The 53947-nt window shown below is 37.1% G+C and overlaps 4 protein-coding genes across 6 annotated transcripts; 2 read left to right on the top strand and 2 right to left on the bottom strand.

Annotated features, from left to right (window-relative positions):
• Nucleotides 1-7299: 7299 nt before the first annotated feature.
• LOC127625973 (actin-related protein 2/3 complex subunit 4-like) lies at nucleotides 7300-18969 on the bottom strand. The gene is made up of 6 exons (XM_052101478.1): nucleotides 18869-18969; nucleotides 18163-18281; nucleotides 17783-17894; nucleotides 17604-17699; nucleotides 8726-8896; nucleotides 7300-7909 (listed from the first exon to the last, which is right to left on the bottom strand). The coding sequence occupies exons 1-6, from the start codon at nucleotides 18869-18871 to the stop codon at nucleotides 7904-7906; spliced, it is 507 nt and encodes a 168-aa protein (XP_051957438.1). The 5' UTR covers nucleotides 18872-18969; the 3' UTR covers nucleotides 7300-7903.
• Nucleotides 18970-19588: 619 nt separating this feature from the next.
• On the top strand, nucleotides 19589-25173 carry tada3l (transcriptional adaptor 3 (NGG1 homolog, yeast)-like). Of its 2 annotated transcripts, none has more exons than XM_052101813.1 (9): nucleotides 19589-19630; nucleotides 20156-20389; nucleotides 20489-20739; nucleotides 22057-22162; nucleotides 22330-22462; nucleotides 23140-23243; nucleotides 23369-23469; nucleotides 23738-23929; nucleotides 24173-25173. In XM_052101813.1, the coding sequence occupies exons 2-9, from the start codon at nucleotides 20180-20182 to the stop codon at nucleotides 24363-24365; spliced, it is 1290 nt and encodes a 429-aa protein (XP_051957773.1). In that variant the 5' UTR covers nucleotides 19589-19630; nucleotides 20156-20179; the 3' UTR covers nucleotides 24366-25173. The 2 variants fall into 2 exon arrangements, with proteins under 2 accessions (XP_051957773.1, XP_051957774.1); XM_052101814.1 differs by having other exon boundaries at nucleotides 19592-19630; nucleotides 20132-20389.
• Nucleotides 25174-25283: 110 nt separating this feature from the next.
• On the top strand, nucleotides 25284-34575 carry hmces (5-hydroxymethylcytosine binding, ES cell specific). Of its 2 annotated transcripts, none has more exons than XM_052101972.1 (7): nucleotides 25284-25365; nucleotides 25757-25969; nucleotides 26061-26204; nucleotides 28438-28617; nucleotides 28728-28882; nucleotides 28992-29184; nucleotides 34104-34575. In XM_052101972.1, exons 2-7 carry the CDS (start codon nucleotides 25781-25783, stop codon nucleotides 34305-34307), a joined length of 1065 nt encoding a protein of 354 aa, XP_051957932.1. In that variant the 5' UTR covers nucleotides 25284-25365; nucleotides 25757-25780; the 3' UTR covers nucleotides 34308-34575. The 2 variants fall into 2 exon arrangements, with proteins under 2 accessions (XP_051957932.1, XP_051957933.1); XM_052101973.1 differs by having other exon boundaries at nucleotides 25299-25365; nucleotides 25761-25969.
• Nucleotides 34576-34758: 183 nt separating this feature from the next.
• LOC127626285 (ras-related protein rab7) lies at nucleotides 34759-44556 on the bottom strand. Its single transcript, XM_052101974.1, has 5 exons — nucleotides 44472-44556; nucleotides 39889-40015; nucleotides 37735-37953; nucleotides 36120-36248; nucleotides 34759-35983 (listed from the first exon to the last, which is right to left on the bottom strand). The coding sequence occupies exons 1-5, from the start codon at nucleotides 44522-44524 to the stop codon at nucleotides 35888-35890; spliced, it is 624 nt and encodes a 207-aa protein (XP_051957934.1). The 5' UTR covers nucleotides 44525-44556; the 3' UTR covers nucleotides 34759-35887.
• Nucleotides 44557-53947: the final 9391 nt, after the last annotated feature.

Genomic DNA, 53947 nt, shown 5'->3' with positions numbered 1-53947 from the left:
GCCAGTAATATGAGCTCATCATTCTACAATCTTCACAGATGACCTAGCTGTCAAATCTTACAGATCATGTGTTCAGTGATTGCATGGCATTAACAGTTAAGTGGCTTAGTTTAAACGTGAAAGTAAGGCTTGTTTAATTCTGTTTTTAATACACTGGGGCCATGCTGTAAAACATATATTTTAGTCATTTGAGTCAGAATTTAAATGGGCCATAATTCATAAAAATAACTGAATTATAAAATAAAATAAAAAATGTAAGATAGAATTTCCAGCTGGACTAAACATTCTTAAATCGCAAAATTAAATTAAATCACATACCACTCTGATTGCATGTAAACTGAACTCTGGCATATGGGAAAACTGCTCCACGGCTCTTTGCACTCTTTGGCATCCTCTGCTGTCTGATGTATATAAAACACACACACAACAGTTAGTTCTGGTCTGATTGGACGAGAGACGTTCTATGTGTACTGATGGTCTCACACCATTAGCACTCAGACGCTTCACTGTGTATCACTGTGTATTGTGTTCTTTCTGTTATAAACTAAAGTGTAAGAGCAGAGCAGATGTGTTAAGAGTGTAGGGGGTAACAGCTGGGTCCTCAATATATATATATTGTCAGGTTTTGCAATAATCAAATGAGAGAGTTTACTCTGATTGTTCTCTGCAGGCTCAATAAGCATCACGAGTCAATGGGTTAGAAAGACAGGAAGTCGAAATTAAGTTTTACAAAAATTCCAAAGCAATTATAGTCATATGCAAATTACATTAAAGGTGTCAACATACCACAATTTCTAGCATTCTGGTAGGTCAACTACTTCTATTTTAACATATTCCAAATATGGACAGCTGCCGTCTTCATGCAAATAATAATTGTTAGCCACAACATGAATTGTGGTCCCATCCTTAGTTGAGACAAACTTCTGATCAGATATCAGAGGTTAGCTATCAGCTATGGCTACTCCTTATTTCTTTACATCAAAGGTGTACCAAGGAGAGCAATTAAAATCCTTGGAAGATATTTTTGACTATGGCAAAGTCACGTTTGAGTGGGCACAATTACCATAAATAATTCAGAGACATAAGTTATCTAGACATTAAATGTATCGGTGCTATCTTCTCCCCAAGACTAGCTGGAATGTCAGGCCCCATCATCTGTGGAACATTAGGACAGAGAGCAGGAGATAATACAGAAAGCATACACAAGGCCAAACAAAACATAGTATAATATCACAATATCACTATAATCTCTCTCTCTCTCTCTCTCTCTCTCTCTCTCTCTCATACAAATAATAATGATTGAATCAAATGGTTATAGAATAGTTGATTAATTATATACTAATTATAACAGATACATGTGTTTTTTAATAAATACAAGATACAGTAAATGCATATTCTCCAGAAGCCGGGCTAAATTAGTAATCACTGTTAATACACTCCTGGCATAAGCCAGACCCTCATAAGTCACCCCTCAGATCACAAACATGTTACTTGCATCTTATAGTACAAGAAAAATAGAAAATTGTTTAATATAATAACAATAAACGAGGATAATAAAAGATAAGGTATAACTTGTAAAAATAAATCAAAGATTTCGATAATCCACCCCTTCAAGAGCTATCTGTCTCTTTACATTTAATTTTGTGACATAACATCTTTTAGCCAGCAGGTGGAGGCAAAAGACCATTTTTAAGTGTAATATGAGCCAGTTGGTGACGTGAAGTGAGATGCTCAATTACTACTACTCTACTAAAGCTAGGAAATAGCTTTAAACTGCTTTAAACTAACAACTTCAGCATTACGGCTCATCACAGTTGAGAGACACAACAGACTGATTAATTACACAAACTCAAGGCGCTTACCTCTTACCGGAATTTCCACCTTGAAGAGAAAATGCTGTTCAAAATGGCAGCGTGGATTGCGGTTTCTAGAGTGAAAGGCTTTTGTGCACCAGCTACTGCGAAATAGGGAGGAATGCCCCCGAACAGCTATTTTTCCACTGAGAAATAGGATGAATTTAAGCAAAATGACATTAACTTCAGAAAGCTGACTAACAGACTACAGCTGGGATTGGTGGAACAATCCTAAAATATCGATACTTCGATACTGATGTTGTATCAAAAACATTTATCCACACACAAAAATATAGATTGTAAATTTTTAATTTTTTTCCATGGGGATATTATTATTTGATTACCATGAACAATAATCATAAGATTCAAAGTGAACTAAAAAGCATTAGACTATATTAGCAAATACTTGTGCTGGATGGTAACTATGTCTACTTCTGCTCATCTTAACATGCATGCTGTAAGACACAAGCAAACAAGCACTTGCGCCATCACAAGGCTCAGTCAAACAAGTGGGATCAGTGCCTTGTAGAGGTAATAGAAAATCAGAGAAACAGCCTCTGGACAGTATTATAGTACAGGGCATACACAGGCGGCATATGACCACCTGAAATAAGTGATGATAGGCAAGGGCATAGCAGCCGTGGGGGACACGTCCACTGCATCTTTAAAAAGGTGATTTTTGTCCCCTGCACTTTTCCAAGCTAAACCCATAACGAGTCCAAATGGTGGATTTGTATACAGTATCTTTGCTTTACTTTGGGCTGATTGAGCGACCATACAGCCAATCACAAGCGAGTTTCATGAGCCGAAACAACCCTTATGTAGTAGGCCGTCAGTCAGACAGTATAATCTACTTAATTTCTACAAAGTTGCTTTCAACAATGCTCATTTATCCATGTTTTTTATCGGCATTGATGTTGATCTAAATTAAAAATCTAGAGATGAGGAACATACAAAGGAGAGTTATTTATCGGCATATCGTTTTTGATTGGTAGCAATATGTAAAATGCACTGCAGAAAAATTAAATCTGAAATTTACACACCTTAGCCGTTTAAACTCAGTTTTTGACAAATTCTGACATTTAATCGTAGAAAACATTGTCTGTTTTAGGTCAGTTAGGATCACTACTTTATTTTAAGAATGTGAAATGTCAGAAATTATTTTAGTTTTTTTTTTCTTTAATCACATACCCAGTAGATGTCCACAGACACTTTGTCAGTGTTTGGTAGCATTGCCTTTAAATTGTTTAACTTGATTCAAACGTTTTGAGTCACCTTTCACAAGCTTCTCACAATAAGTTGCTGAAATTTTGGCTTTTTCAGTTCTGCCCAAATATTTTCTGACAGATTGAGTTCAGGGCTTTGTGATGGCCACTCTGATACCTTGACTTTGTTGTCCTTAAGCCATTTTGACACAACTTTAGAGGTATACTTTGGGTCATTGTCCATTTGGAAGACCAATTTGCGACTGAGCAAAGCACCACACAAGATGATGCTGCCACCCCCCATGCTTCACGGTTGGGATGGTGTTCTTCGGCTTGCAAGCCTCACCCTTTTACCTCCAACCATAACAATGGTCATTATGGCCAAACAGTTCAATTTTTGTTTCATCTGACCTGTGGACATTTCTCCAAAATGTAAGATCTTTGTCCCCATGTGCACTTGCAAACTGTAGTCTGGTTTTAGAGCAGTGGCCATGTCCTTGCTGAGCAGCCTTTCAGGTTAAGTTGGTATATGACTTGTTTTACTGTGGATATGGATACTTGTCCACCTGTTACCTGCAGCATCTTCACAAGGTCCTTTGCCTTTGTTCTGGGATTGATTTGCTCTTTTCAAGCACCAAACTACGCTCATCTCCAGGAGACAGAATGCATCTCCTTCCGGAACAGTATGATGGCTGCGTGGTCCCATGGTGTTTATACTTGCATACTATTGTTTGTACAGATGAACGTGGTACCTTCAGGCATTTGAAAATGGCTCCAAAGATGAACCAGACATGTGGAGATCCACAATTTAGAAATACTAATTAGAAATCTGTGGAGTGGTTAACAAATGAGTTTTAATGACTTCAACCTAAGTGTATGTAAACTTCTGACTTCAACTGTTTATGTTGGTGTGCTGTCGACAAACTGTTTTTAAACTATATAGATCTGCTGTGTTCTTAGAAGACATAGGCATTGTACTGAAGTGAATAGATTTGTAGACACACTTTTTATACATGAAAACATTCTGACGTTATTGAAACTCATAATTATTATTAGACTACTATTGTTGTCTTATGATAAGAGTCATGCTCAGCAGCTCACAAACTGTAGGGAAATGATAGATTTGCTTTGTTCTTATAATTCTTACAAACCTTACTAAAGTCTCTTTTTTTAGGTCTGTAGACATACAAATTTTAAAGGATTAAAATTGTTTTTTGATCATTGATTCTGTTGCAATTAAGGAGGTCACAAGTGCAGGATAGGTGCAGCTATTTTCAGAATCAGAATCAGCTTTATTACACATACAAGGAATTTGTCATAGCTTCCAGTGCACAACGACACAAAAAACAATACAAAAACATCAGCAAGACATAGATAATAAAAAATAAAAATATATAATTATACATATACGTACATACACACAGACAAACACCTTCATACATACACACACATATGTAGTGCAAATCGTAAACAAATCTGTTATATAAAGTACAGAAATATAGTATGTTATGTACAGTGCAAAAAGCATTTTTTCCTTTTTATGTAATGGCAGAAGAGGATATGATAGATAATATAAATAGACGTAAACTGTGTATTGCACATAATTATTGCTCAATGGGGCAGATTTAACTGTTTATGAGATGGATAGCCTGAGGGAAGCATTTCCAGCATCTGATACACAAGCTTCCCTGGGGTAACCATCACTGTACATTTATTTCCCTGCTAGATACATATTTAACATCAAGTCACAATACCATGGTTCTTAGCAGTGTACTCTACACCATGCCAGCAAGAAACTTAGCCTGATATATATTTTGTAGGTTCATATGGGACTATAATTGCAACAGTCATTTAATTTTTATATATTCTTACATATTTTACATATGTACTGTATATAAATGTACTGTAAATTAATTTTAGAGATCAGGTGCATATTTTTTTTTATTTATTATAATTTTTTTATTTTATGGGGGGTCTTTCAAAGTATGCACACCTCTTCAGACACTACTACACCACTGCTTCTGGAGTAAATTCACGCTAAAATAACAACATATTCAAAGGTGACATTTCGTATTATTGTGTGCAACCGTTGTTAATAAATAATAATTTTGTTCAAACCTGGCTTAAACAATCATACACCTTTTGTACATATACAATGAGATGTGAGAGTTTCAGGAGGATGTACTGTAGTGGTCTGTATTTTCTTCTTTTTATGGTTTGTTGTCATGGCCACAGATCTTCATCTACTCATCAGTTAAAAAAACACCTGAATGCAAAACCTCTCACTAGCTCTAAATTAATACTCAGTGTGAATTGCTGTGGGGTCAGATATAATCTTGAACTGAGACCAGTACCCAGTCCTTGACCTTTTCAACCACATAAATTATTTTTAACATTATACACAGCATGCACAATTATTAGGCAAGTGAGTATTCTGATCTTATCATTATTTCCAAGTATATTTTCCAACTCCAAACCATATAAACTTGAATGCTTATTGGATTGAATCATTTTCAGGTGATATATATTTATGTAATGAGGGAGGGTGTGGTGTGGTGAAAGTGACTACCTTATATCAAGGTGTGCATAATTATTAGGCAGCTTCATTACCTCAGGTAAAATGGGCCACAAAAGAGATTTAACTGACACCTGAAAAGTAATTTATTTTTTTTTTAAATACCTTTCAGACGGATGCAACACTCTTGAAATAATTAAACTATTTATGTGTGACCATGGGATAACCAAATGTTGTTGCTAATAGTCAACTGGGGTGCAAAAACGCATGGAGAAGAGAAAGCACAAAATAACTGCAAAAGTCTTGAGAAGAATTAAATGTTAAGCAACCAGGAAACCATTATCCTCCAATGCTACCATATTCCAGAACTGCAACCTACCTGGAGTGTCCAGAAGTACAAGGTGTCAAGTGCTCAGAGACATGGCCAAGGTAAAGATGGTTGAAACACTGACCACCGACTGAATATATTCACAAGCTGAAGCATCAAGTTTGGGGAAAGAATTACATGAAGATTTTTTTATAAGGTTTTATGGACAGATGAAATGAGAGTGACTCTTGATGGACCAGATGGATGGGCCCGTGGCTGGATCACTAATGGACACAGGGCACCGCTTCGAGTCAGGTGCCAGCAAGGTGGAGGAGGGGTACTGGTATGGGCTGCAATCATTAAGGATGAGGTAATTGGACCTTTGAGTTGAAGATGGACTGAATCTCAACTCTCAAACCTACTGCCAGTTTCTGGAAAGTCATTTCTTCAAGCAGTGGTACAGGAAGAAGGTCATGATCTTTATGCAGGACAATGCTCCATCACATGCATCCAAGTATTCCACTACTTGGCTAGCCAGCAAGGGCCTCAAAGATGCCCAAATAACGACTTGGGCACCCTTCCTCACCTGAATTAAATCCTATATGGAACTTGTGGGCCCTTCTCAAATGTGAGATTTACAGTGATGGAAGACAATACACCTCTTTGAACAGCATTTGGGAGGCTGTGGTTGCTGCTTCAGTGAAAGTTGAACGTGAACAGAACAAGAAACTGACAGACTCCATGGATGGAAGACTCATGGCAGTTATTGAAAAGAGTGGCTAGATTGGTCACTGAATATTTTTAAAAGGCCAAAAATTGCATTTAATTGTCATTTTGTGTTACTTATTTGTTACGCTTACTCTAAAAATTGAGAATAAACAATTGAGTTGGGAGAAATTATTTTTGCAATTTAGTTATTCTACGTGGAGCAGGGAGCCTCATGGGGGCAGCCATGTTATCATCACATGACCAGCATAATACTACTCAGCTAAACTGCCCTGTTATTGAACACTTTCATTCATGGATTAAATTAATCCTGGTTTAATGTGCACAGTGAATTTCTGCCATTGATTTCAAATCATTTGAGAAATAATATTCAGTTTTGTCTCTAGTTTTAAGTAAGATCTACAATAAATATTTTGCACAGAGTGCTTGAATAACAGTTGGACTGCAAATATTTTAATAAATGCTATTCTGCTAAACACAAAGCTAATATATAAGAGACATATAAAACAGAAAGGGGTGTTTGTGGAACACTCAATCTTTACATTAGAAGAGGACAAGATAACAAGAGTAGTAACTAGAGGATCAAGTGCGGTTCAAATGAAGACATGATGTAAGGAAGATTACACCCAAACAAGTGTTATTGAAACATTGAAATTCATGCATAAATCAGATTAGGAAATAAATCCCAAGAGATACAGAAAGCTTAATATATTTTTATTGGATTTATTATTATCTATATGCATTTTTTCTGTATAGTTATTATCATTGGAGTTTAGCTGTGCCAAAATATAAACACCTATTTTTTATTATTATTCTTTTTCTCTCATGATGTCTTTAACAATGGTTTAAAAAATGTTCATCGTAACAAAAATGAACACGAGTTCATGAATATATAAAAGACAAAGAGAAAAAAAACTGTAGACTACAGTCAATCAACAAGATTCCTGTGCCCATCAATATTAATTACAGGTAGTACATTTAAGGACCTGCCTTGACCTTGTGTTTTTTTATTTTTTTATTTATTCCCTAAACAGAAAACTAGAGTAATAAATTCTTGACTAAATGTAAAATTGTTAATATCAATGGGCACAGGGAGCAACTTGAAGAAAAGGCAAAGGGGACTGCATATGGTGCTGCAGGATTGGTCAGTTGTTCCTGTGGATCTCCTAGCTGATTGGTTGGAAACTGATGTATACTTCCCCCTTTGCTCTGTTGCAATTTTAAAAACTTTGAATGTTTTTGTCCACAAGAACCAACACAACAACTCTGATGTTTATTAGGAATGTAGAAAGGATCCTCAGAACTGAAAAAAAGTCAAATTAAAAATGTTATTTTCAATCGATTTAAACATGGTTGTAATAAGGGGTGTAACGGTTAAAGTTTAATTAGGTTCGGTTTGTTTCACGGGATTGATACTTGCTATGTTCAAAGAAAAAAACAACTATTGCCAAATCCAAAGTAAGAATACTAAATTTTTTTCATAGATTCACCATGGTATTTTTAGTAAAACCAGAGTAACCACAAAATTAATCATGGTTTATAAAGTCATGGTAACTAAAATATTACTCTTAGTAAATCCATGGTTACTATATGGATACTACAGTTTTTGCTCTGCACACTATTTATACCAGAGTGATGTCATAGTAAAAGACTTTCATATTTGATGCATTACTATGTTTACGGCACTTGCATTAAGCAATATCTGCAAAAACTTTTTTGTCAATGTTTTTGACCACCGAAGTTGTAAATGACCATGATTGCCATTTTCAACTACACACCAATGCATGCAGAACAGTGATTTCATTAACTGATTTAACATATTAACAGTTAATTGGACAGCTACTCTCAGTAGAAAGCTGACCAATGTGAGACACAGGCAGAGCGTTTCCATCTACAGAGTCAAACTGGTGCATTAACGGAGGTTGTTACAGTGCCTGTCTATGTGATGCTGCCTTTTATTTACCAAACCTCCAGATGAGTCATTTAAGACTTGAGATGAACAAAATGCTTACTGAAGAGTGGGAGGCAAACAGTATGGTTCAGTTTGTAACCGAGAACCGTTACACCCCTAGATGTAATAAAATATACATGCCAAATCTCAATATAGCAGAATACATACATTCTTGAGGAATTCCTCTGCGACAATTCGGGCCCGAGCATTGACGGACAGCTTCATCTCGCTGATCTCCTTATCGATCTCCTCCATGAAATGGATAACAAAGTCCACCAGCTTGTGTTTATACATCTGTTCTGTGTGGAAGTTGGTGATGAGGAAGCTGATGTCATAGCCCTGAATAGCACGAAAGAGGAAATTAAGCACTTTCACATCATGAATAGTTCATGTAAAACACTCAAAATGGTGCTTCACATGTAGCTTTGTTCAGCAATGCATTTAACCCTTAGTACCAGACAGATATCAATGAAGTGTCCCTACATATTACACCATAATCTGAAAACAGCAATAAGGGTCAGTGCCTTCACTTATTTAGTCAATCAAATGCTCTCTGACTTTTAAGTGTTTAGGTTTGCAGACAATTGGTCTTTGGAGAGTGTTTCTGAAAGAGGGTATAAGGTTGGTTAATGTAGTGGCCAAGTCTAGTGGAAGTCAGCAAAATGGCTGAAATCACATACAACACATTTATGTTTGATCATCTTATGTGACATTCAACCTATGGCATTGATTTCCAACCGGGCTTATGTGATGGCCACTCTGATACCTTGACTTTGTTGTCCTTAAGCCATTTTGACACAACTTTAGAGGTATACTTTGGGTCATTGTCCATTTGGAAGACCAATTTGCGACTGAGCAAAGCACCACACAAGATGATGCTGCCACCCCCCATGCTTCACGGTTGGGATGGTGTTCTTCGGCTTGCAAGCCTCACCCTTTTACCTCCAACCATAACAATGGTCATTATGGCCAAACAGTTCAATTTTTGTTTCATCTGACCTGTGGACATTTCTCCAAAATGTAAGATCTTTGTCCCCATGTGCACTTGCAAACTGTAGTCTGGTTTTAGAGCAGTGGCCATGTCCTTGCTGAGCAGCCTTTCAGGTTAAGTTGGTATATGACTTGTTTTACTGTGGATATGGATACTTGTCCACCTGTTACCTGCAGCATCTTCACAAGGTCCTTTGCCTTTGTTCTGGGATTGATTTGCTCTTTTCAAGCACCAAACTACGCTCATCTCCAGGAGACAGAATGCATCTCCTTCCGGAACAGTATGATGGCTGCGTGGTCCCATGGTGTTTATACTTGCATACTATTGTTTGTACAGATGAACGTGGTACCTTCAGGCATTTGAAAATGGCTCCAAAGATGAACCAGACATGTGGAGATCCACAATTTAGAAATACTAATTAGAAATCTGTGGAGTGGTTAACAAATGAGTTTTAATGACTTCAACCTAAGTGTATGTAAACTTCTGACTTCAACTGTTTATGTTGGTGTGCTGTCGACAAACTGTTTTTAAACTATATAGATCTGCTGTGTTCTTAGAAGACATAGGCATTGTACTGAAGTGAATAGATTTGTAGACACACTTTTTATACATGAAAATATTCTGACGTTATTGAAACTCATAATTATTATTAGACTACTATTGTTGTCTTATGATAAGAGTCATGCTCAGCAGCTCACAAACTGTAGGGAAATGATAGATTTGCTTTGTTCTTATAATTCTTACAAACCTTACTAAAGTCTCTTTTTTAGGTCTGTAGACATACAAATTTTAAAGGATTAAAATTGTTTTTTGATCATTGATTCTGTTGCAATTAAGGAGGTCACAAGTGCAGGATAGGTGCAGCTATTTTCAGAATCAGAATCAGCTTTATTACACATACAAGGAATTTGTCATAGCTTCCAGTGCACAACGACACAAAAAACAATACAAAAACATCAGCAAGACATAGATAATAAAAAATAAAAATATATAATTATACATATACGTACATACACACAGACAAACACCTTCATACATACACACACATATGTAGTGCAAATCGTAAACAAATCTGTTATATAAAGTACAGAAATACAGTATGTTATGTACAGTGCAAAAAGCATTTTTTCCTTTTTATGTAATGGCAGAAGAGGATATGATAGATAATATAAATAGACGTAAACTGTGTATTGCACATAATTATTGCTCAATGGGGCAGATTTAACTGTTTATGAGATGGATAGCCTGAGGGAAGCATTTCCAGCATCTGATACACAAGCTTCCCTGGGGTAACCATCACTGTACATTTATTTCCCTGCTAGATACATATTTAACATCAAGTCACAATACCATGGTTCTTAGCAGTGTACTCTACACCATGCCAGCAAGAAACTTAGCCTGATATATATTTTGTAGGTTCATATGGGACTATAATTGCAACAGTCATTTAATTTTTATATATTCTTACATATTTTACATATGTACTGTATATAAATGTACTGTAAATTAATTTTAGAGATCAGGTGCATATTTTTTTTATTTATTATAATTTTTTTATTTTATGGGGGTCTTTCAAAGTATGCACACCTCTTCAGACACTACTACACCACTGCTTCTGGAGTAAATTCACGCTAAAAATAACAACATATTCAAAGGTGACATTTCAGTATTATTGTGTGCAACCGTTGTTAATAAATAATAATTTTGTTCAAACCTGGCTTAAACAATCATACACCTTTTGTACATATACAATGAGATGTGAGAGTTTCAGGAGGATGTACTGTAGTGGTCTGTATTTTCTTCTTTTTATGGTTTGTTGTCATGGCCACAGATCTTCATCTACTCATCAGTTAAAAAAACACCTGAATGCAAAACCTCTCACTAGCTCTAAATTAATACTCAGTGTGAATTGCTGTGGGGTCAGATATAATCTTGAACTGAGACCAGTACCCAGTCCTTGACCTTTTCAACCACATAAATTATTTTTAACATTATACACAGCATGCACAATTATTAGGCAAGTGAGTATTCTGATCTTATCATTATTTCCAAGTATATTTTCCAACTCCAAACCATATAAACTTGAATGCTTATTGGATTGAATCATTTTCAGGTGATATATATTTATGTAATGAGGGAGGGTGTGGTGTGGTGAAAGTGACTACCTTATATCAAGGTGTGCATAATTATTAGGCAGCTTCATTACCTCAGGTAAAATGGGCCACAAAAGAGATTTAACTGACACCTGAAAAGTAATTTTTTTTTTTTTTAAATACCTTTCAGACGGATGCAACACTCTTGAAATAATTAAACTATTTATGTGTGACCATGGGATAACCAAATGTTGTTGCTAATAGTCAACTGGGGTGCAAAAAACGCATGGAGAAGAGAAAGCACAAAATAACTGCAAAAGTCTTGAGAAGAATTAAATGTTAAGCAACCAGGAAACCATTATCCTCCAATGCTACCATATTCCAGAACTGCAACCTACCTGGAGTGTCCAGAAGTACAAGGTGTCAAGTGCTCAGAGACATGGCCAAGGTAAAGATGGTTGAAACACGACCACGACTGAATATATTCACAAGCTGAAGCATCAAGTTTGGGGAAAGAATTACATGAAGATTTTTTTATAAGGTTTTATGGACAGATGAAATGGGAGTGACTCTTGATGGACCAGATGGATGGGCCCGTGGCTGGATCACTAATGGACACAGGGCACCGCTTCGAGTCAGGTGCCAGCAAGGTGGAGGAGGGGTACTGGTATGGGCTGCTATCATTAAGGATGAGGTAGTTGGACCTTTGAGTTGAAGATGGACTGAATCTCAACTCTCAAACCTACTGCCAGTTTCTGGAAAGTCATTTCTTCAAGCAGTGGTACAGGAAGAAGGCCATGTTCTTTATGCAGGACAATGCTCCATCACATGCATCCAAGTATTCCACTACTTGGCTAGCCAGCAAGGGCCTCAAAGATGCCCAAATAACGACTTGGGCACCCTTCCTCACCTGAATTAAATCCTATATGGAACTTGTGGGCCCTTCTCAAATGTGAGATTTACAGTGATGGAAGACAATACACCTCTTTGAACAGCATTTGGGAGGCTGTGGTTGCTGCTTCAGTGAAAGTTGAACGTGAACAGAACAAGAAACTGACAGACTCCATGGATGGAAGACTCATGGCAGTTATTGAAAAGAGTGGCTAGATTGGTCACTGAATATTTTTAAAAGGCCAAAAATTGCATTTAATTGTCATTTTGTGTTACTTATTTGTTACGCTTACTCTAAAAATTGAGAATAAACAATTGAGTTGGGAGAAATTATTTTTGCAATTTAGTTATTCTACGTGGAGCAGGGAGCCTCATGGGGGCAGCCATGTTATCATCACATGACCAGCATAATACTACTCAGCTAAACTGCCCTGTTATTGAACACTTTCATTCATGGATTAAATTAATCCTGGTTTAATGTGCACAGTGAATTTCTGCCATTGATTTCAAATCATTTGAGAAATAATATTCAGTTTTGTCTCTAGTTTTAAGTAAGATCTACAATAAATATTTTGCACAGAGTGCTTGAATAACAGTTGGACTGCAAATATTTTAATAAATGCTATTCTGCTAAACACAAAGCTAATATATAAGAGACATATAAAACAGAAAGGGGTGTTTGTGGAACACTCAATCTTTACATTAGAAGAGGACAAGATAACAAGAGTAGTAACTAGAGGATCAAGTGCGGTTCAAATGAAGACATGATGTAAGGAAGATTACACCCAAACAAGTGTTATTGAAACATTGAAATTCATGCATAAATCAGATTAGGAAATAAATCCCAAGAGATACAGAAAGCTTAATATATTTTTATTGGATTTATTATTATCTATATGCATTTTTTCTGTATAGTTATTATCATTGGAGTTTAGCTGTGCCAAAATATAAACACCTATTTTTTATTATTATTCTTTTCTCTCATGATGTCTTTAACAATGGTTTAAAAAATGTTCATCAGTAACAAAAATGAACACGAGTTCATGAATATATAAAAGACAAAGAGAAAAAAACTGTAGACTACAGTCAATCAACAAGATTCCTGTGCCCATCAATATTAATTACAGGTAGTACATTTAAGGACCTGCCTTGACCTTGTGTTTTTTATTTTTTTATTTATTCCCTAAACAGAAAACTAGAGTAATAAATTCTTGACTAAATGTAAAATTGTTAATATCAATGGGCACAGGGAGCAACTTGAAGAAAAGGCAAAGGGACTGCATATGGTGCTGCAGGATTGGTCAGTTGTTCCTGTGGATCTCCTAGCTGATTGGTTGGAAACTGATGTATACTTCCCCTTTGCTCTGTTGCAATTTTAAAAACTTTGAATGTTTTTGTCCACAAGAACCAACACAACAACTCTGATGTTTATTAGGAATGTAGAAAGGATCCTCAGAACTGAAAAAAGTCAAATTAAAAATGTTATTTTCAATCGATTTAAACATGGTTGTAATAAGGGTGTAACGGTTAAAGTTTAATTAGGTTCGGTTTGTTTCACGGGATTGATACTTGCTATGTTCAAAGAAAAAACAACTATTGCCAAATCCAAAGTAAGAATACTAAATTTTTTCATAGATTCACCATGGTATTTTTAGTAAAACCAGAGTAACCACAAAATTAATCATGGTTTATAAAGTCATGGTAACTAAAATATTACTCTTAGTAAATCCATGGTTACTATATGGATACTACAGTTTTTGCTCTGCACACTATTTATACCAGAGTGATGTCATAGTAAAAGACTTTCATATTTGATGCATTACTATGTTTACGGCACTTGCATTAAGCAATATCTGCAAAAACTTTTTTGTCAATGTTTTTGACCACCGAAGTTGTAAATGACCATGATTGCCATTTTCAACTACACACCAATGCATGCAGAACAGTGATTTCATTAACTGATTTAACATATTAACAGTTAATTGGACAGCTACTCTCAGTAGAAAGCTGACCAATGTGAGACACAGGCAGAGCGTTTCCATCTACAGAGTCAAACTGGTGCATTAACGGAGGTTGTTACAGTGCCTGTCTATGTGATGCTGCCTTTTATTTACCAAACCTCCAGATGAGTCATTTAAGACTTGAGATGAACAAAATGCTTACTGAAGAGTGGGAGGCAAACAGTATGGTTCAGTTTGTAACCGAGAACCGTTACACCCCTAGATGTAATAAAATATACATGCCAAATCTCAATATAGCAGAATACATACATTCTTGAGGAATTCCTCTCACGACAATTCGGGCCCGAGCATTGACGGACAGCTTCATCTCGCTGATCTCCTTATCGATCTCCTCCATGAAATGGATAACAAAGTCCACCAGCTTGTGTTTATACATCTGTTCTGTGTGGAAGTTGGTGATGAGGAAGCTGATGTCATAGCCCTGAATAGCACGAAAGAGGAAATTAAGCACTTTCACATCATGAATAGTTCATGTAAAACACTCAAAATGGTGCTTCACATGTAGCTTTGTTCAGCAATGCATTTAACCCTTAGTACCAGACAGATATCAATGAAGTGTCCCTACATATTACACCATAATCTGAAAACAGCAATAAGGGTCAGTGCCTTCACTTATTTAGTCAATCAAATGCTCTCTGACTTTTAAGTGTTTAGGTTTGCAGACAATTGGTCTTTGGAGAGTGTTTCTGAAAGAGGGTATAAGGTTGGTTAATGTAGTGGCCAAGTCTAGTGGAAGTCAGCAAAATGGCTGAAATCACATACAACACATTTATGTTTGATCATCTTATGTGACATTCAACCTATGGCATTGATTTCCAACCGGGCTTATGTGAAAAGAACTGGATTTTGCTTTGTTTAACCTATAAAACAAAATTGATCACTTAATATAAAAATAATAGGGATCAAGGCTGGGTATAAATATAGATTTCCCTATTAATCACAATCTTCATTTGAACTTCATCTTAAAATCGTTTGTTATTGTTTAATATGCAAAGTTCAGCACTGAGAAAGTTTATTTTGAATTGCTCTGTTTAATGCATGTTCAAAAGTGAGATCTATGCAGTCCATTTGTCATAGATAATGTCTCTTTTTCTATTCTATTTTCTTTATGGTCAGTTGTTGATCAAAAAAGAAAGAAACTCTCATTAATATGAGCTCAGTCGGTTTTAGCACTTGATCTACATATCAATGTAAATAGTACAAATTATGCATGTAAACAATAAAAATGTAGGCCTAACACACACACACACACACACACCGATCAGCCACAACGTTAAAACCACATGCCTAATATCGGGGACCTGTCGAGACATGTACTCCACAAGACCTCTGGAGGAGTCCTGTGGTGCCTGGAACAAAGACGTTAGCAGCAGATCCTTTAAATCCTGTAAGTTGCGAGGTGGGCCCTCCATGGATTGGACTTGTTGGTCCAGCACATCCTATAGATGCTCCCTCCATGGATTGGACTTGTTGGTCCAGCACATCCTATAGATGCTCAATCAGATTGAGATCTGGGGAATTTGGGAGGCCAAGTCAACAACTTGAACTATTTGTCATGTTCCTCAAACCATTCCTGAACAATTTTTGCAGTGTGACAGGGTGCATTATCCTGCTGAAAGAGGCCACTCCACTCCATCAGAGAATACCGTTGCCATGAAGGGGTGTAAGTGGTCTCCAACAGGATGGTGGTACGTGTCAAAGTAACATCCACATGAATGGCAGGACCCAAGGTTTCCAGCAGAACACTGCTCAGAGCATCACACTCCACCAGCCTGCCTTCTTTCCATGGTGCATCCTGCTGCCATCTCTTCACCAGAGTATTGTGCAGAGTACAGGTACACAGCCAATGAAATGCAGTTGTTTTCGAATATCCCAACTAAGCTGGGGTCAGAGTGCAGGGTCAGCCATGAAACAGCGCCCCTGGAGCAGATAGGGTCAAGGGCCTTGCTCAAGGGCCCAACAGCTGGGGCTTGAACCCCTGACCTTTCGGTCAGTAACCCAGACCTTACCAAACCAACCTTAACCGCTGAGCCACCACTGGCCCCCCAGATTTGCACGCACCATCCACATGATCTAAAAGAAAACATGATGATTCACCAGACCAGGCCACCTTCTTCCATTGCTCCATGGTCCACTTCTGATTCTCACTTGCCCATTGTAGGCACTTTCAGCAGTGGACAGGGGTCAGCATTCTGAACGGTCTGCAGCTACAGCAAGCTGCGATGCACTGTGTGTTCGGACACCTTTTGGGTGCTCATGTCCCCATCGCTGGTTCACCGGTTGTCCTTCCTTGGACCACTTTTGGTAGGTACTAACCACTGCATACCGGGAAAACACCCCACAAGACTGTTTTGAAGATGATCTAACCCAGTCGTCTAGCAATCACAATTTGGCCCTTGTCAAAGTCCCTCAGATCCTTACGCTTGCCCATTTTTCCTGCTTCAAATTCATGAAATTTAAGAACTGACTATGCACTTGCTGCCTAATATATACCACCCCTTGACAGGTGCCATTGTAACAAGATAATAAATGGTATTCACTTCACATGTCAGTGGTTTTAATGTTGTGGCTGATCAGTGTATACATATCAATGCTGTATAATTAACAGCATTAATCTGTTTTAACTAAGAGTTACACGGCTAATAAGGCCTGGTTTATTTTTTGTTGGTTATGAATAAAGATTATAACTGCAACATCCTCTTTTTATTTTGTACATATTAAGGGATATTACAATATTAATGGCACCGTTAAATAATATTTAGCCTTTGGTTCATATCTTTGGTTTTGTGTCAATGAAGGGGTACTTGAGCCTTACTGATTGTGCTGTGTAGGTACTTACGACCAAAAAGGTTGGGAAACCCTGACTTTTGGTATGCAAAATATAAATAAATGATCTATTAAGAGACACTATACAACAGTTTTTCCACCTCACAGCCCAAACAACCTTATGAATAACTCCAGCACAAAGATATCTGTGGTGTGCATGTTGGTTTGTTAATTCCATATTGCTTCATACCTTTTTGCTCTTTACAAACAAAGCTTTGTCTCACCTCAACAGCTTTCCTCCGCAGGATAAAGAAGTTCTCAGCTCGCATCATCATGAACCTCATAAATTTATGGCACAGGATCTTCTCAATTTCATCAGCCTAAAAGAATCATTAGAAGATCATGACAACCTCTGAAAATCATCACTGCACTGACCTTCTGTAGTGTATCTTTGATTTCTTACCTGTTTGACAGCAATGCTGACTCTCACAGAGTTTATGGAGCCCTCGATCAGAACCTTCTCTTTCTCATTACGGCTTACGACCACCGGCTGCAACAGAAGCTCTTTGCTGCTCCTGTATTGAAATGGTGATTTGCAATATCCGTTAATATCTGATAATTGTATACCAACCAAAAAACAAACAATACACAGAAGAAGGATGTGGGCTTTAATGTGGACATTACAGATATAATAAAAACATACAGATACAGTTATAATTATTCAGACGTGTACAGCAGCATATGAATCATTTATATACTCCAGGTTGATCCGGGGGGATTGTCCCTGTAATTAAGGGCACTGTAATTCGCTTTGGATAAAAGCATCTTAAATGATTTCCTCACCTGACCTCCACCTCTGGCTTATTGTGTCTCTCCACCACCTGAGAGGAGAAGTTCTCCAGACACAGAGCTGCTTGAAGAGTGGCGCGCACTGCGTTCAGGTAGGGTCGCAATGTCGCTGTCTAAATATTAAAAAAGGAAATATTTGATATCAGACATTAAACATGCATTCCATTGCATCAACAACCTTAACATGTGTTAGATCAGGTGCATGCACACATAACATGATTGAGATCGTTTTTGTTTTTGACCATTGGACTGATCTAATATTTATGTTGTGTACGTGTCAATCATGTAGATGTTTAAGTGTAGGTGTCATGTAGGTGTGACTAAAAAAAGTATGATTCAACGACACTGCTTGAACATCACTTTATCAATGTATTGTAACGTATTAACTTGTGAGTGAATGAATTAAACGAGTGGCATTTATTAAATTGTTGACGTCGCTAAATCTAAGCCGGATCAGTTGCATTTAAACATGTACTCTTCTTTGATTAAATCGCTCTTTTTTCCTCCAAGTCAGTGACGTTAGCCAGCTCGCACAAATCAAGACAACATCACACGATCAAATAAGCCAAAAATCACTGCTCTGCGAGATTTGCGATTTAATGCAAATGGGAATACGGAAAGACTATTCATCGAGTCATTTTGTTGTGTATGCTATGATAAAAACATCTAGAGCAACTTAAAATAAATGTTAATCTCTTACCATTTTATACGAGGTCTGTGGAGGAAGACGGAAGTCCGCACGCCACGCCTGTAGAGATGTGAAACACGCCTTCACTGCGCTCTCATACTGCTATAATATACCTAGTGAAATCGCATTATTTTATTGACATTATCTATGTATTGTTTTTGTTGAGATAATATTGTATACTGAATTGAAACATAGATAATGGTATATACTGTTGAGATCACATAATGTTAGGACAAGAAAAATCATGAAAGCTAAAGATACAAAAATTACAAAATTTTCTTTAACATCTATTCTAATCTTTACGGTCAAGCCCTGTGGCAAATTTACCTTGATTCGTGTTTTCTTCCTTATATGGCAAATAGCACGACAGGTCCAACACATTGGTTTTAGTCAGAGGTTGTGCAAATCTAAAAATATAAAAAATTGCTCTATTGTGATATTAATTCGCACAAGCAAAAAAATCTTTAAATTATACTGTTTGAATAAAACATGGATTGATAAAACATGGAAACGCTTCTGTCGGGGAGATACCATTCACGGAGCACATATGTTATTTTGTAGGAAGTAACATTCAGATGGGGTGTTTATCTGCAATTGCATAATGATACTACAAAAGCTTTATAAATATTTGTCACAATTTGTGTTACTAATACATACGTATTTGATGATGCAAAAAAATCACTGTAATAAGCACTCTAGTTAATCCTGCTGTCTTCTCCCTCCTCCCCCATTCACATAATGGTTTAGTCAGTAATGGATGCCCTTTCGAGCGAGGTAAATAATGCAATTTTATTAATAAATTACTTCTGCGTTTAGCTCATTCTTCTGTTTTGTTTATAAGCATATTATTTAATTGTCGAGGCAAACCTTTACGTTTTAAACAAAACACATAATTATTAATACAACCGGTTACCCGTGGTTTGGATAGAATGCAGCGAACTAGCATGTAGCTTTAGCTTACAGTGTAACCTCTGTATCTCACACTGGTTTTATATATAGATGTCAGTATTATGTTAGTGAGTTAAAGAAAGCAGGGATGCAACACATTCAAGAAATCAGCTGACACCTAATAACCGTAATGAATAACATTGCAGTACATCTTGCTTGCCTTATCACATTGTGTAGCTGTTTAATGGCAGCACTAGCGCCCAGCACAGTTCATTCAGCATCCAGATCACACCTTTACCACTTTTAATAAAATAACGTTGTGTTTTCTCTGATTTCTAAGGAGGATTAGCCATGTTTAACTCATGATATATTGTTGGACATTTTCAGCTTCACTCAGCCTTCACTTTTAAGATTTAGGTTCCTGTTACTGAGAAGATGAGTGAGCTGAAGGACTGTCCCCCTCTGAAGTACTATGACTTCAAACCTGTGGACCATGTGAAAGTGTGTCCACGATACACTGCTGTGCTCAGCCGCTCGGAGGATGATGGCATTGGCATTGAAGAGCTGGACACACTTCAGCTGGAGCTGGAAACGCTTCTCTCTTCTGCGAGCCGGCGTCTCAGAGCACTGGAAGAACAAAGACAGGTGACAGTTTTTGGACTATCTCTTAAACTGTCTCTATCTCTATTACTCTATTTTTGTCTCACCTACTTTATTTGACTTTATTTTTAATCTCTGAAACAGATTCTAACAGACTGGCAGGACAAAAAAGGGGACAAAAGGTTGCTGAAATTGGGGAAAGATACAGATCTTTCTGCTTCTTCTCGCCATTCCAAGCCCAAGAAACAGAAGCTTGATGGAAAAGGCAGTCATGCTCCCGGGCCTGGACCAGGCAGACCAAAGTCTAAGAACATACAAACCAAAGTCCAGGAATTTGAGTTTGAAGTGGACCCGCAAGACATACCCCGCAATCCCAAAAATGATGCTCCCAACAGGTTAGCTGAAATAGATCTTTCTTGTGTGATGGATAATATATATCATATGGCCAATATAATAACTGGTTACTTACAGTTGTACATACCTAAACCTCTTCAACACTAGGGAAATAATATTTTTAGACATCAAATACAAATGTCTCTTTTATGCACCGATCACTGATGCCCCAAATAGCTAAAAACTTTATATCTGCATTTTACCTTTTACCTTTTTTCAAAAAAAAAATAAATAATTTAGCAATTTTTTACTTGTCTGAGTTTGCTTGTTAGAATAATCCAATGTTATATCGTAGATGTCCAGGACAAAATATGCAGTCCAGCAAAAAATTATGCTAAACAAATAATCGACTATATGTTATTGACTATCGATGCTTACTAATAACATCTAGTTTGAGCTTCTAGTCCACTCAAAGGCCAGGATATTCGATGAAACAATGGGGATGGTGCATAAACTGAAAATTAGACTGAATGTCTATGGACGCGCACATCTGTGATGGCTAAAATACTTTAGAGTGCCACCTACATTTCAGATCGGCATTTTGTAATGGAAGGTGATAGAGGAAAAAGAAAAATTCTAGTACTTGCTGCCATCTAGTGGAATAAAATAAGACTTTTTGTATGGAGATGGAGTAAATATAACCAGAATTACATTCTTACACAATTAGAACAACCCAAAAAAAAAAAAGTAACAATTATTAATTGCAATCTTTTTTTTTTTTACATTTCAGGGGAAAACTAGACCAATTTTTGTCAATTAGTCCACAGAATATGTAAAGGGTGAGCTTTAAACAAGTGTAGTATTGTCACAAACAGAACACAGCACTTAACTCACCGTTTAACAGCTGACTGAAGTGACATTTGAAACACATGCAATGTGTTGCCACTAGCTTTAGCGTGTTAGCCAACCTCAGTTTAACACTTGTATCCCAAACAAAGTACATATTCGTACAGAGTGGGATGATGGTAAAGCATTCAACTCACATTTGTAAGGTGCTGCCTTCACTGAAGTTTTGCTTGTTGCTACAGTCTCCGTTATTTACAATTGTTTTGTCAGACCAGTCAGATAACTCTGCCGTGAGCACTGAGTGCATGCACTGTTCAACATTTCATGCTCCATTTTTATAGTTGTAGAAGTGAATCATCCGAGTACTTCTGCTTCAAAATGACATAGAATAGTGTGCTGTTTGGGACACCGCACCTTAGATGTTAAAAGCCAGACATATTTTGTTGATTCTAGAGGGGAAATATTTAGTTATCAGTATTAATATACTATTGTAATGTAAGGGTTGTTTTCATGACGGTGTGTGTGTAAAACAGATTCTGGGCCTCTGTGGAGCCTTACTGTGCGGACATCACAAATGAAGAGGTGCGAGTTCTTGAAGAACTGCTCAAACCACCTAATGATGAAGCAGAGTACTACAAGGTCAGTATATTTTAGACCCAGATTCTTGCTCTACTTTATTGCAGGTTTCTCTTTACGGCCTACTTCTATCGCCAAATTGTATATACAGAAAAATGCGTGTTTAGTGGCTTTTGTGTTTGTTGTTCTTTTCTGACATTGAGCTTGCTTTACATGCTGTTGCCTTACAGATCCCAGCCCTGGGAAAGCATTATTCTCAGCGCTGGGCTCAAGAGGACCTGCTAGAGGAGCAAAGAGAGGGAGCAAGGGCCAATGACAAGAAGAAAAGCATGATGGGTCCTCTTTCTGAACTGGATGCCAAAGGTAATCCTTTATTCAAAGACAGAAGAGGCACTCATTTAGCACTTTATTAGGAACATTTGTACACCCAGTTATTCATGCAAGTGTCTAATCAGCCAATCATGTGGTTGCAGTGCAATGCATAAAATCATACAGATATGGGTCAGGAGCTTTAGATTATGTTTACATCAGCTTTCAGAATGGGTAAATAAATGTGATCTCAGTTATTTCGACTGTGGCATGATTGTTGGTGCCAGACAGGCTGGTTTGATTATTTCTGTAACTGCTGATCTCCTTGAATTTTCATGCACAAGTCTCTAGAGTTTACTCAGAATGGTGTCAAAAACAAAAAAACATCTAGAGAGGGGCAGTTCTGAAGACAGAAATGTCTTGTTGATGAGAGGTCAACGGAGAATGGCAGATGTTATGGTAACCACTCTGTATAATTGTAGTGAGCAGAATAGCATCTCAGAATGCACAACACATCAAATTTGATGCAGATGGGCTACAACAGCAGAAGACCATGTGTGACACTTTATTAGTACCATAGTTTCCTAATAAAGTGCTCTGTGAGTGTATGTCTTGATTTTTTCGCAACATAGGCATGGTCAAAGTAACGTCTTGTCTAACATGAAATCTGTTTTTTTATTGCGTTCATCCTGTATATCATATGTCATGTACATTTTTATTTGTTTATGTAGATGTAGATGCCCTGCTTAAGAAGTCAGAGTCACAGCATGAGCCTCCAGAAGACGGCTGTCCTTTTGGCCCTCTTACTCAGCGGCTTCTACAAGCACTTGTTGAGGTCAGTGAATCATCTCTGCCAAAATGTCTATAAGTAATATGCATATAGCAGCTTGATTTATATCAGTGTATGAATGTTTCATGAATGTAATATGTTAGATATTTTGTACTTTTTCATGCATGTAGGAAAATATTATATCCCCTATGGAGGATTCACCCATTCCAGACATTCCAGGAAAGGACGATGGGGCTGGTACATCTCCTCGTAGCCAGGGTAAAGCCTTCAGGTAATACCTTTTTGAGTTTGGAGGTGCATCAGTATGAGTGCAGTGTGATGAGTTTAGCCTTCTTGTGTACATTATTGGATTTCCAAAATTTTCGTTTTTTTGTCATAAGGAATTAGGCTGTGAAATTGCCATTTTTATCTCTTCAAAGTCAGCATAGGGCTCTCATAACTGATTTTAGTTTTGTAGTGTACATGGATGAATTGTGCACAATAAAACAGGAACATCTGCTATGATTGTAAATTGTCTCATCTTTCACCCTCTTTTACAGTGTGCCTCACACACGCTCTCTAGAGGCTCGTATAAGAGAGGAGCTGGTGTCTCAGGGTTTGCTGGACTTTGATGAGAGGCAAGGTGTTGGGGGAGAGTCAGAAGATGAGGTGCTGGCTGAACTGCAGAAAAGACAGTCTGAACTCAAAGCACTTACCATCCACAATCGCTCACGCAAGCAAGATCTTCTCAAGTGAGTCGCAGCCAACAGATCAAGACTTTTTTCAACATAAGATGAAGTTAAGCTCATGAAAAGAAACCTGTAATCTTGAAGAGTTAGATGGAGTATGACATTTCCATTGTTTAGTCAAATAACTTTTGAGTAGATGTGAATTTTAGGTGAGCTCCCAAGTAGAAATGTGTTTTTCATATGCATAGTCAAATACAAGGCTTAATGTGTTTTTGGGAAAGTCACTTTTAACCCCTGTTCCTGTAGGTTGGCACGGGAAGAGATGAGGAAACAGGAGCTTCGTCATCGGGTTCGAGTGGCTGATAACGAGGTTATGGAGGCCTTCCGTCGCATTATGGCAGCCAGGCAAAAGAAACGCACTCCAACAAAAAAAGAGAAAGATCAGGCTTGGAAAGCATTGAAAGAGAGAGAAAGTATTCTCAAACTCTTAGATGGATAAATATGACTGGCAGCTTTCTTGTGTTGTATGTTAATTTGTATGATTGTTGGATAGGGACTGTTCATACAGACAATTTCAACACTAACAGTCTGGCACCCAGACTAAAATCAGAAATGGTTATAACGGTAGGCAAAGAACATGTGAGTGTCAGTGAATATTTAAAGGGACAGTTCACCCAAAAAATAAAAATTCTCTCATCATTTACTCACCATCATTCCATCCCAGATGTTTAAGACTTTCTTCTGCTGACACAAACTAAGATTTTAGAAGAATAGTCAAACACATATGGTATGGCATGAGGGTGAGTAAATGATGAGAAAATTTACATTTTTAGATGAACTATCCCTTTAATGTTATCATATTGTACTTATGTTCATATATTTTTACTGCCTTCTATCCAAAATAAGACAGTTAAAAATAAAGCAATTTGCCACTAAGGGTTTGCAGTGCCACTGACTATTGATGTTGCCAGAACTGTGGCACCTCCAGGTGACCATATTTTTTGCCTTTCTGTACAGTTCCCAAATGGAAGCAATTACCATAATAGATTGATATTGTGTAAACTATTGTCATAGTGTTATTATTATTTTGGTTACTGCATGGGATAGGGCAAGTACATGTTATTTTTGAGTTTCATATGATTGTAAGGAAATGGAGCTAGTCAAAGTTATTTTAAGAGAAAATATCAAGTTTGTTATTGGAAATGAAGTGTATGTTGTTGTTCAGTCCATAGTTAGTTATGTTCACCGTATCAGACATGCTGTTCTAAACCATGACATTGTTTTTGCATGTATGTGTTCAAATAAAAATTAACATTTGATTAAAAACTAGCGCCAATTAATTAAGTCAAAAGCGACTATTTGTAATTATATAAAAGGTTGCCCCGCCCCCGAATCCGATAGAGGGCGCTATTACATGTTTACACTAGATTTACACACATCTTGTATAGTGAACCTCATAGCTCTGCACTACCTCAAAACAAGAACTTAGCCGTTAAGAGGTGAGAATATCTTCAACCTTATGTTTGCAGGATCAATTTCTAATTGCATCTGAAATTATATGGTTTGCCAGTCTATTAAAACATCAAACGGGTGAATAAATGCAGAAACCGTTGCGTGAAGCCGGCAGAAGCCGTCTAACCACTTCACGTTTGTGGTAAAAATTGTACAGTATAGTTAGGTTTTCTAATACGTTCATAGGTAAAATTAGCTGTGTCCAGCCTTTTACCTTGTTACTGCACCACAAAACACGTACTTTCGATAACTAAATGTGACGTGAGGAAACCGTCATGTATACTATACTTTGAATGAACAGACAGCTTTTGTTTGTCTTTAACGGTAGTCAATATAGTTTTTGTCAACGCTTGTTTTGATGGCTAATGTGTGGTGAAGTCAGGCAGATTTGGCGCGAACAGCATGTGCGGGAGAACGGCGTGCACTCTCGCGCCGGAAGAGCTCAGTCGCGCGTGTCTGTATCGAGACCGGAGAGGACAACGTAACCGACCTCGATGGAAGGATGGAGACACGGATAAATACAGACCTTCGTACAACAAAAGTCCTCAATCCTTCAGCCCCGTCCTGCTTTCCAACAGACACTTCAACAAGGCACGAAAATGCAAATTATTTGTAAAAACAAGAATGCTCAACTTTTGCCATATAAAAGCAGTTATTTAATTAAGTTTTTTCCCCCCCTTAGGATTCCCCTGTAGATGAGTGTGTATTGACTGCGATGCGCTGGGGTCTCGTCCCTGCCTGGTTCAAGGAAAATGACCCCAACAAGATGCAGTACAGCACCTCTAATTGCCGTAGTGAAAGCCTCTTTGAGAAGAAGTCTTACAAGGTACTCTTGCTGGTTTCGGAGTTTGCGCAGGCTGTTCACACTAACTGTTATCAGTCCTGTTTTGAGTGCAAATTTAGGTTTTTCATACACAGATTGGTTATGAAAGAGAATGGCAACATCAGAACATAACCGAAGTGACACTGACAAAACTCCTTGTCCCTCCTTTAAAAAAAAAAGAAAAATCTAAGTGACAGTGAGGCACTTAAAATGTAAGTGAATATGGGTTTTTTTTGTTGTTGTTGAGGGTTTAAAGACAGAAATGTAACGCTTATAATGTCGTGGAATATCACGATGAATCTCTCTAAGTTGTAAGAAAACTCTCGGAGTCTTGAGTTCCAGATGCCAAAGTTGAAGTTTATTGAACACCAATAAACATGAGTCCAGTCAGCTGTCTGTCCTAACATTGTTCTCCTAAGTTCTCAATTATATACCTTTTAGCTATCTTTTACCCACTATCTCTGACCAATGGGATTATTGACCTTGCCACCAATATTTTTTATCTCCTTCATTAATTAAATATTGGTGGAAAATCCCCCGCTTATCTATTAAAAAAAAAAAAACATACATCAGCTGGTAACTTCACATTATCATTTGATTAATGAAAGAAAATGCAAGCTCCACAGATGTTTAGCTCATCAAAACAAAACATCATGGCAGCAAAACACCAGCTGCGAAGATAACATACATTCAGCTTACAATACACCATTCATATAATAACTGCAAAAACAGATTACACATATTATATAAGAAGCAAAACACCAGCTGCAAAGATAACATACATGCAGCTTACAATATACCATTCATATAATAACTGTTTAAAAGTATAAGAGATAAGTGATATCGTCAAGTTTACATGCCAGAACACTGCTGACCAACAGAAACACATTTTGTCTTTGAAGAAATACATATTTTGTTTTTGTTAGCTCATACACCTGTTTTTCAAGGTTATATACCATTCTTTGTGTTCTCTGCAGCATCAACACTTTTAGTAACTTCACATGCTCTCTCCTGGGTCACACAAAGGCCTGGAAACTCATATAAGTATTTTGATATATAAAAACATACTAGAATATTAAAAAATATACTATAATAATTTGATCAAAGCACTTGCATTAATTCTTCTGTTAAAACAAATGTATTATTTGAGCTGTAAATTTGTTTTAGTTGTAATATTTACAGTTCTATGATTTGATGACTTTACACTGTCATGGCAATGAAGTTATAAATTGGCTATAACTTCACACAGAAAAGGTGAGTAAGCAATTTTGTCATAATAAAATCATATTAACATATCTTTTTTTATGTGTGTATTTTAAAGTTTACGGATTGGCCCATTTCACATCCAATGTAAATGTTTCAATGGAACCCAGATTTTTCCAAATAAATGGTGTTAATCAACATTATGCCACAAAAGCTGTCAATTGAGCTTTACTTGTATTGAACCTGAAATATTATTTTATTAAGAAGGCATACAAGGATAAAATGAGAACCTGCTTTTTCAACTACATATCTGAGAGGACCTGTCCATACCAACATTATTCTCCTGTCTCTGTAGTATGAACTGGACAATATGAGAGTCACCTGTTAGAAAATATGGTTGTTTATCCTAAACACTGACTAGTATGTTTAAAGGTGCTATATGTAATATTTTTACTGTACTAAATCATAAAATGACCATAATATGTCATTAGAGAATTAGGAAACATGCTAAGTTGAAATACTGGCTTCTCTGATAACAATGCTACAGCCAGTATATTCTACTTTGAAGTTTACATTCCCGGACGGAATTTCTGTTTATGTTTTGGCCTGTGTGATCCTGCCCACTCACCAATAGTATTTCGACACTGCCAGGTTGCCAGATTTGAACACTTTTGCAGGAAAACAACTCGGTGCTGCAGCCATGGAAGCCAGCAAACAAACTGGATCAGAGATAACAGATTCCACCCGACATAAAAAGCCTCACAATCCATCTAAAAACCACCACGACCAGAGGCGTAGTAAAACAAGGATACATATTGAAGATGCCTTTGGAAGATGGAGACAGCTTAAAGCACAGAAATCCTTTTAAACATATACTGAGTTGGCTAATTTGCGTGTCAACATTCTGGCAACCCGCATGAGTTTAGAGTCTGGCAGACAATTCTCCAATATTTTGAATTTGGACTGCAGTATCCATTTCAAATGCTTGTTGTCAATCTTACATATAGCACCTTTAAAGGTATTTGTCTTACAGGATCCTCTTCTGAAAGGCCAGCGCTGTGTTGTTCTAGCTGACGGCTTTTACGAATGGCGGCGACTGGAGAAGGAGAAACAGCCTTTCTTCATTTACTTCCCACAAAGCCAAGGGGGAAAAGTGCCCTGCCAACAAAGCACACAGGAGGAGAAGAGCGAGCATAGTCTGGAACAAGGAGAGGTTGACCAACTGATAATTTTTGTTTTCCTTATATAGAGATGTATTTGTTCACCCATGCCAGTCTTACTCATCTAATTTTCTTTTATTTATTCCTCCATATTTCCCTTCAGAGTGATCAAGAAGACGGTGATTGGACAGGGTGGCGTCTGCTGACAATGGCAGGGCTATTTGACTGCTGGACTCCTCCTAGTGGTGGAGAGGCACTGTACACGTATACAGTTATTACTGTAGATGCCTCACCGAACATTCAAAGCATCCACGACAGGTTCAGTGCATTAATATAATGAATTGTTCATGTTGCAATGTCAGTTTCAAACAGTTAGCCAAAGTTTGTTGTGCTTGGCTGCTTGAGTCAGTGTGATGTTTTGTAACAGGATGCCTGCCGTGCTGGATGGAGAGGATGAGGTAAGACGGTGGTTGGACTTTGGAGAAGTGAAATCACTGGAAGCTATGAAGTTACTTCAGCCAAAGTCTTCCCTGACCTTTCACCCCGTCTCATCATTGGTCAACAATTCCCGCAATAATTCCCCAGAGTGTCTACAGCCTGTAGACCCCACAATTAAAAAGGTAAAGAAACCTTGGTTTGGATCAGAAGTGCAAGTGCTGGACCTTAAAGTAATATTTCACCCAAAAATAAAAACTCTGTCATAATTTAGTCACCCTAAAGTCTTTCCAAAACCAGTATGATTTTCTGTCTTATGCGGAATGTGTTTAATGAATATTGTGAGTCTTATCAATGCAATTGCAGTGGATGGAGAGTGTGTTACTTTAAAACTTGATAATTACCCATAAGTATCATAAAAGTAGTCTGTAAAATAAGCTTGTTCACAGCGGCTTGCGTGTTCATGTGATAACTTTTAGCACTGAACAACACAAGCATCTTTAAGCAAGCTTCTCTAACCCTAACACACAACAATACAATTATTATATTGTAAATTGTTTCTCACCAAAACTTTCTTATGTCTACAGAAGTTTTTGAATATGTTTTGGGACTCACATGGACTATTTTTATGATACTTTTGTTTTGGGACCTTTTTTAAGCTTTAATGGAATAGTTCACCCAAAAATGTTAGTTCTCTCATCATTTACTCACCCTCATGCATCACAGATGTGAATGACTTTGTTCTGCAGAACACAAAGATTTTTGGAAGAATATCTCAGCTCTGTAGGTCCATACAATGCAAGTAAATAGGTTTCAACACTTTCAAGCTCCAAAAATCAAATAAAAGCAGCATAAAAGTAATCCATATAACTCCAATGGTTTAATCCATGTCTTCAGAATCAATATGATGGTGTGTGTGTGAGAAAGATCCATATTTAAGTCCTTTTTCACTATAAATGTCCACTTTTTGACCTGCCCTCCTAATTGCATTCACGAGAGGAATGAGTTCTTTTTTTTTTGTGGCTATACGCATTCTTTGTGCATATTGCCACCTAATGGGCAGGTAGGAGAAAGAAAAAAAATTGATGAATAAATGGGGCATATTTACAAGAATGTGAATAGCCAAAAAAACAAAAGACCTCTTGTGAATGCGCATAGCTGGTCAAAGTGTAGATGTAAAAAAAAAAACCTTGCCTACCATATCACTTTTGAAGACATGGATTAAACCACTGGAGTCATATGGATTACTTTTATGCTGCTTTTTGTAGCTTCAAAGATTTGGTAATTATTCACTTGCATTATATGGACCTACAGAGCTGAAATATTCGTTATAACTCATACAGATCTGGGCAGAGGTGGGAGCAAGCCACACATGTTCAAGTTACAAGCAAGTCTCAAGTGCAGTGCAGACAAATCAAGCAAGTCAATTCAGTGACTCATTTCAAGCAAGTCGAGTCCTAATGGGTGTTGAGTCAAGCCACAGTACTAAAATAAATAGAGGTTAATTTTTTAAATAAATATTTATTTTTTCTCTGAAATTATGAACTTGTATGCATTTCTTTACATTAATTTTTTTATATGAATTGTATAACAGTGATGCTTATGTATATATATATATATATATATATATATATATATATATATATATATATATATACACACACACACACACAGTATTAGTAAATTAGGTTAATGAACATGCACAGTTTTTAGCGTGGGTACTTAAAAATGCTGTGAATACTTCTAGATACTTTATTATCCAATTTGTTTAGATTTTTACAATTAACTGGTAAAAATGTATAACACCGCGCAGTGTAATGCTGTGTAAAAATGTGGTCTGATTTTCACATTGATCTAACATAAATGGCAGATGGGCTGAATGAAAATGCAAATTCGCTCTCTGACAGTAGGTGGCGCTTCTGCAGCAGAAATATAGCTGTTTCCTGGTAACGTCTGTACACAATGCAGCCCTTCGCTTATTATCGATACTTTATTAGGCATTATACCAGGGGTCGGGAACCTGTGGCTCTTTGTTAAAAATCAAGTGGCTCGCTGGGTGTCTCACTATTCACCAACACATGAACGTTTAAAACTTTCTAGAGATAATTTTCAAACAGAAAGTGTGGGTGCAATTGCAAAGCTTGAAGTCAATTACAGTTTTGATTTTCTTTCTTCTGAATTTGTCACTCTAGGTGAACAAGTTTGAAATTAACATCATAATCATACAGAGTATTTTGCTTATGTACCATCTACTGTGCAAGGCGGCCTGTAAGACTTCTCAGAGTGATTTATTACAAAGAATTAGACACAAAGAACGAAACGTGATTATATTTTGAAAACAGACGAAAGAAAAGCCGCGCGATGCCCGTCTGATTTGATGTGCGCACAGTGAGCTCTGCTGTTCACGCGTGCAATGAAAGCTTCAAGACACGCACTTTTATAGAGTTCTGGACCTCGTTTCCCAATAACTATTGATCTCAGCTGTTAAAAGCATTTTCTAAGAGCGATTTTACGAATGTTAGTTATTTGTTATGTGCACCCAGGGTGTGATATAGCACCCACAAAATGCGACGAGACTCAATCCAGTTTGCGTGCTCTTCGTTCAAAAGTATTTCATGCGCAAGTAATTTTGCTCATCTATCCGCAACAGGCGGGTGACCTGTAAGATGTCTCGGGGTGATACATGACAAGAAATTCTGTTAGTCAAAAAGACTCACTTGAAGAAACACACTTTATTATATTTTTAAGAACAGACAAAAGAAAAGCCATCAGTACTCGTGTCTGATTCTCTGTTTGTTCAGAGACGTGCATCGTGACCCTGTCTCATGGAGCAAGTGCATGTAAAGGGTTATCACTCCTTTTTCTCTGTTTGATTCAACTGAAAACTGTTTGCAAGAATAATGTTGTCTATGAGAATGCTGCAAATTATCGCCAATCATCTCATAAATTTAGCTTTAAATTTCCACGGAGCAGTTCACTTTTACACATTGTGAGTGCAACTCTGCTGGTTCGGTAATGTATGTAATATATAAAGACGAACGTGATTAAATCATAAAGTAATACAATACATGTTCACTTTGAACATAAAATTGAGTTCAGTTTTCTTTAGGCAGCATTAACTGTTTTAACAAACGCAATACAAACACATTCGATAAGAACACACATTTGGCAGCATTATTTTGGGAACAGAAGGGAATTTATTAGGCTTATGAAAATTATTATAAATCTCTTTATATTTATAATTGTCTTTTAGTTTTTAATTTGTAGCTGTTAGTAATTATTCACCTGGTGTTGTTGACTGATGCTTGCGTGTTGACAAAAGGGTCCGTTGGAGATGGTAAATGTTTGTATTCGGGAAGTGGTTATATTTAAGATTTTTTTAATCACTTTTTTGTGCTTCAATAAATTGATGTCATTTTTAAAGCAAAATCAATCAAGCAAAAATATTCACTCTCTGATATTGCGATTATCGTTAAAATATTTTTTAAATATCACTCAGCCATTTTTCATGAACCGTTATAAAATGGAAGTAATTTTATGGAGACCCGCACAAACACGTGTACTCAATTCCATATTGCAACATGTTACCGATTAATTTTTGCATATGTGTTTGTTTTTGAGTAGTCTATGGGCAATATAAACATTTTAAAAAAAAATTAAAACATTTTTGAAAATAGTAAATTATTTGTTTGTGGTACGGCTCTTTCAAAAAAAATGTATCAACCAAAATATTTTAAATGGGCTCCTATATGAAAAAAGGTTCCCGACCCCTGCATTGTACGGAGGTAAGATGAAAAGAAAATGCAATCGAAACTTTTCTGAAGACAAGTCAGTTCCCTTCAGAGATACATTTATATAAAATAGTCATAAAAGTATTGCATTCAAGGCTTTAATTAAAGTCTTCAGAAGTCATAATCACTACGAGAGCACTTGGATTTTGTCACGAGTCATTCTGTATATTTTATACTTGTCATGTTTTAAATGAAGTGTTGTGAATGCAAATCTGCCTGTTATGTTTTTATATTGGCAACAAACGGTTATGGTATATTGTTTACTGTTGAGAAGGTTTAGAAAAGGCGCACACACATTTAGCGGCAATGTCGGGTCATTTAAAACTTTTCGCGCTACAAAACTTTAGAATAATTTTAATTTACTGACAACCCTTAAACATTTGAACAGTAATTTTACAAATAAATGTTTCTGGATAATGAAATGACGAAATGATTTACTTCGCTTCCTTGTGGTTTTTGAAATGTATGATGAAATTTGAGGTTGTGGCAGTTGTATCCAATATTTTTGCATTGCATATTGGGCATCTGGCAAATCTTTTTTTTTATTATTCACAGGGTCCAATTCAATATCTTTTTATCCAAAGGAGATTTTTTTTTTTTAGCTTGACAATCTTCTGTCATTTTGACGAGTTGTGAGCGCAGATGCAGATCAGTGGTGCTGGCTGGCTTACATTATTGCATATTAATTAATTGATGTCGCAATATTTTTTAAACATATTTCATTACTGTTTATAATAAGTTATTGAAAATAATAATAATAAAAAAAATTTCAAGTCATTGTCGTCATTCAGTTCAAGTAAAGTCTCGAGTCGCTGGTTCTCAAGTCAAAGTCAAGTCAATTTCTTCCTTTAGTCAAGCAAGTCACAAGTCCTTAAATTTGCGACTCTAGTTAAGTCATATAACTCAAGTCCCCGCCTCTGCTTATGGGATGGCATGAGGGCAAGTAAATTAGACTATTTTAATTTTTCGGAGAATTATTCTTTTTCATATCACTTAGAACGACGTGGAGGTGAGTAAATTATGATAGTATTGAACTTTTTCAATTATCTATTACTCCTTTAAGTACTTGGTTCTTATGCCTTACTCTAAGTTTGGATTTATCACATCTTTGCTTAGCAGCTCTTAATAAGGATGTGCTTGATTTCTACATGCATTTAATGAATATTACTAGTTTATATAGATCCTGTATAAGGTTCCCTAAATCTTTATCAGTTGCACCTCCTTATAAAAGTTAGCTTTCATATGGATCAGAAGTTAATATCACACCCTTGATTTATGCTAATACTTACCTACTACCTTTTGCCTTTGTCCAGACCCCTAAGCCTTCAGCCAGCAGTAAAATGATGATGAGCTGGCTTAAGACTGCTTCACCCACTAAGAGGAAGGATACTGATGAAGATGCTGCATCCAAAGGACCTGATGGAAAGATTGAATCTGAGAAGCAGACAAAACCAAATGGGCCTCTCCAGCAATGGCTGCTGGGAACAGGTTCAAGTAAGAAACCAAAAACCTCATAATAGAGAATCATTACAGGACTGTCAGTGTCCTTGTGCACAGATTGGAATGAGCATTCTCTTCAACCAGAGAGAGGTGTTATGACTAGAGCTGGTGACCAGTAACTAGTATGAGAAGACCCACCCAATGGATAAAGAGACCCATCTTAAGAACAGCATAAGACTCTCGTGGCTTTAACATGCTTCAATATTGGTTAAAACAGTTCAGCACTCATTTTCCAAGTATTTAGTGTGTAGATATTGGTGTGCATTTGGTAATTGCCCTTTTCATGATTTGAAGCAAATAAATATTCACATTAACTTGATTTATGAATGTTTTGTTTCAAATTGTTCCAGTTGTTAACATGTAAAAGAGGAAAATTACACCTTTTACATTACAAATTCAATATAAACGTTAGTCTCACCAGATCTAAAGCAAACATGTACCGTACAACAGATTTATTCAACAACTTAATTTTATTTCCATTATTACTTTGAAATACATTTATCTTGTACAATGAATATGCTGTGCATTTTGTTTCATTAAATGTCAAAATTCAGTTTTTCCCCATTGTTGTCTAGTTGTTTTATTTGTATATGCAATGCAGATGATAATAATTACGATAATAATAATCAACAAACAGACAGGAAAAGATCTGAGTGATACAAAGCACTTAAATTCTCTACCATCCTGAGCTCCTGGTAGTCTGGGCAAGATATGGGGGGGAAATAGACAAGAGATGGCCTACGGCACTACTTGTCCATAGCAGACTTGGGGTGATATAGTCATTCTTGCATGACTATATATATATATAAAAAGACAATAGACATACTAAATGTCATAAGTGCGAATTGTAGCGAGATTAATTCCCCATCCCCTATCGCACGACTGACCATTCATTTTTATTTTCCTTTTTGGTTAAAAGGAGGACCACGACTGGGTGTACACTGGATTAACTGGCTGCAGTTCTCTGATGTTAGAGTGAGGGCAGTGTTAGACCAGTGCTTTGGGACAAAGCTAGAATGCTAGTTCATTGTTGCAAAAGGAAGATGTGCAAATAAAGCATGTAGCATGCTTTTTGTCATGCTGCTACTTTATTTCAAGCAAAATGAATAAGCAATTGAAAATGGTGGGCAGTTTGGGTACCAACTAACAGCTTTAATGCTTTGATACACACCCCCATCTTTCAGCATTCACATTACCCATATTCCAATTACACTATGGGACTGGTTAATATAAAAAGTCATTCAAGTATTGTGAAGAGTTTCAGTAGAACATTTACATGTTTGAGGTGACTGCAGAACCAGTCAGTGGTATTGGGATTGTGTATGAAAATGTTTTCTTGATTACTTTGGGCATCAGATTTAGCCTCTTGAGCATAAGTGTGTGTGTGTGTGTGTGTGTGTTGTGTTTTGAATGTGAATGCAAATTGTGTAGGATACTGAATGAGAGGACATCTGCTTGTCTACAAAGGCCAGTGATTACAGAGTAAAGGGCAGGGAAAGAAATAAAGAGAGAAGGAACGCAAAAGAAAGAGAGGAAGTGAGGAAGAGAGACAAGGCCAAAGAGGGTGAAGGTGAACAGTAGTGTCCCCAGGAGCTCCTCAGCAGCTACAAGTCTCTGCAGATGGCTTGGCTCTATCATTCCGGTCTAGTTTAATTGGCTCAGGAAACTCATTGTATAACTCCACTTCAGTTTCCTACAAAAATAAAAAAGAATGAGCACAGTTGGCATCCCCTTCATCACGACTCAATGCATAAAACCTATTTTAAAATAAATATCCTTTTAATATATTTCTATAATACTTAATATATTTTTGAATACAGTGCATGTACCTGTTTGAGTGCATTGCGTGCAATGGTCTGGAAAGCCTGCTCTACGTTGATGGCCTCCTTTGCACTGGTCTCAAAGTATGGGATACTGTTCTTACTCTGACACCAAGCCTGTGCTCGCTTGGTTGTTACCTGAGGGTGAGAATATGTGGACAAAAACAATCTGTAATGAAAATGTGTTGAAGTTACAGAGCTATTAATGAAGTAAATAGGATTGCAGCCATTGTTGGTACATTAATGCATTTTAAATTAACCAGTTGTATTTTTGTGGTATGATGATTTTAGCAAACACCCTTAGGGGGCTGTTCACACAGGACGCTTTTTTTGCGTCCATCTGCAATGTTATGGAATAGTTTTTCTATGTAAACTTGCAGTAGATGGACATCTTTGCCCACTACAACATGTCTCGCTGCTATTGACGCCATAACATGTTAACAGAACTTGAAGACACCTGCATTCTGTTCCAGTTGTTGTGCTGTCTTTAGCTATATAAAGGAATAGTTTACCCAAAACTTTTAATTCTCTTCATTTAACCTCATGCCATCCCAGACGTGTTATCAATTGTTCTGCAGAACAATATTTTTAGAAAAATATCTCAGCTTTGTTGGTCCATACAATGCAAGTCAATGGTGACCAAAACATTTAAGCTGCAAAAAGCAAATTAAGGCAGCATAAATGTAATCCAAAAGACCAGTTTTCAATCAATACCTTCTCAAGCGATCCAATCGGTTTTGGGTGAAAACAGACCAAACTGTACCTCCTTTTTCACTACATATCTTGACATCAGCAGTCTCCTTGGCGATCAAGATTTCAAGCTCGATTGCACTTCCTAGCACCATCTAGCACTCTGCACATGCATCAAGCATTAAGAAGTGTAACAGAGATTGAAATCATGATCGTGCCTAAAGACGGCAAGGGCAAGATGTACAGTGAAAAAATTGTTACATTTTGGCCTGTTTTCACCCACAATCAATCAGATCACTTCAGAAGACATGGATAAAACCACTGGATTCTTATGGATTACTTTTTTGCTGCCTTATGTGTTTTTTGGAGCTTAACATTTTTAGTCACCATTCACTTGCATTATATGGACCTATAAATTCTAAAAATATTCTTCTAAAAATCTTTGTGTTCTGCAGAAGAAAGCAAGCTATACACATCTGGGATGGCATGAGGGTAAGTGAAAGAAGAGAATTTTTAGATTTAGGTAAACAATTTCTTTAAACTCAAACGCATTCTGTATGAACTGCCCCTGATTTTAGGAGGCGAAATACTTTGTGGATAGGTCATGCTATTTAAATAATCCAAACCAAACATCTGATATCGATGATCAAATAACACATTTACATGTACATATATAGGGTATCTGTGATCTTGAATTAGCCCGCTCAGTCAATGAATGGCCTTTAAGAATCTAAAATTATTTTTAAATATATTATTCTCACTTCTATGTTCTGGTAAAATTCAGTTTCTACACCTGGTTGTATACATGACTACAATGGATAGAGTACCATTTCTCTTGACTGACACTCTGTAATAACCTAAATGACTATAAACCTTCACGGATATAAATAAACTCTACAAACTCATTCACAAACAGGAATGCCACATCACCCACCTGCCTATTCTCTAGGTCAATTTTATTGCCCAGCACCACAAACGGGAAGTTCTCTGGGTCGCGCGGACTGGCCTGGATCAAGAACTCGTCCCTCCAGCTGTCCAATGTCTTGAAAGTGTTGGGGGCAGTGACATCGAACACCAGCACACAACAGTCTGCACCACGGTAAAATGCCACGCCCAAAGACTGGAATCTCTCTTGACCTGCTGTGTCCCATATCTGTATGACAACAAAACAATGTGTTACCAAATTAATTTGGTTTTACATTAACAGCAATCATATATGAATTTGCCAGGCTGAATCGCACATTTGTGTAGTCGGAAAATTATGTAACAATACAAGTATTTTTTTAAAGGGGCATATCATAAATGAACCCCTTCACACGTCAAATTAGCAACAGCACTTTGATTAAATTATTTGTTTTACTCCAGACAAAAATATAGTGAGTAATAGCTAAGAATATGTCTTTGACATACGTACATGTTTCATGTAAACAGGTGCTGCTTGCACGGCCATGTTCACCCAATGGGCAACATGGGCTGCAGCCCAGGGCCCCACCACTAGGGGGAGCACTGGGTAAACAAGATCAAATATGAACTTTAATATGAATTGTGTAATTGCTAATGAATATTAATTTGTTTAATTTTGACGTTGGTTAACCGGTGTAGAGCTGTAGATCACATGACCTAATTAGCTATGATTATCATGAGCTAGCCCAGAGTCCCTGGAAGGCTTAAACCTGGCGCTGGTTGCTTGTATGCTGCATCTTACCTTATTTACAACAAATAAACAGAACATAAAATAGAATATATCATTAAAGGAGGCGATTATCTTCAAAACTAACCCAGACACAAAGTAATCGGATGCATAGATCATTAGATAACCCACACGAAGCACGATAAGCACACAGCATCTGGCATCTTGCTATGAGGCTACAAATACGTTAGCTTTCATGGATCAGATGAAGTCATCGGAAATGCTGTAGTGTCATGGAACATTAAACCAATTGTACGGAGTTCAGATTGCTCCAACCAGTGGTGATAATCTTCCATATTTGGGCAACGAGTCATGTGATCAATCACTAATTAAATTTGGCCACCAGGAGATGGCGACAAGTACATGACACAGACTCAATAATGACTCAAATAGCACTGAATGAAACTCATTCTGTGAAATCTCATTACTAAAATCATGTCTGCATGCCATTCATACTGTACCTTTGGTTAGTGTTGTGCTTGCATGTTTTAATTAGTTCTTATTTACAATTTTGTATTACGTTTTATTTGTTTGGAGAGGCTTTTGGACACTAGGATAAATAATTCGATTGCTTTGTTGTATCAAAATATTTTTACTCAGTTACAGGTGACATGATTGGGAACAAAACAAAAGCAGTTTTATATTTATAAAACAAAAGCAGTTTTATATTTATAAAACAAAAGCAGTTTTATATTTATAAAACAAAAGCAGTTTTTTTATATACATGTATGTGTGTCAAATAAGAAAATTAAAAGTCAATTCTTTGCTGTTTTTTTTATGATTTTTCTGTTAAAAAATTTAGACGTTTCTTTATAATTATACCAAACACTAGTTATAAGCCTTTAATTTTGGGTATGCCACTGAAACAGGAAATCATTAAAAACACCCTCAGAGCTTAGTGTTAACTATAGGGTCCAATATACGCTCTTTGTAAAGCCTGCATTACATCGTAAGCTTTTAACAAAAAATCTGTGCTGAAATGTGCTGCACAAACAGCTATTATCAGATCAGAAATGATCACAATTCTCATTTAAAAAATAAAATTTAGCTGCTCATTTAAAATGTTCAGATGTTCAGAAATGCAGAGTGGCAGGTGCTATACACAGTTTAATAAATGTCTAGTTTCAATAGATGCTTTATGAATTTCTTTTGGAATGGGGTTGAAGTTTTGAGTTTGGAAAGTTATGCATGTTTTCTTAGCACAATGAACTCTTCTCAAAAGATCAAGGATCAATTTAGTTTAGAAAAATGTTAATGAAATTAAAAGTCAGTTAAGGTAATGTGATATCTTTCAAAACACACTGGCATGCAGGAAATACATTTTTTTTTAGATGCTTTAAAGCATCATGTGCCTTTCTGTAACCATACAGTATGTCTGTAAAAATAAAACCTCTGTACCTGCATTGTGACAAGTCTGTCGTCAACCATCACTTCTTTTGTCAGGAAATCTGCTCCTATAGTAGCTTTGTACTGATTACTGAACTTTTTATTCACATACTGGTTCATCAGAGATGTCTTCCCAACCCTGTTGAGACAAACATATTAAAATACTTGTAAATGTGCACAACTGTGTGTCATGAAAAATAACCATTACATGAACAATCATAAAAATACTATAGATCAACAAAAACGGTATTCACTGATGCAAACCCACAGTTCAGGTAGAACCCGACGATGTGATGTGGATATAGTGAAAGAAACAGTAAAAATTGCAATATTTTATTAAGCATTTCTCTCCCACCCACAAACTCTCCCATCTTCACCCTGCTGAGTTTCAATCTGGAATAATGTAAAATAATGCGTGGAAATAAATGACTCTATACTGAATATTTTTTTGGTTTGTATTTGGTGGTTGACATGACATGGCTTTTAAATGATCAGAGCATCATAAAACAAACAAACACTGCCAGGCAAAAAAAGGATGCATACTCTTAATATATTGTTGGACCGTGTTTAGCATTGTTTCAACATCCTTATGCAACATCACAACACTCTTTTCTGTCCAGAGTTGTATACATTTTTGGCCGACATCTTGTATTGTTGACGTGATAGTCTAACCACTCTGGAGAGTCTTCTCAAGCACATCCCAAAGACTTTCACTAGCTTAGTTTCCATCCACTTTTTGCGCTGTTTTGTTATCGACAAAATAAAAACGCGTACAAATTATGCCGTCTTCTACCTGTTTGCATTCAAATGGCCTTTTAGCAATAAAAATGGTGTGCATGATGACGTCATACCTATAAAAAAAAATGGTTTTGGTTTATCGCAAAAGAAATCTGCCCTTAAGCCATTTCCATACAGAAATGTGTGTTTATTGCTAATTAACCTCCTAATATTTTTCCTTAATATTATAAAATTGGGAGAGTATTGAGACAATTCATTGAAATGACCCAGCTTACTGTCATTTTAATTTCAGCAATCAATAAAAGCTATCAGAAGAGGAGGAATTGCAATCAAAAGGGAACAGTTGCCCTTCAGATAGGACTGTAATATTGGTCCTGATGTTGCACCCATCGCAGGTTGCCTTCGGTTCCGACCCGAAAGCTAATCGTCATTGCCATGTTCAAGCTGGCAACTTGCACTAAGTAGTGAGGGAAACTTTCAGTCTTAGTATAAGGACCATCCATCCATGTGTATATGCTGTGTGCACAGCTATTAAAGAAGATCTGTTGCGGTGTAATATCAGGGTTTACATATGATACATTCCTGATATTCAATAGGCTATTTTAAACAATGATCTAAAGCATTGCTATCACAACTGCATTATGTCCAGCAACTTTTATCTAACAACTGAACTTGATTGTCATCTAAAATTTATTTTAGCATCATAATTCAATTTACATTTTCTGAAGAAGCTCAGCAAATATGATCCGAGGTAAAGAGGATTTGATTTAAAAAGTTCAAAAGCTTGTTTACTGAAAGTGAACTCAGCATTGGACATATAGTTCAGATAGTTTATAGTCTTGAAGTGTAAATCATTCTGAGAATGTCATTCAGCCGACTTTTTTCATCTACATAACAGGGTAAGGCTAATTTAAGTTTGTGTAAAGAAAAGGCACGCGCATATATATATATATATATATATATATAAAAATATAGGTCTAAAAAAATTCATTTTCATTTGGTAATTAATTATTTTATTTAATGCTTTGTTCATTTGGTAGGCTAATTTATTTGACTTAAAACATGGAATTTTGCCATCATTTTTTCAAAAGTAAGCTAAACAATAATTTTATAGAATTTGGCTGTTAGTGTTCTAAAAAAGCACAATGAAGCTTTTCTTCTAGTATTGTGCATTTGTTTTTAATTTAAAACATCTTTGAACATAAACTGTTTTTTAGTTTTGTTTTTTTTTGTATTGTGGGCTAAATGCATGACTGCAGTCTATTATTTTAAATGGTATAGAAAAGCAACTTTAATAAATAAACGGATGTTTACCGTGATTAATTTAATCGCAAACAGTGGCGATTCATTTGTTCTCCGTGCACTTGTCGATGTGTATGATGTGAGATATTTGTGTTGGCACTCCTGGAAGTGAATCATGTTTGCAGCATCGGATCTATATACTGTTAAGATCAATCCATTATCACGTACAATAAATTGCCTTTCAACGATGTATACCGGCATCATGATTAACAGGCAAACGATTGGGGTAAATGTGACACTACATTTTTGCGTTAATGCCAATTTTCTCAACAAAAAGTGTTTCCAAACCAGTTTTTCATGACATTTGAAGGATCGACATGGAGTTTATGCGGTAGAGCTAAACAGAAAAATATTATGTCAACACTTGTGAAATTTATTTATAATATTAGCAAAAAGGTATTGGATGGGTTAATGTCAGGACTCTGTGATGGCCAATTCATGTGTGAAAATGATTTCTCATGCTCCCTGAACCACTCTTTCACAATTTGAGCCCAATGAATCTTGGCATTGTTGTCCTGGAATATGCCCGTGCCGTCAGGGAAGAAAAAAATCCATTGATGGGATAACCTTGTCATTTTATTGCCGCATAACGTTGTTGAGCCAAGACCTGACCAACTGCAGCAACCTCAGATCATAACATTCCCTCCAGAGGCTTGTACAGTGGGCATTATATATGACGGGCTCATTGCTCCATGCTCTTCCATTCTTATCCTGTTGAGCCCATCGTTTTGGAATAGAGTAAATCTGGACTCATAAGACCACATTACTTTTTTCCATTGCTCCATAGTCCAATCTTTATGCTCCCAAGCAAACTGAAGTAATTTTTTCCAATTAGCCTAACTAACAAGTGGCTTTCTTGTGGCCACACAGCTGTGGTCCCAATCCTGTAAATTCTCAACACATTGTGCATGTGGAAATACTCTTACTTTCACTATTAAACATAGCCATGAGTTCTACTGTCAATTTTTTACGATGTGACTGAAGCATTTTTGTGATCTCCGATCAGGTTCATTCAGGATTTTTTCTGCCCATATTTCTTCTGCGAAGCTGACGGTTCACCACTATCTTTCCAGATTTGAATTATACATTTGACAGTTCTTAACCCAATTCCAGTGATTTCAGCAATCTCCTTAGTTGTTTTCTTTGTTTGATGCAGGCTAATAATTTGCCACTTCTGAAACACAGTAACATCTTTTCCACGATAATGGGATACGTCTTCCGACATGGTTGTTTAAGAAATGAGAAGCTACACACTGCATCAGTTTGGGTTAAAAGACTTTTTGCCAGCTGAAACATATTAATCACTGCAATAATGATCCATAGGCTCTTAAGGCCAGGCAGTGGCCAGGCAGTGTATATGCTTATATTGTTTGTAAAACTGTGCATTAGTAAGATGTAATGGGCTATAACTGGAATTTCAAGCAATCAGGGCTGGATTGGTAATCTGGCATACTGTGGCATTTTCCCGGTGGCCGACACACTTCGGGACCGATCAGGGATGGTCTGGCCATCGGGAAATGAAACGTGAAACCAGGCGTCTGCCGATAAGCTGAAATGAGCCACGTTATGCAGAACTGGCCACAAAAACGACATCACAATATGCCGAAGGCATATGCAGAAATAGGACAGTGATTTCTATTCCTAGTCCACCCCTGGTTGTGTGGTGGGCCGCTCAGGGCTTGAAAGTCCAGGGCCACTTTTTAGTCCAATCCGCCCCTGCAAGCAATGTTTACACTTCTACTCAAAATTCACATCTAAATGCATGTACGGCATCACTCCCCGGGACATGTTTTCCTTGTTTCACTCAGAGCCAATGGGTTCACACTCTCGTCTCAAAGCTAAACTCTAATGATTGTGGCTTAATTTATCCACCCTAATCAATTCATACAATTATGTGTTTATTTAATGAGTAGTGTATCATCAATAAACTTTATTAATAACATTGGAAACATTGGATTTCATTAAAAAGTGACTTTATTGACTATGTTTTTAATTAAGTTTAATCAATAAGGGTGTTTATTTTGATTAGTGTAGACTTGCTGGGTTCACATCAGGTCAAAATTATCCTAATTATGTCAAATGTATTCAGAAAATAAGAAAAGAAAATATTAGGACTAAACGATTAAAACAAATCTAAGCAATTATTGTGATTGCAATTTGAACAGTGATATGATAAACATAAACATTTGATTTTATTGTCAATTAATTGTTCAGCCCTAAAATATACATCAACAGCAAAGTCAGGCATGAATTAATTTTGTCATTATGAACTTTGTCAAAGAAATGAATAATTTCTAAGTTACAACAGCTTTGAGTAGACCAGTAGTAGTCTGACACTTTAATTGTAACATCAGTTTGTGGCACTTTAGACACGCACTGCTTTGAAAATCACTTCCTGTGGGTCAATATGTGTTGTCACTTAGGTTTAACACATTTCCAAAGAACAAATTTTAAGGCTTTAATGTCAACCGTTGAGGTCAAATAGAGGGAGGGGTATGGATCTATTAAACAGAATGCTCTATAACTATATCAAATGTTGAAATGTGTAAACTCACCCGGAATCTCCAAGGATGATCACCTTGAGTAAAACTTTCTTTCTTGATGTCATAGTGTCACAGCTGAGGGAAAAGGAAGCACAAATCATAAAGCAAGAATTTTAACAGCACCACTCATAAGAACAAAAAAGGAAGTGAAAGCAAAAGCTTTTGTGCTCAAATAGGCCTAATTTAAGGATTGGAACACAGGTCGTAAACTTCATCTGCAATTACTACATGCTAATAACACAATCTCACATTTCATTTAACTTGCACACTCTGAAGGGTGTTATAAAAGCTCTTTTTGTTTGAATGAAAAAACCCATGATTCTGCATGCACCTTCAAATTGGTCATGTGCACTCTTACTACCAGTCACGAGGAACATACTCTCACAGACGGCATGCGCACGCCTACTGTTAAACGCACAGACTTCCTTTTTTAATAGGGTGGCTGGAACATGTCGTAAAAAATAAACATGTTAAATAAATCCAGGCCCATCTGCAGAAATACAGGGGTATATCCAGTCCCGGAAATTGAAAGGGAGAGAACATAGGGCATGAATTATTACTAAATACAGTACTCTGGAAGTACAATATCTGGACCTGAATACAAAAATCAGACACTTCCTGTCTAAATATAAACAAATATATATATATATTCTTGGCCAAAACAGAAAATTCAGGACACACGTATTTTACATGTTCTTATTAAGGATGCACCAAAACTACTTTTTCTATAACTACACACTTCAATATAAAATAGAGTAGGCAGAGAAGAATTACATAAAAACGACATGTGTATCCTATTAAGAAAACCTTTATTATAAACTACTCTACTGGATAATGCAGCAGAACATTTAACAGTAATTCCAGTAAAAATATTCAATGAACATGAAGCCACTTCTATTGGTACATAGTTTTTCCACTCAATCCATTATCTAGTGGATCTCTTTTGTGTACATTTCAGTTGTGTTAGGATTATCACTTTATTACTATAATTAAATAATACTTATAATAATAATACTACATTTGTATTATATAACAATACATATTCTAGCTTTTATTTTGGCAGGATATTCCAGGAATAACTTTGAGATGCGCTAAAACCAGTAGCTTCACTACTGTTTGTGCGAGTGCAGCTGTTATGAGTGTGTGTCAACAACAGAGCAGCGGCCATTCACATAAGCACATTGCGCATGCAGACGATATATTTACTTATTAATTTAATAATATTAAATATTTGTGAATCTTTGCGATTCACAAAACGTATGTATGGCTTCCAGATTTTGAACATAATACACGAGTCATAAGGACTACTTTAATGGTGCTTTTATGGTTTGTTAATGTTATATTGGAGCTTGACAGTAACAGCTATGACACACAATAACACACATATCAGAGCACTGGAAAACGCTCAGAAAATGAATGTGGACTTTAATGTTCAACATAAGCAATGCTTTTTCTCCATGTGAGCGTTTCTGTTACCGGATTTTAAAGTACGTTTCTTTTCACATTTTTGGCCAAGATTTAAGCGTTTTTTTCCCTCGCTCTCGGCCGAAAACCGAAAATAAAATTTTTGGCCGAAAATGTTCAGCGGTCAACATTTCGCTGCATCCCTATCCAAATATGCTTTTTGTCTCCTGGTTCCACCGCTTTTCATATCAAGACTTGACTACTGTAATGCTCTGTTGGCTGGCCTCCCCACTGGCACAATTTAGCCACTGCAGTTGGTCAAGAATGTGGCGGCGCAGCTGGTCTTAAAACAACATAAGAAGGCTCACGTCACTCCCCTCTTGATCTCACTGGCGACCTATATCTGCAAGCATCAAATTCAAGACTTTGACTTGGAACAGCACCATCTTTAACTAACTCCTCCAGGTCTATGTCCCCTCTCGCTCCCGGAGATCAAAGAATGAGCGACACCTGGTGGTTCTATTGCAACGAGGCACAAATTCGCTCTCCAGATCATTCACATTCTCGGTTCCTCACTGGTTGAATGCACTTCTAATCCCCACCTGATCTGTTGAGAGCTTCTCAACATTCAAAAAACAACTGAAGACACATCTCTTCAATGAGCACTTAATCAGTCCACAAACATAAGGCACTTGCATTCTAGGTTTCAAAATAAAAAAAACATTTGTGTGTCGGTTTCTTTTTTTTCTGCTTTAACTTCTTTACTACTACAGCTACGATTAAAACTTAGCAGAGTGATAATGCGGATATTGTTGGCTTTGTATGACGATTTGCTTACGTTCCTCATTTTAGAAGTTGCTTTGGATAAAAGTGTCTGCTAAATAATGAAATGTAAAATGTAAATTTAGGTAATTTATACTGACAGCACAGACTCCATTAATATTCTTAATTAGGATTGGCAACTTTTCATCACGTAAATACGTGAAGTTTAAGCATTTTGAGCACTTCAATATATTCTGAAGGTCTTCATTTCGGCCAAAATACGATTTTTGAACCATTTACTCAGAAATATATTACATCAAAAAAGTAAAATGGGTTTCAAACTATGGAAACTGCAAATTACATAAAGTGCAACATTTAAACAGTAGAGCTTGGTGTGGTGATTAATACTGGTAATGCAAAAAAATATGAAATGGAGAATCAATGGTAAATTCTGTAGACACAGTTACGGCTAAAAGAGTATACACAAGGGCTCATTATTGGCATGTACCTTGCAAAACATTATGACATCACAATTGAATCACGGCATAGTTTAATAGGACTGGATGTTTTTTTTTCTGTGATTATCTCAAAAATGTCTTTGAATTCGATAAGACTCTTTACATGACAGAGGGTGAGTAAATCAAATCCACATTCAATGCAAGCATTGAGTTTTAACCTGAATTTCTCAAAACTTTGAAGCCTGATTTTGGGCACCAAGGCTTTAGTAATACAACGGCTGAAAGACAAACACAGCTATATATACAAACTGACTGAAGTTACAGATTTACTTCTAAACAATTGTCAGACAATGCAGAAAGAAAGTTCACTTGACTTTGTATGCAATCTATCCATTTGAAGACTTGTACAAGACAATAGAATCAGGCTAGCAACAGAATTTGGATATAAACACGTAACAGTATGCTCCAACTACTGGACTAAAATCAGGCAGATAACATCAAAATGTAGGGTGGAGTATGCAGTTAGCCTTTCATTTAGCAGTGTGAACCTCTGTCTGTAAGCTTGGGCTGTGTATACAAAGGTTTACTTTAGAAAATGACTTTTCTGCTGGACAACTGTTGGAAGCACATTTGAATTTTTTCATATTTTATAAGATTTAATTTCAATCTAGTCTATCTTCCACCACATAAAAGTACTAGTGGTACCATGGTACAGGGATAGTATCAGATGTTAACGATCATGGTACTTTTATATATAATTTAACCAAAGTTATATAGTAAAAATTTAGATTTTCAGATGAATCGTGATGTTATCACGATAAAAATATTTTAGTCGGTACCCCAGATTAGTTTTTTCAGTTAAATATTTTATAGTTTAATTAATTTCATAATCAAAATAGTGTCTAAAAAATTTATTACATTTATACAGAACAATGTTTCTTTACTTTTCAACATACCATTGACAGTTTTTTTTTTTTTTTTAACTCATCGAACTGCCTCAGTAAAGATCCTCAGAGCATAATCCAAAACACAAAATTGTTCTTATTTTTTGTCAAAGTACTGCACAACAGACATCATGGAAACATTGATGAAAACTTTTATTCAGTACAACAGCATTCTTGCTTGTGAGAGTTTACTTAATAATAATAATAATTAGTGGTGCTTGCAAAGCATCACTATTGTAATCTCACATACTTATTTTTCTTCTTATTATTATATCTCCATAAAAACCTTCGGCACCTAACTCGTCCCCAAGACCGCTTGACGTAGACCCACCTAATGAGGTGTCAAATCGAATGGCCTATTGAGGACACGCGTGCTATGACTTTTATAAGTTTATCGGGTACGGTATTTGCCCCAGGGGCAAAAAAGCGTCGAAAAATCCCATAGACTTAACATTGCGACAAACTTTGACGCGTCACAGCTCCGAGCGAGGATTTCGCAGAAACATGTGATTTGCCACATTTGAAGAGGCTGGCAGGCTCTGTAAGAGCATACCTCAATATGGGGTAAAAGTTGCACCCTGGGGGCAGGAGCTGCCCAAAATTGCCCCCATTGACTTACAATGGTGTAGGACTGCCCATGAAATGAAAATTGCATAGGGATTTTGTATTGAACATAGCTCTAGATCACAGTGTCATAGAGACAAGGGGCAGGCTCATTTCACTCAGATGACCAATCAGTCTCTCAGGATCATTGTGAAGCTATCAAGCCACGCCCTAGCAACAATTTAAGAGCACCTTAGCAACAAGTCCCATAGACTTCTAATGAAAGACATCAAAGGGATATCTCCGGATAGAAGTGTCATAGAAACACCAGGGTGGTCTCGCTTTGACTCGGGCAGCAAACAGCCAATCATGAATCACCTCAACACTTCCTAGCCCCTCCCTAGCAACCATTGTCGAAGCACCTTAGCAACCAAAATCCATAGAGGGATATCTTCCATTCTGAATGTCACAGAGGCATGGGAGTTGGTTTATATCATTCATACTGACAAGCAGCCTTTGGAGATTCATGATTGGCAGCTGCCAAGCCACTCCCTAGCAACTAAACAGAGTACCCTAGCAACCGCTTAGCAGTACAACTATATCTCTGCACCAGAAAATCAGAGAGACTTCTGGGTTGATTTATTTCAATCAGGATGGCAAGGACACTTGATTAGTATCACTATGGTAACTGCCTAGCAACCAGATGGGGTTACCCTAGCAACCAGAGTAACAAATCACATATCTCTGCATCAGAAAAACGTAGAGACTTCCGGGTTGACTTATTTCACTCAGGATGGAAAGGAGCCATGTATTGTATTACCTTGGTAACTGCATAGCAACCACACGGGCTTACTCCTAGCAACCGAAGTAACAAATCACATATTTCTGCACCAGAAAATCGTACAGACTTCTGGGTTGATTTATTTACTGACCGTGATTTTTGTTCTTTTCAAGTTACAGCATGCTGTTTGATCTAGTTTTGCCACGGCAAGCACCACTCACATTTTCTTCAGGAAATTGTACCCATCTAGTTATTTTTATTAGTGGTGCTTGCAAAGCATCACTATTGTAATCTCACATACTTATTATTTTTATTTTTATTTTTATTTTTATATCTCTTAACAAAACTTCGCACCTAACTCGTCCCAAGACCGCTTGGCATAGACCCACCTAATGAGGTGTCAAATCGAACGGCCTATTGAGGACACGTGTGCTATGACTTTTATAAGTTTATCGGGTACGGTATTTGCCCCAGGGGCAAAAAAGCGCCTAAAAATCCCATTGACTTAACATTGAGACAAACTTTGACGCGTCACAGCTCCGAGCTAGGATTTCGCGAGAAACGCAGTGATTTGCCACATTTGAAGAGGCTGGCAGGCTCTGTAAGAGCATACCTCAATATGGGGTAAAAGTTGCACCCCTGGGGGCAGGAGCTGCCCAAAGTTGCCCCCATTGACTTACAATGGTGTAGGACGCCCATGAAATAGGGATTTTTAATTAAACATAGCTCTGGATCACAGTGTCATAGAGACAAGGGGCCTGCCTCATTTTACTAAGACGACCAATCAGTCTCTCAGGATCATTGCAAAGCTATCAAGCCACGCCCTAGCAACCATTTAGAGGACCTTAGCAACAAGTCCCATAGACTTCTAATGAAAGAGATCAAAGGGATATCTCCTGCTAGAAGTGTCATACCAACACAAGGGTGGTCTCTGCTTGACTCGGGGCAGCAAACAGCCAATCATGAATCACCTCAACACTTCCTAGCCCCTCCCTAGCAACTATTGTCGAGCACCTTAGCAACCAAAATCCATAGAGGGATATCTTCCATTCTGAATGTCACAGAGGCATGGGAGTTGATTTATGTCATTCATACTGACAAGCAGCCTTTGGAATTTCATGATTGGCAGCTGCCAAACCACTCCCTAGCAACTACACATAGTACCCTAGCAACCGAGTAACAAATCACATATCTCTACACCAGAAAATAGTACAGACTTCTGGGTTGATTTATTTCACTCAGGATGGCAAGGAAACTTGATTACTATCACTATGGAAACTGCCTAGCAACCAGATGGGGTTACCCTAGCAACCGAGTAACAAATCACATATCTCTGCACCAGAAAATAGTACAGACTTCCGGGTTGACTTATTTCAATAAGGATGGCAAGGAGACTTCATTACTATCACTATGGTAACTGCCTAGCAACCAGATGGGTTTACCCTAGCAACCGAAGTAACAAATCACATATCTCTGCATCAGAAAACGTAGAGACTTCTGGGTTGATTTATTTATGACCATAATTTTTGTTCTTTTCAAGCATGCTATTTGATCTAGTTTTGCCACGGCAAGCACCACTCACATTTTCTTCAGGAAATGTACCTATCTAGTTATTTTTATTTTTCTTATTTTTTATATCTCTTAACAAAACTTCGCACCTAACTCGTCCCCAAGACCGCTTGGCGTAGACCCACCTAATGAGGTGTCAAATCGAACGCCTATTGAGGACACGTGTGCTATGACTTTTATAAGCTTATCGGGGTACGGTACTTGCCCCAGGGGCAAAAAAGCAGCCGAAAAATCCCATAGACTTAACATTGAGACAAACTTTGACGCGCCACAGCTCCAAGCTGAGGATTTCAGAGAAACGCGTGATTTGCCACATTTGAAGAGGCTGGCAGGCTCTGTAAGAGCATACCTCAATATGGGGTAAAAGCTGCACCTCTGGGGGCAGGAGCTGCCCAAAAATGCCCCAATTGACTTATAATGGTGTAGGACGGCCCCTGAAATGAAAAAGGCATAGGGATTTGTATTGAACATAGCTCTGGATCACAGTGTCATAGAGACGAGGGGTGGGCTCATTTTACTCAGACGACCAATCAGTCTCTCAGGATCATTGTGAAGCTATCAAGCCACGCCCTAGCAACCATTAAGAGCACCTTAGCAACAAGTCCCATAGACTTCTATTGAAACAGATCAAAGGGATATCTCCGGATAGAAGTGTCATAGAAACACAAGGGTGGTCTCGCTTTACTCGGACAGCAAACAGCCAATCATGCATCAAATCAACACTTCCTAGCCCCTCCCTAGCAACCATTGTCGAGCACCTTAACAACCAAAATCCATAGAGGGATATCTTCCATTCTGAATGTCACAGAGGCATGGGAGTTGGTTTATATCATTCATACTGACAAGCAGCCTTTGGAGATTCATGATTGGCAGCTGCCAAGCCACTCCCTAGCAACTAAACAGAGTACCCTAGCAACCGCTTAGCAGTAACTATATCTCTGCACCAGAAAATCAGAGAGACTTCTGGGTTGATTTATTTCAATCAGGATGGCAAGGACACTTGATTAGTATCACTATGGTAACTGCCTAGCAACCAGATGGGGTTACCCTAGCAACCGAAAGTAACAAATCACATATCTCTGCATCAGAAAACGTAGAGACTTCCGGGTTGACTTATTTCAATCAGGATGGAAAGGAGACTTCATTAGTATCACTATGGTAACTGCCTAGCAACCAGATGGGCTTACCCTAGCAACCGAAGTAACAAATCACATATCTCTGCATCACAAAAACATACAGACTTCCGGTTTGACTTATTTCAATCAGGATGGCAAGGACACTTGATTAGTATCACTATGGTAACTGCCTAGCAACCACATGGGGTTACCCTAGCAACCTACTAACAAATCACATATTTCTGCACCAGAACATTATACAGACTTCTGGGTTGATTTATTTATGACCACAATTTCTGTTCTTTTCAAGCAGGCTATTTGACGAGTTTTGCCACGGCAAGCACCACTCACATTTTCTTCAGGAAATGTACCTATCTAGTTATTATTATTACTATTACTACAGTAAGTACTATATTGCACTATACAGTAGTTATATATTTCTGTCAAAATTTCTTCAATTCTCTTGTGGAGATTTTATTTTTAAACAAAAGTTTACTTTAAATCAAACGTTTATTTTGACGTGGAGGCTTTTCTGTTCTGTATTTTTGACAGTAGTTTCACACCTCTGGTTAAGAAATTATGTAATTAAATTAACATGATTACTAAAGCACAAAATGTTGTGATTTAATTATATAAATACACTCACTGAGAACTTCATTAGGAACACTATGGTCACTATCTGCCTCAAGGTTCGATGTGAGAAAATGTTGTTTTAAAAGGAGTTTTCGATATTTATACTGGAAAATAAGCAAAAACAAAAACAACTCAAATTTATTTTGTTGCAGTGTATAATGGAGCGAAGACTTTGATTACTTCAATCCATCTTTAACTCAACTTAACAAACTCTCTCTTATTAATAAAGCTGTGTATTGCCTATTTTTCTCACGATAAGAAATGCACAGTGATATATTATGACTCAATTAGTCATGAGCCATCATGTTAATCTAGCGTGTATGCTTGAGACCAGCGTCCCCGTGATAGAGTTAGCATCAGCTAGATGCAGTTTCAATCTCTCCCCTTTAGATCAGGACATTCGCGCAACTCATAGAAGAGGCGCTGACCGCACAGATAAATGCCAGTTTTGGAGTTTTAAACTTGAAACGCCGTATTATTTGAACTTTAATAAAAGCTTTAATGCATTAAATATAACTGCATTAAAAGATGTAACGCCGGGGTGTTTCCTTTAAAGACGCTTGACACGCAAGTTTTGCTTCAGCAAAACTTCCACTTATTCAAAAACGAGAGTGCTTATGCATTTACTTATTTTGTATTTTTGCATTATAATTCCCTCATCCTTTGTGATCTACATCACCTGAAGCTGTTCGTAAAGTTTAGAGTGCATCTGGACTGTGAGCTTTGTAATTCTTCCTCTCCTCAGTCAGGCGCGAACTGTAGTGCTGCTCTCACGCATCATCATTAGAGTTTGTGATCTCATGTTACGCTAAATGAGATCAAATGACTATTCGACAAGGAATATTTTTGTCGACAATTTTTGATTGTCTGTATGTATGAAAAGTATGTACTTGTACTGAAGTACCGGTACTTCTGAACGATCACAATACTATCTTTTAAAATAATGTGTTTTTAGGATGATGTGTCAAGTTAAACGCAGTTTGAAACTTTAAAAAGCACTGACTGCCTCCTATTACAGCAAGGTGATAAATAAAGCTTGAATTCTCAGATTCTCAATTTCTGTAATTCGCAATTTAGAAGGTCCCTGCTATTTAAAGAATTAGCTTAGAAAATGTCCTTCATATATAGGCAAAATGGAATTTATATCTGAAATATTCACAAATAAATTAGAATCTAATCAAATCGCATAGAAATTGAAAGCGATACCAAGTCCTACAAGGTACTTTAAGATTACAGCCCCATTGACTCCCTGTGCCAATGCATTGATGAAGTAAACAGT

The sequence above is a fragment of the Xyrauchen texanus genome, chromosome 32 (genome assembly GCF_025860055.1).
Source record: "Xyrauchen texanus isolate HMW12.3.18 chromosome 32, RBS_HiC_50CHRs, whole genome shotgun sequence".
Lineage (NCBI taxonomy): Eukaryota > Metazoa > Chordata > Actinopteri > Cypriniformes > Catostomidae > Xyrauchen > Xyrauchen texanus.
This window is presented reverse-complemented; position numbering and strand designations above follow the sequence as displayed.

Bases quoted from the DNA above. Each gene is read 5' to 3' on its own strand.
- hmces (XM_052101972.1), top strand. From the start codon at position 25,781: ATGTGCGGGAGAACGGCGTGCACTCTCGCGCCGGAAGAGCTCAGTCGC. The intron at 25,970-26,060 runs GCACGAAAATGC...TCCCCCCCTTAG, and splicing joins CCAACAGACACTTCAACAAG to GATTCCCCTGTAGATGAGTG. The intron at 28,883-28,991 runs GTTCAGTGCATT...GTTTTGTAACAG, and splicing joins ATTCAAAGCATCCACGACAG to GATGCCTGCCGTGCTGGATG.
- LOC127626285 (XM_052101974.1), bottom strand. From the start codon at position 44,524: ATGACATCAAGAAAGAAAGTTTTACTCAAGGTGATCATCCTTGGAGAT. The intron at 36,249-37,734 runs GTGGGTGATGTG...TCTCACCCTCAG, and splicing joins TTGACCTAGAGAATAGGCAG to GTAACAACCAAGCGAGCACA. The intron at 35,984-36,119 runs GTACATGCACTG...TTATTTTTGTAG, and splicing joins CACGCAATGCACTCAAACAG to GAAACTGAAGTGGAGTTATA.
- LOC127625973 (XM_052101478.1), bottom strand. The intron at 17,700-17,782 runs GTAAGAAATCAA...TGATTCTTTTAG, and splicing joins TCAGCATTGCTGTCAAACAG to GCTGATGAAATTGAGAAGAT. The intron at 8,897-17,603 runs GTGAGACAAAGC...CGTGCTATTCAG, and splicing joins TGCGGAGGAAAGCTGTTGAG to GGCTATGACATCAGCTTCCT.
- tada3l (XM_052101813.1), top strand. From the start codon at position 20,180: ATGAGTGAGCTGAAGGACTGTCCCCCTCTGAAGTACTATGACTTCAAA. The intron at 20,740-22,056 runs GTTAGCTGAAAT...TGTGTAAAACAG, and splicing joins AAAAATGATGCTCCCAACAG to ATTCTGGGCCTCTGTGGAGC. The intron at 22,463-23,139 runs GTAATCCTTTAT...TTGTTTATGTAG, and splicing joins TTCTGAACTGGATGCCAAAG to ATGTAGATGCCCTGCTTAAG.